At 37.7% G+C, this 72,089-nt stretch overlaps 1 protein-coding gene across 3 annotated transcripts; it reads left to right on the top strand.

Annotated features, from left to right (window-relative positions):
• The first annotated feature begins 33,735 nt into the window (after positions 1-33,735).
• Lancl1 (LanC like glutathione S-transferase 1) lies at positions 33,736-68,082 on the top strand. 3 transcript variants are annotated; one of them, XM_047546528.1, is made up of 10 exons: positions 33,736-33,837; positions 34,075-34,171; positions 37,690-37,807; positions 50,615-50,822; positions 60,037-60,172; positions 60,738-60,884; positions 63,897-64,079; positions 65,753-65,929; positions 66,362-66,434; positions 67,045-68,082. In XM_047546528.1, exons 2-10 carry the CDS (start codon positions 34,091-34,093, stop codon positions 67,119-67,121), a joined length of 1,200 nt encoding a protein of 399 aa, XP_047402484.1. In that variant the 5' UTR covers positions 33,736-33,837; positions 34,075-34,090; the 3' UTR covers positions 67,122-68,082. The 3 variants fall into 3 exon arrangements, with proteins under 3 accessions (XP_047402484.1, XP_047402482.1, XP_047402483.1); XM_047546526.1 differs by having other exon boundaries at positions 33,744-33,863; XM_047546527.1 differs by having other exon boundaries at positions 33,761-34,171.
• The last annotated feature ends 4,007 nt before the right edge of the window (positions 68,083-72,089 follow it).

The raw sequence follows: 72,089 nt of genomic DNA, 5'->3' as shown, positions 1-72,089 counted from the left end.
TGTGCAGTAGAGTTTTGCTTTAACTTGAAAGCTGCTGAAGAAATGTAAATAGAGAAGTGATACCAGATATGTATGTTAGAAAAATCACAAAAGGATATACAGGAATGTGGTCAGAGAAGAGACAGAAAATAATATAAATGAAAACTGACAATGTTGAACTTAAGCACTAAGAAAGAGGGAAAGACAATAGATTCAAGAGGCATGAGGAAACAGAGTGTGCCTTGTAATTGGATGAAGAAAGAGAGAGAGAAAGAGGCATATAAGATATGCCATCCATGTGTAAGATTTGCTCAATAGGAAGCTGGTTTTGTTTTCCTAAAATATGGTCACCAGGAGAAAGAAGAGGTCCACAGAGAAGATAGTGCATTCAGTTTTGATAATGCTCAATTTGAGCTGCCTGAGAATGATCAGCAATGTCAGAAGCAATTGATTGGTGAATCTGCAATTCATCTTAGTTCATGATGTTATGACTCACATAGAATAAGACCTTGAGAAATACTTTAGCTGGAGGGCAAAAATTGTCAAGAATTATTGAAATTGCAATATATAAGTGAGACTGATATACAAGGTAAGATATATACCCCGAACTGTATCAGTCAGTTTAAAGTTTAGTCAATTGTTCTTCCTCATTGAAGAATTTATATTGACCCTCAACCAGGATGGCTCCAGGAATAACTTGTCTAATAGTGTCTCTATTTGTTCTAGGCATATCCCATTACTACCTTTTTCCCATCAGCTTTGACCACAGTGTGATATGAGTTTATTTCTATGCCTTAAGTTTTGCTTACACAGTCATAAAAATCTTTGAATACTGAGCCTACTTCAACAACTCCCCTGGAAACCTGTCCAGTGATTCTGCTGTTTCCAACCTGAGCCTTTCTGGTTCTTGGGTTGTTCTATTGAGATTATCTTTCTTCTCTAGCACAGGCTGTATTCCTTCTCTTTTTAGTGGTTACAGTCTCTTCATGATGTGTCTGCTGAAGGGCCCTCAAAGCCCTAAAGCCCTAATCTTCCTTCTCCATTCCCCATTTGCAACATTATAATATTCTCCTGGAAATAGTTTAATCAGAGAATGGTTGCTGTCTTCTTTTCTCATGGCCAATATCACATGAACTACATTAAGAACACATTGAACTAGGCAAAGCGAATCATTGCCTCTTTCCTCTAGCCTTTTGTTGGCTAAAAGAAGTTAGGGCGGGCTGGGGATATGGCTCAGTTGGTAGAGTGCTTGCCTTGTATGCACAAGGCCCTGGGTTCAATCCCCAGCACTGCCAAAATTAAAAAATAAAAATAAAAAAAAAAAAGAAGTTAGGGCATGGCTAGTGGGAAAAAGCTCCCAAATGCCATTTGTTAGAGTTTGATATAGTGCCCTCAGTCCCCAACCCCTTTCAGGTAAATGCACAAGTTAATTAAAAAAAAAAAAAAAAAAAGTGCTGGTTGCAGCAGCACATCCCTGTAATCCCAGCTGTTTGGGAGACTGAGGCAGGAGGCGAGTTCAAAGTCAACCTCAGCAACTTAGTGAGGCCCTTAGCAACGTACCAAGACCCTATCTCTAAATAAGTATTAAAAAGGGATGGAGATGTGACTCAGTGGTTAAGCAGCCCTGTGTTCAATCACTGGTTAAAAAAAAAAGAGAAAGAAAGAGAGAGAGGGAGAGAGGAAGGAACAAAGGAAGAGAGGAAGGGAGGGAGGGAGGGAGGAAGGAAGGAAGAAACCGACAAGGATCATACTTCCAATTGTTTGCTTCCAAAACTTATTTGGGATTGTGTAGTCACTGACGCCTGTCACAATTAGGAAGGGTGTTTCCCCCCACCCCCTACTCTTTATTGCTTCACCAATAAGAAGTATTCTACAATGTACATAGATCCCCCAGAAGGTGGAAGAACAGAGCTTGTAGCATCTGCTCAATCTTATACCAAAAGAAATACAGTACATTAACAGGAAATACATCCTTTCTTAATGATTATTTAAGTGAAGAATCTATTCTTTTTTGTAGGTGACTTCAATCCCTAACCTTTTAGAATCTAGATGTAGATTACCTGGACTCAGAGGGTTGGCCCAGTTACTTTTCAGCTGTGTGAACTTGAGCAAGTTGCTTAATTCTGGTTTTGCTCAATTTCTCGACTGTAAAATGGAGGTAATAATAGGACCTAGCTTTCGACATTGAAATGAGGATTTAGTGACATATGTCATGTGCTTATGACAATACATACAGTAAGCACTTGGTATAGAGTAAGTACTGAATAAACATTAGCTATTAGTATAGAAAACATTGTTTCTTGTGGTTCTTGGGTTTTGCATGATTTGGAGTTGGGAGTTGGTTGTTTTGTTCTTTAATGAAATAGGAACCTGATGCTGCCAGATGGAAATCAGAGAAGAGTAAACGAGGGGTCTTCACGGGTGGACACACACCATGCTTTGCTCCACGTTCCAGGCAGTGACCCATCAGTATATGTCACTCAGGGAGGAAGAAAACACAGTGGTATGTTCTGGCACCAAGAGCCTAGCATCTCCCTGAACCACAAACAGCTGGGCTGGAACAAAGCCAAGGGAGGAATGTAATCTCTTTAAAAAAAAAAAAAAAAATCACAACACATCTTCCTATTTTGACAGTCCAGGGAAAAGAGGCTGCTTTATAGAATAAAACCGCAAGTGTGCTTTGAGATCTTCCAATGAAAGGAGCAGAGAAGCACACCCTATTATCGTGCAAAACCCCTACTTATGTGTATGCTAAGAGCTTTGGCCCTCACCCGAATTGTACTATAAAGAGGAAAGGATTCTGACTGTTTTTCCCTGATAGGGCATAAAATTCTTTCTTTCTTCCTGAATTTGGCTGGTGCTGCTTCAGCTGTTAAGAACAAACATAACATTGCAGAGCAAGTCCCCTGAATAAGAATTTCCCATTGTGACCTGAATATGTTCGCTCTTCTCAGAATGTTGTATTGGAACCCATGATGGAATTCTTGACATTTTATCAACTGGTAGTGAAATAAAATTTAACCCACACTTAGTTCATTATAATCAGATTAAAAATAATAGAGGCAGAAACCTAAAGGGGAGAAAGGAAGGAAGAGAGAGTCCACCAATAAAAAATAAGGGGGAGAGAAAAGGAAAGGGATACACACCTGCTGGAAGTAAGAAGAAAAATGTGAACTAATATTTATGCAAGGGCGTTCACCTTCTCTCTCTCTTCAGACACCAAAACGTTTATTTAATGAGTTTCTCTCTATCAACTTGTCAGGTATAACAGCTGCACCTTCTGAGTTAAAGTGTTATGTCCCCACAAAGCTTCCTAAACTGGGTATCTCAAGTATATTGCACAGGGAAAAGAAAATTCCCAAATAACCAGAATCTCCTCCCTACCAAGAATTGCCTGCGCCATCTAGTGGCAGAAGGTAATATAACCTTCGATCAGTCATCAGTGGAGTCACCAGATCTGTTGACTTTGCAGAGTGGGAAGACTTAGATCAGCCACTCGTCACAGAATGTCAGAGCTAAGCGAGACCTTAGGGAAACCAATGATCACCACTTGGCTACACAAAACAATCGCATGGGAAGCTTTTTAAAAATACGTCAGTGCGTGGGTATCATGCCAAATAAAAGAAGTCAGAAATTCTAGAAGTCAGCTAAGGAATTGGGATTTTTTTTTTTAAAGTTCTTTAGGTCACTTAAGTTTTGAGAAACACTGAGCTTCAACCTTTCCTTGTTTTAAAGTGTAGAAAGGAGGAAAGAGCAGCACCCTTTCTCACTCAGTTGCTGGAGGAACAGAGAAGGAACCTAGTTCTCACTCAGATCTTGCATTCTCATTAAACCAAGGTGGAAGCCATGAGACTGTGAAGGGTCAGGACAGGAACCAGGCAAGAAGGACCCTAGACCCAAAACCTGTGACTTCCCTTTAGAGTAGAGTCCCTTTGCTCTTTTCCTTATTTCTTTTCTCCCCTGTTCTGAAAGCTACCCCCAAATTGTTCAATTTTAGTTTGATTTATCAACTTATTCATGCTATGTTCTTTAAAAAGAAAAAAAAAAAGATGTTTTATATTATAATGAAAAAGGTATAAACTGCCGAAGATAAAGAGAATGCAGGTCTTTTGGAATTTGTTTTACATCTTACACAAATACTACTAAACATTTTGACAGGTTCAAATTTTGCTGGCGATAAGAGTATAAAAATGAACTCTTGTTTATAACTTGCCTTAATTCCAAAAAAGACTTAGAAGAAAAGTAGAAATAAAACAATACTGGACTGAGGATGTGGCTTACCAGTGGTTGAGTGTTCTCTGAACTTGCATGAGACCCTGGGTTTGATCCCCAGCACCACACATAAATAATAATAATAATAATAACAACAGTAACAACACCTTTTTAAATTTTTAAAATTGGAGTGAAAGGTCAGGATGACCATATATTAAGATGAAATCAGGAAGAGTTAGAATAGAGGAACACATTCCTTTATTAAATCTTACACATATTTTGCTGAGCTTATAAGAGCTAATGAAAAGAAAAGGGGAGATATCATCAATTACAAGATTTTCATTCCCTATTTGGTAAAAACAGATCAGTTGCTCAGAACAAGAGTAGTATTCTTTGGCAGAAAGTAAGATAAATAAGTCACACACAGTATCAGATACTGATAAGGGCTAGGAAGGAAAATAAAGCAAGGAAGATAGAGTTTAAGCATTAAGTAGAGTGACCAGGAAAGATGTTGCTGAGAAGGTGAGGTGCCAAGCCATGTTGCCCTGGGGGACAGGCATCCCGTGCAGAGAGAATAGCAATTATCAAGGCCCTGAGGAAGGAACATGCCTGGCATGTTCAAGGAATAGCAAGGAAACTAGCTTGAGAGTAGTTGCAACTAGGATTAAATTTTATTTAGACTACATCACTTCTCTGTTCAGAATTCTCCAATGGCTTCTTGTCTCATTTTGGGAGATAGGCAAAGTACTTCCAATGATCTGTAGAGTAGATTCTACACCATCTCACCTCCAAGAATTCATTGTCCTTCCTTAGCTCCTAAAGGTTTACGTGAACTGCTTATGTTCAGACATCTTTGCACAGGGTCTCCCTGAAAGAACTCAGTCTGTCCATTGGCTCTTATTTGTAGCCAGAGGAAGAGTAAGGTCTTATTCACGGACACCTGAGGAACAGAAGCAGGAAATATTGGTAACAAGATGTCAGCTGATCCTACACAAGAGAGTTTTTCTGAGAGAAGGGGAGCAGAAGCACACTCCCAATTATCCACCTCCTCCAACCACACCCTAACTGCCTGCAGTTACCACTCAGTTAATTCCTATCAGAGGATTAAATCACTGGTTGAATTAAAGATCTCATAACCCAATCGTTTTGCTTCTAAACTTTCTTGCATTATCTCACACATAAGTTTTTTGGGGGACAACTTATATCTAAGCAGTAACACACGTACCTTAAGTGAGTAGTGAATTCTACTCTTAGTGAAAAAGAAGAGAGGTAAGACAAAAGAAAAATTAAAGTTGCCAGAAATGTTAAAGCACTGGGTATATCATCTGGAAATTGCTTTCCTCATTTAATAATTCATGTTGAGATCTCTATATGTTCCTATTTACAAATCTGCTCATATTTTAACCATTATAGGGCATTCCATTGCATGAATGAATCTTCATCTATTTTTCCATTCCCCTTTTGATGGATGTGTAGGCTATTTATGAATGTGTAGTATTCTAGACACTGATGTATTTCCTTTCAGATGCTTCCTTGTGCATAAATGCAAATATTCCTTTAGTGCAACTAATAAAAATGAAATTGCTAAAGAAAAATTGAAAGTTGCTTGCTAAACACTTCTTCATATATCTATTTCCAAAAGTCTAAGCCTGATTTGGGGAAATGAAAAGACAATTCTCCTGAGTAGATTAAGTATGCAAGACAGAAACATGAAAGGAGAAAGATTTTCCCTGGTTTGAGATTTCCCTGAAGTAGAAGAGATAGGCAGAAAAAAGTGGTCTGCATGTTATTGGAAATTTGTTTCCTACCACTACTTCCTGGTGATGCAGGGAGTTGTCCTCTTTTTATTTAAAATTTTGATATTTTGTTCATTGTGGATTTTTGCATCAATTTGGATTTTGGTAATTTTAAATTAAAATACAAATTATGTGATTACTGAGTTTCGTAGCTTACATTAATCCTGGTCCTAATCCCTGAGTAGAGACACATGACAGGAAGATGCTGGTTCTCCAAGTTTACCATTCTTGTAAGCCCAAAATGCCATACTAATAGGAGGCCAGACTCCTCAATGGAGAAATAACTTACAAAAGTGATTTACCTTTTCCCCAAAATTTTACACTGTGGTATGATTCAGATCTGAAATGAAATGTCCCCCAAAGTTTCCTGTGTTGAAGGCTTAGTCTCCAGTGCAGCAATGTTCAGAGGTGGGTTTGGGGGGATTGATTGAATCATGAAGGTTCCAATCTCATCAATGGATTAATACATTCATGAATTCATAGCTAAATGGACTATTAGGAGGTGGTGGGAACTATAGCCACCTCATCTCTGTCACCTTACTGGCTGCAATAGGATAAGCTGCTTTCCTCCCCCACACTCTTCTGCCACTGGCCCAAAACAAGGGAGACATCCAAGCACAGTTAGAATCTGTAAGACAAATCAATCTTTCCTCCTTTACATTGTTCTTCTTAGGTATTGTCACAGCAACAAAAATCTAACACACAATGTATAACAACTTTTCACTATAGAGTTAGGTGAATCATAAGAAAGAAGGAGGTTAATAACAAAATTGAGGCTGGGAATAAAAAATTAAGTTGAGTTGTATTTCTTGCCAATTTGAGTTCATGGTCTGATATTTACATCCATTTTTTTCCAATAATTTTGAACCCTAACTGCACATAGAATCCCCTGGAGTGCTTTTAATACATGGCAAATATAGCTTCTGGCCAATAATAATAACAACAACAGCAACACATATCAAAGATAGAGTCCTACCCAAAGATGCAGCAACTTAACTGGCATATTTTACAAACTCATGAATTTATTCTAATGTACAGCTGGAGCTAAACTACATCATCTTATGCTATCAAACATCAATGCTGCATGCCATGTACACCCTGGCAATTGAGCCTAATAGAAACCCAACCATCAGGACAGCCTCCTTCACTACCTTCCCAATCTTCCCTTCTTATATGATTTCAAAATAAATTTTGTTGTATACTGTAAAGAAATATAAAACAAAACTGAGTTCATTCCAAAAACTAGAGAGCATGGGAATATAATTAACATAATAAATTATAGAATCCATTCACCTATAGCCCATACAATGTCAATTCTTTAAAAAATAAGTTTGCACTTATGTGATCATTTTTTCAAGATGCCAAAACCATTTTATAGGCAGAAAAATGAGGAAAATATGCTTTTAGAATAAGATGGCACAAAACTTAATTTGGTTCTTTATTATGAAATTAACTTATCATGACTTAAATATTTCCTCTCACTATTCAACTGCATGAAAGCAGCAGACCCTCTTTACCTCTCAGAGCATAGGAGTAAAGCATTCCTTTCTACCCTGTGTGGCTATAGACCTGGTTTAGATTAGGTTTAACCCTGGTTTTCAAGGTGCGTGTAATCTAATAGACTCTTAGTAGTTGAGTATTCAGCATCATGACACCATGATGGATGTCCCTGAAAGAGCCTGTGAACCAGTTTACAACTTCTGACAGCTTTATTAACCCATCTGTTCACTCCTATGAATGAAATCATGCCTCTATAAACTACAAATGACTATCACCTCAAATGACAACACTGCAAATGAGATGTTCAACTTGAAGGAATAGTTGCTTGTCCCCAGGGAAATGTTACTGCCAGGATAAGTAGAACCAAGAACAAACAGAAAAAGAACCACTTCCCCATTTGCCAAATAAAACCAACAACTGACTTATGATAGTAAAGAGACACAGCCAATCAAGAGGTGATTCAAAGGTTTCTATAACAGCTCAAATTATTCTTTTACCTATTAACCCAGATGACAAGGAACCCCAAATCCATCATTGGCACTAGATTTCTTTGGTTTAAATAGTTCTGTCTTCCTGTAGAATACATGTAAATATACATAATATGCCTATGTGAAGGCAAAAATGTTGTCACTTAACAATTACATCCAGCTAACTTTTTCATAACACTCAAAAGCACTGAACACCTAACTTAGAGGAAGATTATTCAGAAAGCATGGTGAGTGCAACAGAAAAAAATAAAGTTACCACTTTATAATTTTATCTAGAATTTACTCAAACAGTGTTCTTACTGCAATCTTCTGATGATTTCAATCAATTCTCCTCCAAAGAACCCACTAGTTTGTCCCCATTTGAGAATCTATTCAAAACCACTATTAGAACACTATCTGAGAGAAGCAGTTGATGAAAAATGACTTGGAAATTCAACAAAGGAGTTCTTAATCTTGAACTCACAGAGAGGGATCCAGTGACTAAATTCAAGGAATCCACGAACTTGAATTTTAAAAATAAATTCCATCATTCACTTTCACTAACAACTGAAATTTAGTGTTCTATTCAAACATAAATGCAGGGGTGAGAAAACCTTGATAGTATTAGCTGTACCTGTGACTTCGTCACAGATAGAATTTACAGATATTTTTATTTCTCATTGCAGTTACACACATCTTCAAAAACTATAAGCAATATTATTTGGGGTTTATGATGATTATTATATTCTGTTATGTAATATGTAACACTGGATTCTATAGGTAAGTACAAATACTACTGTATCACAAAATTTTGTAATTGTTTCAATGTGATATTTTTTCTTTGAATCCTTCATATATTGTGCATTTAAAAGTATTCTGAGAAGGAATTGACACACTTCACCAGTCAATTGTGACACAAAAAAATTTAAGAAACTTTACTTTCAGAAGACTTCTCTTTTCATCCTACTTAGTGATAAATTTTTGTGTAGTCTTAATACATATCCTAAGTACACAATTTTTCTCTTGGAGCTTGTAGATCCTAAAATTCATATTAGGAAGATAGGAAAGAAGCAAAAGTTTCTTCTACTAGATTCTGTGCTACCAGCCCTCTGGTAGCACAGAAAAGATAGTATCCTTTATGCTTCATTCCAAATAATACATTAAAAATTTATTTTCTGCAGATGATCAAGCTTCAATGATGTGAAATGCTTTCACCTACATTTCTTAAAAAAGAAAAGATACAGTATCCATTACAGTAGCTATCTGATTTCTGACTTGTATAGTGACTTGCTGGAGGACTATGGCAATTAACTTAAACTTTTGTAATCTCTTCTCTTCCATATATACGAAACATAAAGCTGTGGGTCATAAAACTGTGTATGTCTAAAGGTTCTTCAGCCATCAAATGCTACTATTGCTTTTAATGTCTTTCGAGATTTCCAAATGATGAATGTTATAAAATTATATAGTGGTATTGCAGAGAAAAAGAATTCTGGAAGTATAGTGAAACCTAATTCTTGTCTATTGGTACATCATATCTAAACTCATATCTATCAATTAAACTCATATCCATCAACTTTGTGGTTCCTGCCCTGTCACCAAGTTCTTGGACTATCTAGCCACTCTTCATACCATAGTGTTGGTTGCAGACAATGGTTCAGTGGTACTCTGTTTCCTGAGCCTCAGTGCTACCCACTTAAATCTCCACTGAAGTCCCTGCGAAGTGATGAAGGTGGAACCAAGAGAGTAAAATGATATGACAATTCCTCAGGTTAACAGGTTCAAGGGAAAGCTTGTTCTCCAACTGGCAGGACACCATCAAGCCCCCAGCAGAGGATTCCTGAGACAGAGGCACCTGCAACTCCCCAGTGCTGACAGAGGCACCTGCAACTCCCCAGTGCTGACAGAGGCACCTGCAACTCTTTTAATGGGGAAAGAGGTAGCAATCCGATACCTTAATAATGGAGGTGAGGCAGTCACTTACCATTATCACAAGACACTTGGAATGCCAGGGAGAACCACACAAATCCACAGCTCTCAAAAGCATGCTTTCACAATGCTCACGATTCTAAATATCCAACATCTAAATTGTTCCTGTAGGAACTCAATACAGGCGATAATTACATCTTACAAAGAAACAAAACAAAAACAAAACACTGTCTTATAACCAATTAAACTCATTCAAGTCAATTATTCAAACAATTCCTGCCAATATACAATTCAAACCTTCACTTCAAAACAATTTGTTTACAAACCTACTAATCGCCTCCAGAAATTAGCAGCCCAGAAGCATCTGCAGTATCTCACTCTGAAGCATCACAGTCCTGGGTGGAACTGTCCATCTTGGTTCCCAGAGCATTCTGCCTCTGACAGATGAGGAATCCAAGGACCATGGAGTCTGAAAGGACTTTCCTGAGTCAAGAGATTTCCAAGAATGAGACAGAAGCTAGGAGTCTGTGGGCAATATTCTTATCTTATACAAATAAATATAAACTAGCCTTTTCAAAAACTACATAAATAACAAGTGAGGGGAGGGGAGGCATTGTTGAAAATGTGTGAATAAAATGTCTGGAGCAAATACTGTACTTATGAAGAGTAGAGAATAATTGACTAGGGAAATACGAAAAAATGACTTTCTAATTTAGGGGGGAAAAAAGCCATCTTTGTGGTGATCCCAATGTAGCAAGTTGTAAAGAAATATACAGTAGTAGCCAATAGCAGCTAAGTTACTAATAATAAGAAAAGGTGGGGTCTTGGAAAAGTAGGATGTTAGAGAAGGACAGGAATCCATAGATTGAAATGGTAGAGTATAAAATCAAAACCAGATAACTAAGGAGAGGAAGACAGAACAGGATGGAAGTTTCAAGAATATGGAAGACAGGGCATGGTGGCACACACCTATCATCCTAGTGACTTAGGAGACTGAGGCAGGAGGATCACAAGTTCAAAACCATCCTCTGCAACTTAGCCAGGCCCTAAGCAATAGTGAAAACCCGTTTCAAAACTTGAAAAAGTTTATTTTCATAAGAGCTCAGTGGTTAAGTGCCTCTGGATTCAATCCCTGGTACCAAAAATAAAATAAAATGAAAGAATATGGGAGATCTGGGAGTGCTGGCAGGTGCTTTTAGCCCCAGCTAATCCAGAGGCTGAGGCAAGAGAACCACAAGTTTGAGGCCAATCTGAGCAACATAGTAAAATCCTAACTCAAAAAATATATGTATAACACTGGGATGTAGCTCAGTGGTAGAGCACTGACCTGGCATTTGAAAGGTCCTGGGGTTGGTCCCCAGCAGCAAACACACAAACATAAACACACACAAAGTGGGACAAACCAGAAGGTTGCAGGTCTGGATGAGGTTGAAAATAACTGTACTGGGAGTAACTGAGTAAGGTAGCTATGAGGGAGCGAAGGTGTAGTGAAAAAGTGGGTCACTGAATTTCTTTTTTTTTTTTTGATTGTAAACAAATGGGATACATGCTGTTTCTCTGTTGTACATGGAGTAAAGGCATACCATTTGTGTAATCATAAATTTACATAGGGTAATGCTGTTTGATTCATTCTGTTATTTTTCCCCTTCCCCCCACCCCTCCCACCCCTCCCACCCCTCTTTTCCCTCTATACAGTCCTTCCTTCCTCCATTCTTGCCCCCCTCCCTAACCCTAACTCTAACCCTAACACTAACCCCTCCCATCCCCCATTATGTGTCATCATCCACTTATTAGCGATATCATTCATCCTTTGGTTTTTTCAGATTGGCTTATCTCACTTAGCATGATATTCTCCAATTTCATCCATTTGCCTGCAAATGCCATAATTTTATCATTCTTTATGGCTGAGTAATATTCCATTGTGTATATATATATATATACCACAGTTTTTTTATCCATTCATCAATTGAAGGACATCTAGGTTAGTTCCACAATCTCGCTATTGTGAACTGAGCAGCTATGAACATTGATGTGGCTGTATCTCTGTAATATGCTGATTTTAAGTTCTTTGGGTATAGGCCAAGGAGTGGGATAGCTGGGTCAAATGGTGGGTCCATTCCAAGTTTTCTAAGGAGTCTCCACACTGCTTTCCAGAGTGGCTGCACTAGTTTGCAGACCCACCAGCAATGTATGAGTGTACCTTTCTCCCCACATCCTCGCCAACATCTGTTGTTGCTTGTATTCTTGATAATCACCATTCTAATTGGGGTGAGATGGAATCTTAGGGTGGTTTTGATTTGCATTTCTCTTATTACTAGAGATGTTGAACATTTTTCCATATGGTTGTTGATTGCTTGTAGATCTTCTTCTGTGAAGTGTCTATTCATTTCCTTAGCCCATTTGTCGATTGGATTAATTGCATTCTTGGTGTAGAGTTTTTTGAGTTCTTTATAGATTGTGGAGATTAGTGCTCTATCTGAAGTATGATTGGCAAAGATTTTCTCCCACTCTGTAGGCTCTTTCTTCGCATTGCTGATAGTTTCCTTTGCTGAGAGAAAGCTTTTTAGTTTGAATCTATCCCAGTTATTGATTCTTGCTTTTATTTCTTGTACTATGGGAGTCCTGTTGAGGAAGTCTGGTCCTAAGCCAACATGTTGAAGCTCTGGACCTACTTTTTCTTCTATAAGATACAAGGTCTTTGGTCTGATTCCGAGGTCCTTAATCCATTTTGAGTTTAGTTTCGTGCATCGTGAGAGATATGGGTTTAGTTTCATTCTGTTGCATATGGATTTCCAATTCTCCCAGCACCATTTGTTGAACAGGCTATCTTAACTCCATTGCATATTTTTGGCCCCTTTGTCTAGTATGAGAAAATTGTATTTATTTGGGTTTGTGTCCATGTCCTCTATTCTGTACCACTGATCCACCTTTCTATTTTGGTACCAATACCATGCCGTTTTTGTTACTATTGCTTTGTAGTAGAGTTGAAGATCTGGTATTGTGATACCCCCTGCTTCACTCTTTCTGCCAAGGATTGCTTTAGCTATTCTGGGTTTTTTATTCTTCCAGATGAATTCCATAATTGCTTGCTCTATTTCTGTAAGGTACATCATTGGGATTTTAATTGGAATTGCATTGAATCTGTATAGCACTTTTGGTAGTATGGCCATTTTGACAATATTAATTCTGCCTATCCAAGAACATGGGAGATCTTTCCATCTTCTAAGGTTTTCTTTAATTTCTTTCTTTAGTGTTCTGTAGTTCTCATTGTAGAGGTCTTTCAACTCTTTTGTGAGATTGATTCCCAAGTATTTTATTTTTTTCGAGGCTATTGTGAATGGGGTAGTTTTCCTAAATTCTCTTTCTGAAGATTCATCACTTATGTATAAAAGTGCCTTAGATTTATGTGCATTGATCTTATATCCTGCTACTTTACTGAATTCACTTATGAGATCTAAAAGTTTTCTGGTGGAATTTCCTGGTTCCTCTAAGTATATAATCATATCATCAGCAAATAGCGATAGTTTGAGTTCTTCTTTTCCTATTCATATCCCTTTAATTTCTTTGGTCTGTCTAATTGCTCTGGCTAGAGTTTCAAGGACGATATTGAAAAGAAGTGGTGAAAGAAGGCATCCCTGCCTTGTTCCAGTTTTTAGAGGGAATGCTTTCAGTTTTTCACCATTTAGAATGATATTAGCCATGGGCTTAGCACAATGGCCTTTACAATGTTAAGGAATGTTCCCACTATCCCTATTTTTTCTAGTGTTTTGAGCATGAAGGGGTGCTGTATTTTATCAAATGCTTTTTCTGCATCTATTGAAATAATCATGTGATTCTTGACTTTAAGTCTATTGATATGGTGAATCACATTTATAGATTTCCTGATGTTGAACCAACATTGCATCCCTGGGATGAAACCCACTTGATCATGATGCACTATCTTTTTAATATGTTTTTGTATGCGATTTGCTAAAATTTTGTTGAGAATTTTTGCATCGATGTTCATTAAGGATATTGGTCTGAAATTTTCTTTCCTCCATGTGTCTCTGTCTGGTTTAGGTATCAGGGTAATATTGGCTTCATAGAATGAGTTTGGGAGGGTTCCCTCCTCTTCCATTTTATGGAATACTTTGAGAAGTATTGGAATGAGCTCTTCTTTAAAGGTTTTGTAGAACTCGGCTGAGAACCCATCTGGTCCTGGACTTTTCTTTGTTGGTAGGCTTTTGATGCCTTCTTCTATTTCATTACTTGAAATTGGTCTATTTAAATTGTGTATGTCCTCCTCGTTCACTTTAGGCAATTCATATGTCTCTAGAAACCTGTTGATGTCTTTGAAATTTTCTATTTTGTTGGAGTATAGATTTTCAAAATAGCTTCTAATTATGTTTTTTATTTCAGTCGTGTCTGTTGTGATATTTCCTTGTTCATTCCGAATTTTAGTGATTTGGGTTTTCTCTCTTCTTCTCTTGGTTAGTGTGGCTAAAGGTTTATCAATTTTGTTTATTTTTTCGAAGAACCAACTCTTTATTTTGTCAATTTTTTGTATTGTTTCTTTGGTTTCAATTTCGTTGATTTCAGCTCTGAGTTTAACTATTTCCTGTCTTCTACTACTTTTGGTGTTGGTCTGTTCTTCTTTTTCTAGGGCTTTGACCTGTAGTGTTAGGTCGTTTATTTGTTGAGTTTTACTTCTTTTATTAAATGCGCTCCATGAAATAAATTTTCCTCTAAGTACTGCTTTCATAGTGTCCCAGAGATTTTGATATGATGTGTCTTTGTTCGCATTTACCTCTAAGAATTTTTTAATTTCCTTCCTAATATCTTCTGTTATCCATTCATCATATAATAGCATATTGTTCAATCTCCAGGTGTTGGAGTAATTTCTGTTTTTTACTCTTTCATTTATTTCTAACTTCAATCCATTATGATCTGATAGAATACAAGGTAGTGTCTCTATCTTCTTGTATTTACTAACATTAGCTTTGTGGCATAATATATGGTCTGTTTTAGAGAAGGATCCATGTGCTGCTGAGAAGAAAGTATATTCGCTCTTGGTTGGATGGTATATTCTATAAATGTCTGTTAAGTCTAAATTATTGATTGTGTTATTGAGATCTATGGTTTCTTTGTTCAATTTTTGTTTGGAAGATCTGTTCTGTGGTGAGAGAGGCGTGTTGAAATCACCTTGTATTATTGTGTTATGGTCTATTTGGTTTCTAAAATTGAGAAGGATTTGTTTGACATACATGGATGAGCCACTGTTTGGGGCATAGATGTTTATGATTGTTATATCTTGCTGATTTATGCTTCCCTTAAGCAGTATGAAATGTCCTTCTTTATCCCTTCTGACTAACTTTGGCTTGAAGTCCATATTATCTGAAATGAGGATGGATACTCCAGCTTTTTTGCTGAGTCCATGTGCATGGTATGTTTTTCCCCATCCTTTCACCTTTAGTCTATGGGTATCTCTTTCTATGAGGTGAGTCTCTTGCAGGCAACATATTGTTGGATCTTTCTTTTTAATCCAATCTGCCAGTCTATGTCTTTTGATTGATGAACTCAGGCCATTAACATTCAGGGTTATTATTGAGATATGATTTGTATTCCCGGTCATTTGGTTCATTTTTTAAATTTTATTTATTTATTTATTTTTTGACACAACTTGGTTCCTCCTTTATTTGACAGTTCCTTTAGGATAATTCCTCCCTTTGCTGATTTGCTTCTTTGTTTTTTATCTCTTCCTCATGGAATATTTTGCTGAGAATGTTCTGTAATGCTGGCTTTCTTTTTGTAAATTCTTTTAGCTTTTGTTTATCATGGAATGATTTTATTTCATCGTCAAATTTGAAGGTAAGTTTTGCTGGGTATAAGATTCTTGGTTGGCATCCATTTTCTTTCAGGGCTTGGTAAATGTTGTTCCAGGCCCTCCTAGCTTTTAGGATCTGGATTGAAAAATCTGCTGATATCCGTATTGGTTTCCCCCTGATTGTAATTTGGTTCTTTTCTCTCACAGCCTTTAAAATTCTGTCTTTATTTTGTATGTTAGGTATTTTCATTATAATGTGCCTTGGTGTGGGTCTGTTGTAATTTTGTGTATTTGGAGTCCTATAAGCCTCTTGAACTTGATTTTCCATTTCATTCTTCAGGTTTGGGAAATTTTCTGATATTATTTCATTGAATAGATTGTTCATTCCTTTGGTTTGTTTCTCTAAGCCTTCTTCAATCCCAATAATTCTCAAATTTGGCCTTTTCATGATATCCCATAGTTCTTGGAGAGTCTGTTCATGATTTCTTACCATCTTCTCTGTTTGTTCAACTTTGTTTTCAAGGTTAAATATTTCGTCTTCAATATCTGAGGTTCTGTCTTCCAGGTGTTCTATCCGATTGGTTATGCTTTCTATGGAGTTCTTAATTTGGTTTATTGTTTCCTTCATTTCAAGGATTTCTGTTTGGTTTTTTTTCAATATCTCTAACTCTATTGAAATGATCTTTTGCTTCCTGTATTTGCTCTTTTAACTGTCGATTGGTGCGATCATTCAATGCCTGCATTTGCTCTTTCATCTCATCATTCAATGCCTGCATTTGCTCTTTCATCTCATTGTTTGCTTCCCTGATCATTTTAATTATATACATTCTGAACTCCTTTCTGTCATTTCTTCTGCCCATGCTGTCATTGGATTTTATTGATGTAACATCTAGATTTGTTTGGGGCATTTTCTTCCCTTGTTTTCTCATATTGTTCAGGAATTAGTGGGTCATTAAGATATTGCAGATTTCCTCTATTGACTTATAATGTCCCTGAAGATTGCTAGTATATCCCCTCTTATCCTTCAGTAGCCTGAAGTCTTGGAGGAAGTTGATAATGCGGTGCTCCCCAAGGAAGCTGCCTCTCTAGGGTTGGTGACCCTCAGTTGGGGTATATTCCCTTATAGTGGGCAGAGGTGCCTCCACTTGTTGACCAATGGTCATCCAAAGGGGAACTAGGCTGTGGGCTGAGGCAAAGCCTGTTTGTGCCTGTGTCTCTGGTTTTACCGTCCTTGTGAGAAAACCTCACCCGGCAGGGAAGATTCACCTGTTGGGGAGGTCTCACTGGTCAGTTCCCCTCCTAGAGGTTCCCCTCAATCTACAACTACCACCTGGGCTGGGCTGTCTTCCTCTGCAATGTTCCCAGGGGCCTGGACCTACCTCCTGGGCCTGGGAGCCTCACCCTTCCCAGACGAGTCTCCTTAGGCTGCCTCTCCCAGAGAATCCGCCTGCAGTCCTGGAAACTTCGCTCCGCCCCTAGGCGTGTCTCTGTGCGGCTCTTCCAGCAAGAAGCCCCCTAGCTCCTGGGACCCTGCTCTGCACCTAATCGCCTGGTTATGCGGCCCCTCCTCTGAGCCACCACCTGGAGCCCCATACAATAGCTCTGATACCCAGAGACCCGCCACACACCTCCTCCTCCAGACAGCCGCCCGGTTTCCAACGCAGTCACTAGGAGTCCAAGCAACTCACTTCGAGTCTCCTCTTCCCACCAACCGCCCGTAGCCCTAGGCAGTCACTCCAAGCCCAAGTGACCCGCCCTGTTCCTCCTCCTCCTCCTCGGGGTAGCCCCCCGGGTGTTCAGGAGCAGTGACTCTGAGACCAAGTGACCCACCGTGCTCCTCCTCCAGGCAGGCCACCGGTGTTCAGGAGCAGTCGCTTTGAGTCCAAACAACTCACCACTCACCTCCTCCTCTGGCAACCGCCTGTGGCTCTGATGCAGTCACTCCTAGACCAAGCAACCTGCTGCGCTCCTCCTCTTCCTCAGGGCAACCCCCCGGTGTTCAGAAGTGGCCATTCTGAGTCCAAACAGCTCGCCACGCAGCTCCTCCTCAGGCAGCCGCCCGGAGCCCCAGTGGTTGCTCTGAGTCCAAGCGCTATGCTGAGCAGCCACCTCTACGATGTTCCCAGTGGTCTGTGTTTACCGCTCCAGTGGGGGGAGGGGCGTCTTGCCAGGCGACTCTACTTCACAAAGTTCCCTGCGTTCCGGGGCTACCGCCCCATCCGGGACGCCTCCCCAACAGGAGAGACTCACCCGGCGGCTTTGAGTTGGTCCCAAGTCTCTCACTATCTCCTCTTTTGAATCCTGCGTCCTGGAGCAACGTGAAATGCAGCCGCCCTCTAGTCCGCCATCTTGAAACCCCCCCCGAATTACTTATGTTGGAAAAAAAATGAATTCTGAGTGATGTAGAAAGCTGTGGGGAGGACATTGGAGTAAATAACTTATGTGGAGTAAGAATAAAATTCATGGAGATGATATCAGATCATTAAAAGGGTGAGTTTTTTATAAATAATTCAACAGACTTTCAATTAACTTAGAATTAGGGTTAACTGTACATTGCAGTTTGATTTGGAAATTTGTAAGCATTAATACTGAAGTATGCCTTATGTCCCCTCCTCTCTTCTCCTTTTGGCAAAGCAGATGCTGGTCCATTTGATGGTGGCCCACAGGTTGTTAGGCCTTCACTCTTCTCATTCTTTTTTCTTTCCACTCCATAGACTAAAAGATGCCATTTTTCCTGACCATGTGTTTCCTCATTCTACCTTCTGCCTGTCAAATCTGCTGTTGATCCTCTCTCGTGACTTTTTAAAATTCCATTTATTGTGTATCCATCACCAGAAACCAAGTGACCCACCGCGCTCCTCCTCCAGGCAGGCCACCGGTGTTCAGGAGCAGTCGCTTTGAGTCCAAACAACTCACCACTCGCCTCCTCCTCTGGCAACCGCCTGGGGCTCTGATGCAGTCACTCCTAGACCAAGCGACCCACCGCGCTTTGGCATTTCTATTTCTAATAATAATAATATTATTATTATTATTTTGTGTATACACTATTTGCCCTTTTCTCTTCAGGTTCTTTCTCCATGTTTCCCTTTAGCTCTTTGAGTATATTTAAAGTAATTTTAAAATCTTTGCCTTAGTAACAATAGGTGTTGGCAAGGATGTGGGGGGAAAAGGTACACTCATACATTGCTGGTGGAGTTGCAAATTAGTGCAGCCACTCTGGAAAGCAGTGTGGAGATTCCTTAGAAAACTTGGAATAGAACCACCATTTGACCCAGCTATCCCACTCCTTGGCCTATACCCAAAGAACTTAAAATCAGCATACTACAGAGATGCAGACACATCAATGTTCATAGTTGCTCAATTCACAATAGCCAGATTTGGAACCAACCTAGATGCCCTTCAATTGATGAGTGGATAAAGAAACTGTGATATATATACATATATATATATATATGTAAACACACACACACAGAATGGAATATTACTCAGCCATAAAGAATAATAAAATTATGGCATTTGCAGGCAAATGGATGAAATTGGAGAATATCATGCTAAGTGAGATAAGCCAATCTCAAAAAACCAAAGGATGAATGATCTCGCTGATAAGCAGATGATGTCACATAATGGGGGGTGGGAGGGGGGTAAGAATGGAGGAAGGAGGAACTGCATAGAGGGAAAAGAGGGGTGGGAGGGGTGGGGGGAAAAGGAAAAAATAACAGATTGAATCAAAAACTATTACCCTATGTAATTGTATGATTACACAAATGGTATGCCTCTACTTCATGTACAAACAGAGAAACAAGAAGTATCCCATTTGTTTACAATAAAAATAAATTTTAAAAAACATGTTTGTCTTACTCTTCTAATGTCTGAACTTCTTCATGGATGGCTTCTGTCAAAACTGAATGGGCCAAACCTTCCTGTTTCTTTGTATGCTTTGTAAGTTTCTTGTTGAAATGGACATTTGAATACTATAATATGTTAACTCTATATATCAGATTCATACCCAGAGTTTGCCATTTTACTTTGTTTATTTTAATTGTTGAAGACTGTAATAGTCCACCTGTCTATTGGTTTTCCAAACTATATTTGAAGAGACTGTATCCCTTGTCATGTGTGATCACTAAAATCTGTTTCTTGGTTTATTTTCTGCTAGTTATTTGACAGAAATTTCCTTGGATGCTAGAAGCCAAAAATAAAAATCAAATACATTCTCCAGGTCTTCAAGAAAAAAATATTTATGCTAATAGACCAAGTGAATCATGTATATGTACTGTATGGTCCAAATCTTAGATGCCAGTTTAAGGGTAAAAATTGAATAGTACTATTTTTAATGATCCAAGAATGTTAAATTGTAGTCATAGCTTGCCACTGAAAGAAGAGAACCTCTCTTCTAGTCCCAGTTTTAATATGCCCTTCCAACATTCACTAGACCAGTCATTTCCTTTCCTTCTCTTCCCACCACCTTCCACAAACATGCTGAAATCCCCTTGTCTGCAGATGAAACGTACTTAACTTCACATCTGAAATGGGAGCTCAAACTGCAGTGGATAAGTCTAGATGTCAAGAGCATAGTGTTTAAATTTTCAATTTTCCAATTAAAATGGTATTTTAAAATCATGAAGGTCATAATTCTTGATTTATTTATTAGGGACATATGCATATATCAGATGCAAAGTTATATCATACAATGCTGAAATTGATCTATTAAAATTGTGTAGATTCACACTGATAAGCCCACCATGGCTGTGCAAGGAAAAAAAAAAAGAAATTATGTCTAATTAAAAACTATGTCAGATGTAAGTTTAAGAGAATATAAATACATATTTCTATCATCTTGCAGAATATTACTGCTAGCACTAAGGCTCAAGCTCTATGAGATTCCCTAAATTGTGTTCCTGAGCAGCCACAGATAATGAATCTCCCTCCAAGAGTGAAATATTTTTCTTCTTTTCTCTTTGTCCCTTCCTTCATTCTTTCCTTTCCTCTTTTCTTTTATTCTTAAGATAACATGGATAAAAGCAGGTATGACTTGTTTGTGGCTGTCACTCTATTTTATGATTTGGGGTGGCGGGGGCTTCAATCGCCATATCTTTGTTCCTTACCTAGTATTAATTTACTTGTTTCTATGACCTCCAAATTGGAAACGTCAGAATGCCAGCAGATATATGAATCAGGAAAGGAAATTTCCCTCCTATTCACACATAAAACTGGGGTAGCCTTATTTCTGGGTCACTCCCCTACAATAAAGTCATTGTGTAAGGAGGAAAATATTAATTTCTGGGATGTGTTGGGTAAGGTCCAAGCACCCAACACATTACACCCAAGGAGAAGCATTTCTATCTTCCAAAAGAGCTCAGGAGACAAGAATTCGTCAGTAGCAGTTGACTACCTTACCCATCAAATTGAACTGATTCTAGGTAAAAAAGAATATCCGTTGGGAGATAGAAAGGAGGAGTTGTTGCCCTTTAAGCCTTGGAATTTACACCCTTGAGAACAAAAGGTAAGTCAAAGTCAAGATTTCTTTCTTCACAGTTGTTTGTCCTGACCTCTTTCCGACAAGTCTTTCCATCATCTATAAATTTGCAGTGTGGGTCCTTCAAAAAATTTTCCAGATATTAAAATAGTTTCCTGACCCAAGCTCTGCAGTGAACAAATTTTAATAATTCTTTATAATCTCTTACATCTCTAATTTCCAAGATTTATATAAAAGTAAGCATATATATATCTACATATATATACATATATATGTACTCTATTATATATATTTGTATAATAGAAGATGTTATGGTTTGTATGTGAGGTGTCCCTCAAAAGCTCATGTGTGAGACAATGTAAAAAGGTTTAGAGGAGAAAAGTCTGGGTTTTGTGAGCCTTAACCCAATTAGTGAATTAATCACCTGATAAGATTGAGTGGTAATTGAAGGCAGGTAGGGTATGGTTAGAGGAGGTGGGGCATTGGGGATGTGGCTTTGAGGTACATATTTGTATTTGACAAGTGGAATCTCTCTCTCCGATTTCTGAGCAGCATGTGAGCTGCTTCCCTCTACCACACTCTTCTGCCATGATGTTCTGCCTCACCTTGAGCCCGATGTATGGAGCCTGCTATCTATGGATTGAGACCTCTGGAACCATGATCCCCCAAAATAAACTTTTTACCTCTAAAATTATTATTTGGGTCTTTAAGTCACAACAGTGAAAAAGCTGACTAAAACAGAAATTGATGCCAAGAAGTGGGGTCATTGCTGTAACAAACCTAACCATGTGGTTCATACATTTTTAGATTATTTTGGAACTGGTTGGAGGAATTTTGAGATGTTTAGCAGTGCAAGCTAGAAATGCTTTGGATTGTTTTTAAGTGGAACTTAATGACTGATTCTGGTGGGAACTCAGAAGACCAAAATGCCAATAGCACCATTGACTCTGAAGACAGGGCTCAAAGAGTTTAGAGGAAAAGGAGGACACTATTGGTAATTGGACTAGAGGCCACTTATGTTGTGTTCTGACTGAGAAGTTATTCTCATTTTTCCCATGTCCTGGGACTTTCTGTGATGCTGATTTTAAAAGTGATGGACTTCTTAAACTGGCAGAAGAAATTTCTATACAGCATAGCATTCAGGAAGTGGCACGGGTATTACTGGCTGCTTTTACCCAAGTTTATTGTGATAATCAGGAGCAAAGAGCAGAGCAGAAATGTTTGAAAAACTTGGACTTGAAAGGCAGGAGTAAAACTGGGCCTAAGGAAGTTGCAGTTGTTAAAGACACTATGACCACTAAAGAAATGCTAAAGACTTTCCCAAAGAGAGACATTGAGAAAGATGGCTTGAAGGCATCTCAGGAGCTGGTAAGACCACACCCATCACAGTCTCAAGGGAGTAAAAGTGAAAATTCTCTTGAGATGAGACCAGCGGGGAATCCTTCTTGCACAAGGAAAGTTCTTCAATGTGCTCAGCCACCCAGACACTCAGAGGCTACTGCAGATAGGATCCCTGCAGTAGGCATCAAACACATGGTACTGGTTCTACAGGAATGCAGGATGCTGGAGTTAGGGGGTCATGGAGGTTTCTATCAAGTGTTCAAAGGAAGATCTGGGAGGCCAGGCAAAGTGCAACAGAGTGGGAGTCCCTGTGGACATCCCCTGAGAGGGTGATGCATGGAGATGTGAGGAGGAAGCCAAAGCTGCAGTGACTCCCAAGATTAAGAAATGCCAGTACCAGGGAACGTACCCTAAAGAAGGTTGCAGGAATTGAGCTGAGATAAGCCAACAAAGAAGTCACTGGGGCGGCAACCAACAGGGCCACAGGGATGGAGCCACACAAGCCATTTGAACAGAATATCACCATGCCATGTGCCCCAGATGCTGGACAGGGAACTACAGGACTTGTTTACCCGACTGGATTTCAGTTTTGCTTTGGTCCTATCCCTTCTTTCTATGCTCCTATTTTTCTGAATGAAAATGTTTACTCTGTACTATTATATATTGGATACTTGAAAAAAATTGTTTTTGATTTTTATAGGAACTCACAATGCAAGTTTACCCTGAGTCTCAGAGGAGACTTTGGGCCTGAATTTTGAGCAATCTTGGAACTGTTGAAGTTATGAGGACTCTTGGGAATGGACTAAATGTATTTTACTTTGTTAGATGATTGTGAGCTTTTGGGGGCCAGGAGCAGAATGTTAAGGTTTGGATATGAGGTATCCCCGAAAAACTCACATGTGAGACAATGTAAGAAGGTTTAGAGGAGAAATGACTGGGTTATGAGAGCCTTCACCCAATCAGTGTATCAATCACCTGATGGGATTAAGTGGTAACTGAAGGCAGGTAGGGTGTGACTAGAGGAGCTAGGGCATTACAGGATTGGCTTTGGCGTATATATTTCCATTTGGCAAGTGAAGGATCTCTCTCTCTCTCTCTCTCTCTCCCTCTGTCTCTCTCTCCCTCTGTCTCTCTCTCCCTCTGTCTCTCTCTCTGCTCTCTGATCATCATGTGAGCTGCTTCCCTCTGTCACACTCTTTCACCATGATGTTCTGCCTCACCTTGAGCCTAAGGTAGGGAGACTGCTATCTACGGATTGAGACCTCTGAAACCATGAGCCCCGAAGTAAACTTTTTCTCCTCCACAATTGTGCTGGTTGGATCCTTTAGTCAAAGCAGTGAAAAAGATAACTAAAACAGAAATCTATTCATAAAGAGCATATAAATCTGCAGTACATTAAAACTTCTGGACTTCCTAGAAAAATATCAGTAAACCTACTAGGGGAAAATTCTCACTTTTTTTTTTTCCTCCTATAGTTTATTTTAGAATAACCTCTCTACTCTTTTTCTGGCTGTGGAATGCAATTATAAATCAAAAATAGAAGGAATAAGGCAGTGGGAAAAGGGTGGTAGGCAGTTATAAATATAAGGTTTTAGCCCGCAATTCTCAGAAACCAAACGACAACAAAAAATTACTTTCTCAAGAGGAATTTTTCAGTTATTGTCCAAAAGATGGGTGGAATTTGTATAGTTGTTGATAAATCCATTGGTTTATTTCTGCTCGCACTGAGCCCTTAATCTCTGAAGGCAGTGGTACCTATATACACAAAACATTCACTATCAGAGCAGGTGCAGTGAAAGCAGATAGAGGGGGCAGGCAGCATGCTAATAAGCAGACAGCTGAAAAACCACAATCTGTCAGGGCCTGGAAAAGAAATGTGGTCATGAGCAAATTCAGCCTACAATCAGACAGTTTTCACGGTATGGGTCTGAATGATAATCATGGACCCAGATGTATGTTATCCTTTCTTGCTTTCGAAATAGAAAGGATGTTTTAGCTTCAACTGTGGCATCGGAGATGTAATAATACTTTGCATTGACAACTTGCTTGCCTCCCCTCTATACCCGAAGAGGTGTGTTCGCTCCTCTAATACAAAAGGAAAAGTTACACCCAGGATCTGAAAAGTATGATTTGGTTCTAGTTTCCTCTTCCTTTTTTCTTTCTTCTCATTTAAACTTGGAGAATATCCAATTTCTGCAGCTTTAAAAAAAAAGAATAATGCAAGCAAGGCACAGAGAAAGGATGTAGAGCAAAACAGAGATTGAATAAAAAAAGGAAAAGGCCATTGCAATGCAGATTCAATTAGTTTCAAGTCCAAAGGTTTCCCACAGGTCCCCAACACAGAGTTATACTGAATGAGATGAAGATACCTTTTTTTTTTTTAAAGAACTAGGACACATCCCCATGGTCCATGACACAGGCAGGAAAACTGATTTAGTGGCCTAATTCCATTCTCAAAATTTGAAGCTCAAGTATTGCATTGGTGCCTTCTGGGCATTTTCCTGACATTTCACTGATGCTAAACTGTTCTCTATTTCACTTTCTACAAATTGATACATATGACTGGGAGCACAAACATGTGTAAAGGTAAAGTTACTATCCAAATGCTTGAATGAGAAAAACCAAACTGTGGGGAAAAGAATTCATAAAAGAGAGATATCAGATTTAGTTTTAAACCAAAAAAGGAGTATCACAATGCAATAAACAGCCTATAAAATAATATTAAACATAAGAACAAGAAGTCATTCAAACAATACCAATGTCAAGGGGTGACTTGGAGAACAATCCTGTAATTTCCATCAACTTCCTTTCTCCTCATTCCTTAATATGCACAACTGATGCTTTTCTGTCTTAGTCAGTTGTTTTGCAAATACAGGTTCAGACAACCCCATTGTGTTCTCCACCCTATAACAGCTGCCTGAGTCACTCCCATTTGTAAATTACTAAACTGCCACAAAATTCAGATGAATCAGATTGAATCTGTGACATATGAAGTCCATCTATCATTTCTATTCTGTAGATATAAGACAGCAAAGAGCAATTCCTCCTGCTGAATATCGAAAATGTTGAGGCCAAAAGGCCATAGGGTAATACAGAAAAGATAGGGTGGGGACACCACAGATAGAGTCATGTGAATAGAAAACAGTGGAATGTGGTTACTTAAATCCTTCTAAGAAAGTTATTCATAGCTTCTTTAAGGAAATGAGAAGATAGAAGAATAAGAGCATTCTTAAGTTAGACTTCATTTTCTAGAAATGGTATTGAGGGACAAATAAATATGTGCTTCTGTATACATTTTTCTGTGCATAGAAAGCAGAAATTTTGAAGCAAACAAAAATAGACACAAGTCAACATTATTGGCTTGGCTCCTGGAAACTGATTTGAGGTGGATGCTTGCATGGAAGAAGTCATGGTAGAGCATCCTCTGGTATGAGAGCCATTAAGAGGCAGATCAAGTGAATGGAGAAGTTGATCCTTAATGCATTTGCACAAGAGTTCCATCCCATCCCATGAAGAACATTGGACCTCAGATGTTCCTTCAGAGTGGTTCCAGACTGAAGCAAGGGACCTCCGCACTTGCTATTCTGTAGAGGAACAGTCATTACATCCTATTCAAAGGCAGAGTTAATCAAATGAAAAGACAAGCCACAGTCTTTGGGAAACATTTACAAATTACATCCCTTAAGACTTATGTTCAGAATCTGTAAAGAACTCTCAATGTTATGATGGAAACACATTAGTGGAGTGGGAAGGCAAATGAATTAAATAGACATATCACAAAAAAAAAAAAAAAAAGATATTGTCGGGGTCTTAAGCCCCCTTACCCTTCTCGACCAGCGGCAAGGGAAGGGGACACTCCCCAACAAGGTCAGACCGGGATAGGTAAGGCCGACTGACCGCCCGCTCCCAGCCCTCCAGGCGGAGGACAATCAGATGCGTCAGGGACACCCGTCACAGCAGGAACTGGTTTATTGAGGAAGTCACACAGCTTTTATGTAGGGTGGGGGATAGGTGGGAACCAATCAGCTTAAAGGTCAGCAAGGCAGGGGGGTTCACGCAGGCGAGAGTCCCATTGGACTATATGGCAAGCATGAGCTGATCACGATCGTGGAACTGTTGTTAACCAATCCCTGACGGTGGTCCGACTTATCGTCATTAACTATTGAAACCACCTTTAAGGCCTTGATCTTGCTCACTCGCCAGGGAGTAAGGAGTCAGCCTAAGTTAGTTAATGTGTCATTAGTCCCAACAAGATATGTGGTTGACAAATAAGCAGTAAAAGGGTTTTAATAGCATAGGAAAATAAAAATTAAAACCACAGTGAGATATTACTACAAATCCACTAGGTGTCCAAAATTAAAAGAACTGAACACAATAAGTATTGGTAAGCATGTGGAGGAACTAGAACTCTTAAATCCTGCTAGTAGGAGTATGAAATGGTACAATCACTTTGTTAAACAGTTTATTAATTTATTAAAGTTAACATACAGTTGACATACTACCCAGCCACTTCTGAGAGAATGTGAATCTCAAGAGCAACAAAAGCATGTAGTCATGCAAAGACTTGTACGCATTATAAGAAGTTTTTTTGATGATGGCCAATGACAGGAAACAACCTAAATGTTTAATAATGGGTGATTAGATAAATTGTGATATACCCATACAATGGGAACAACTAAACATTAAATAATGATGGCTCTTGTTGTTCCCTAACTCATTAGATGAGCAGTTTGTCATGATATGCTCTCTCTCCAGTGGCCTAATGCTAGTGGGTTCACTTAATCATGGACTAGAATCTTCAAAATCATGAGCCAAAATAAAGCTTTCCTATCTATCAGTTAAAAGGGTCAGGTATTTCACTATAGCAATAGAAAGCTGACTAACACAAAAGAATTGGTGCCAAAGAGAGGGACAGTCTTTGTGTCACCATATACCTTACGATGTGGAGGAGCCTTATAGATTTGGTTTATGGAAGGAGTTTGGAAGAGTTTGGAGAATCAGGCTACAGAAAGATGGGAATGTTGTAAAACAAACTTAATGAGTGATTCTGATGAGGACTGAGAAGACCAGCATGCTGATAGGAATATGAATAGTAAGCATCTTCAGATGGAAATGAGGACTCTATTGGAAACTGGACTAGAGGTCATCATTACTAAACCATGACCAAGAATGTGTCTGCATTTTATTTATGTCTTGAGACTTTGTAAGAGGCAGGAGTAAAGGTGATAGGTAAGTTTATTGGTGAGTCCCACCCCAGTGACATACTTCCTCCAACTAGGCCCCACCTCCTAAAGGTCGTACCACTCCTAATAATGTCATAGGCTGGCAACTAAACCTTTGGCACATGGCATTCAATGATATTTCAGATCCAAACCATAACAACCATGTACCTCTCCATCAGTTTATTTGAATTCTACTCAAATATTAAGAGCAAGGGAAATACAGCCTTAAAGCAGAAAGAATGACTAAGGAATTTGTAATGAGTGATGGGAGTTGTGGGAGGTCCTATGGTAGTGGCCCAAGAGCCCTGATGTCAACAGGGGGCCTGAATGGGGAAGGGGACATGGAAGGTCAGAGCCTTCTGGGCTGAGATAGGGGGATAAGGACTGTTACACATACTAGTTCTAAAGTCAAAAGGTCTGATGTCACCACTTGCATGATGGTGACATCACATGTAAAAGTAGGATGATACATGGTGCTACTCAGGAGACTTTCCAAGGATGGAGGGAACAATGGTACAGTGCCTGGTGACCGTTAAGGCCCTCTGAATAGTAGATGCTGCCAGTAGGAAGAGGCTGTGCACCAATCTTACATTCTCAGTCTTTTTGTGTTCCCATCAACTACATCAATTGCTCTAGAAGGTTTCTGAGCCTCAGAGTGACAGCAAACCTCGTGGTACCCTCAGCATCTGTCTGCCTAGCCACTGGCTAGATGGTGTACAGTTTTATTAAAGAGACTTGGCCCTTTAAGAAACGGTGTAAAATAAAATTATTATATCTGAAGATCAAATTTGTTTGAAAATTTATAAAAGACTTGTCCTGACTAGTTGCTCACTGTTTTAGTCTGCTTTTTCACTCCTGTGACTAAAGAACCCAGCCAGCACAATTATAGAAGAGGAAGGATTTATTTGAGAACAGTTTCAAAAATCTTAGTCCATAGAAGGCTGGCTCCATTCCCGAGGTGAGACTGAACATCACAGTGGGACGGGGTGTCAGAAGGAGGGAGCTCACATCACAGTGATCAGGAAGCAGACAGAGACTCCACTCTCCAGATAGAAAATATGTGCCCCATAGCCACGCCCCAATTCCCATATCCTCCAGTAACATCCTACCACTTCAATTAATCCCATCAGAGGTTAATTCACTGATTAGGTTAAGACTCTTACAACCCAATCATTTCTCCTCTGAACCTTCCTGCATTGTCTCACATGTGAGCTTTTGGGGGACACCTCACATCCAAACCATAACACTCACCCTGCTCAAAACGTGTTTAAACTTCTAGTTGAGAGACATTTAAATCAGCTCCTAAGAAAGGAATCCTGGAAAATGAGGGTCTATAAAACATCCTAATTGGTTGCCAAAAGAAGTGATGAATGTTCTTTCTCTGAAAATATATGGACGAAATAGCTACACATTGGCTTAGGTTAGAGTGGACAGATATTTCTTCTTATTTTCTTATTTTTTTTAATTGTAGTCGAGAAAGCACTTGAGGAACTACAAAGTACTAACTGAAATTGGAAGGCATAATAATTCACAGAAGTTCAGTCTGTTATCACTTAGAGTCATGCGTTTATATTAAGGATTTTTTTCCTCCCTCTCTAAAACTAACATATATCAAACTCCAGTCTGCAAGAGAATCATACAAAGATTCAACTCAGTCTGTAGGACCCTAATCTGAAAGAGATTCATATGAAGATTTATTAAATGTAGATTCAACCCAAACCTTCCCAAATCAGAATCTCTAGCAGTGAAGTGAGTATATCTGTATCTTGAATAAGCTTCTGAATCAAAATAATATGTGCGTATCACTGGTCTGGAAGTGAGAAATTAACCAGGAAACAACTTTTGTCTGAGTCCTAGGACTACAAGTCCTAAACTTCAGAAGACAGGAAATCAGATCTGAGAATTTCATCCTCACCTTCCCAGCCAGGTCTGAAGACAGGCTGGATGCAGGCTTTGACACTCAGCCCAGGTGCAGTAAAGACAAAGGACCCAGTCCTTGCCTGCAACTGTGACCTAGCTATTCCTTCCTCTCCCTGCACTGCAGACAGACCAGCAATGTGTTCTGTTCAAGATGATGCCACAGCGTGGTAGCAGCCTGAACCAGCTGGATTCTAAGTGTCCTTCTAGGTCTATAAACTCCACCACTAAATCCATATTGCTCTGGTGAAGCAGATTCTCCCACCTCTTATTATAAACTATTATGGACTCACAGATACTCACCTCTACATTTGAACTCTCTCCTCTTGTGGCCAATGAAAAAGAAACATGGAGTACTAATAATGTGGCTACGAGGCAAGTTGGAAATTTTTGAAGGTTCTCTTTTAAACAATTGAAAATTACCTGATGTTAGGCAATTCCAGAACTCAGAAGAAATACCATAAGGGCCAGTGTCTCTGTTGGCTACTTTTCCCTTCCAGAAGACTGGACATAAATACTGAAGAATTCCTCCAAATGGACAGAACAGAGCTTTGGTAAGACATCATCTATTCTGTGGGTGAGTTCTGTTAGGTTGGGAGGGGTGCAGAAACAAATGCAATCTACCTGATTAATGACTTCTTGTGAAGAAGACCCCAGGTTAGGGGCCATCTCTACCTTCACCATGATTTTCAAGCAGACAATGGAGGCTGCATGATTTTAACACAATATAGGTACATGTTTCCAATGATAAAGGGGAAATCCCTTTTTCTTTTTGCTCATAAAGATATGAACAATTCTGTTGATCAATGGTGGAAAGACAGACATCATTACCCTATGTACATGTATGATTACACAAATGGTATGAATCTACATCGTGTACAACCATAGAAAAGAAATGATGTACCCCATTTGTGTACAGTGAATCAAAATGCAGTCTGTAAAAAATTAAAAGCTGAATAAAAAAATTTTTAAAAACCCTACTCAAGTGTTAAGTAGGAAAAAAAAAAAACCAGTTAAATGTTTGTACATCTTTTACCAACTTTCTGTACTCACAACATTTTCAGTCTCCCAAGGAAACCCTAGTACACATGTGTTTCACGTAAGAGTGGCTTTTAACCAGTGTGTACATTTAGAGAAAGGAATCTGTCAGCACACTAGTCACAGTCCTGAGAAGGCAAGGAGGAAATGTTGCCAATGCCATGGAAACACTGTCTCCAGAATATTAAAAGTGCACCACAGTGTGCCCAGGCTATGTCTGTTTATGCTCGTTTCCTCCACTGGCAATAGCTCCTGTCGGTTCATGAATACTGTACCATGAAAAAACCAGAGTTGCCTCAGTAGTACACAGTCTCAGCTAGATGGTAAAACAAGATGGTGGTATTAAACTCAGGCTCAGATAACTCTTTCTTTACACCTTTTTGAGCTGAATAGAAAATACAATGCCCTGTACAAGAAGATAAAGACATAATACTCAGAAATGTGCATGGGGGGGAGCTTAAAAGGCATTTGCTTGGTGTGTGTGTGTGTGTGATGTGCTTGTTTGAGAGAAGAGAATTTTCAGGAAAAAAAGAAAGACTATGTAGTCTCATGGTCTATCTTCTACCATAGGTCAACAATCCAGCTGCTAAAAAAGTTCAAGAGAATAAAAGGAGGAAATAGAAGGTGTGACTGCTATGAGATCAGGGAGAAAGGAAGACAACAGAAACTTAAATATGTTGCTGTTTTGTTAGCATGCAGGTAGTATCGACTACTGGAACGTCTATTATGTGTTAGAAACCACTAAGTGCCCATCAAAGTCAATCCTACCCTTCTTCCACCAAAGCTAGACATGCAGTTGCTCAGAAGACCATTTCACAACCTCCCAGGCAGCAAGAGATGGTCATGTGACTTAATTCTCACCTGTGAAAGAATGAGATGGAAGGAAGCTACAATCCTGAATGGTCACATGGAACAGAAGCCAGCCTAAACTAAGACAAATACATTTCTATTTCAGGCATTGTGTTTTGGGGCTTCTTTATAACCATAATTTATATTTTACCTGAATACATCTTATCACATTTTGAAACTGAGGGCTCTTAGAATGGAAATAAAGAGCCCTAAGGTGGTATTTGTTTTCTCTGTTTAATATAAACCTATGATGATGCCTTGCTTCCTCTTTGAGTCTTAAGTGTACTTAAATGTTGAAGAAGGAGAAAGGGTTAAAATGAATAGACAGGAAACTTAGGCTTCTTCAAGTTCATGTTTATATTCAGCAGGGATGAGAAAATACAGACTTTACAAGTCAGACCTCATCAGGGTCAACTTGACTCCTGTATAGGCAAAAAAACAAAAAGAAAAAAAAAGAAGAAAGGAAAAAACTGATAGTGGTATATCTGCTATCTGGTACCCAGACCCCCATCAAAAAGGAGAGGGAAATACAGTAACCCATTTGAACCAAAGTAAAAGCCAAGAGTTCATGGACACTGAGTGTCTTAAGCAGGATTAGGGAGGGGGCTAGCTCCCTGAGCCCTGTATAGATCCACATAAACCCTTAGAAAACAGCCACTCTTTGGTATCCTGCTCTTGGGCTCCTCCCCTTTGGGAGCTCTGCTTCCTTTCTATTACTCTAATAAATCCTGTTACTTTGCTCTGTGAATTTCATTTGCTGAATTCACAAGACAAAGAACCCAACCCCATGCTCCATGCTACAATAGGACACGCTTTTCTTTTCTTTTTTTTTTTTTTTTTTTTTTTTTTTTGTCTTTTTTTCCCCCCATTTTGCAGTACTGGGGATTGAACCCAGGGTCTTGTGTTTGCAAGGCAAGCACTCTACAAACTGAGCTATATCCCCAGCCCCGCGACACTGATTTTAATTGCTCATATAAAGGCCATAAGTGAGATAAATTCATGCTAAAGCCTTAATGATTAATGAAAACAAATTGACAAATGCCTCTAATTCCTTTTCCTTTTCTTTCTTGTGAGTTGCTCCTCCAAACAATCATTTTTTAAGATACGAACAATATCCAGCTTAAGATTCACTAAAAGCCTCTACTAAATCTTAATGAATTTGGTGAGGTAAAGGAATTTATATGTTTTTCTGGGAGAGCAACAGTTAAAATTTAAAAGTTCTGAAACAGAGTTTAGGATGGCAACCACAGAGGGACAAACTTGGGCCAAGGTGTGCTTCAGTGGATTGGGTGCTGAACTTCAACAATTCAAGGTAGGAGGCTAGGATCCTTCACTGAATGAGAGAGGAGGAAAAGAAGTGTCTCTGCCATTTCAACTGATCCAAAATTCTCTGTACCAACAGAATGGGCCTAAAGTGTACCAGGTGGGGTTTAAATTATAAAAGAAAAGAAAAAAAGGAAAATCTTTCAGACAATGGAAACTATTAAGACACTGATATGGTGCTTTGTAGATCTCTTGGTCTCTTTTTTAAGGGCTCCAGTATCTACTGTTAGAGTTCCATTTTGGCTAAGTAACAGATTAAATTTTGTAAGAGCTGTCATTCGGGTTCTTATAAAGCAGTTTCCTTAAGTTTTAACAATTGTCATTAGATACCTTGTCATATAGCCTCTGGAGTGCCCTTAAGTATAAATTTATCCCCAAAGAGCATGCTATTCCTCTTTTCAACATCTTTTTTTTTTTTTGGTTGATGGTGACCCTGGTAGTATTTTTGTTTCTTTTGTTTCTTCTTTTTCTTAAACAAATATAAATGTTGAAAGGGTCTCTAGAAAGTCATTATAATGCCAATTTTATTTATTCAGAGCAGTAGTAATACTGATATATGTTCGGATCTCGAAGCAGTCTGTTTTCTCCAGATTTATTTTCAAAACTAATAATTATAAATCTGGATTTGAATTTGCTTTTAAAAGAAAAGTAGAAAATACTGGGCACATGGGCACCTTTTTTTTTTTTTTTTTTTTTTTTTTTTTTTTTTTTTTTTTTTTTTAAGGTATGTCCTCACTGCGGTTACCCAGGAATTAAATTACCCTGCATTATCCTTTAGAAATCTGGCTTGTCCCTTTAATAAACTGAAAGCAAGGGGGCGGTCCTCCGCAGCAACGAAGGCTCTGATTGGCCCTACTGGCAGGAAGTGGGCGGTGAACGCGCCGCTTCTGTTGTCAGCGACTGCGTGGTGTGAGGCCGCCGCGGAGGGACGTTTCAGGCCTCAGGGTTTCCCACTTGCTTTTAACCACGGGCTTGGAGACGTGGGGTGCGAAACGGGGCCTCTTCATTTTGGTGGGTTCCGGGCCCTGGCAGCCTTTTCGCGAAGGCGCCTGGCTACTGGGCCGGGGGCCCTATTTCCACTCGGACCGCCGATACCGCCCGGTGGCCCCGGAGCTGCTGGGAAGGAGCTGCCAGGAAGGGGTTGCCGAGGCGCCGGCTGCCGCCCTCGCCACTCGCGAGGCCCCTTTCTCATCCTAGGATCTCTTTTTCCCCTGTTCTGCAGGCTCGCTTCCGGCGGCATGGCTCAAAGGGCCTTCCCGAATCCTTATGCAGATTATAACAAATCCCTGGCCGAATGCTACTTTGATTCTGCTGGGAGGGTGAGTTTGGGGTGTTTCTGCCCGCATCTCTACCTGCCCTCACACCATCCTCCAAGCGCTGGGAAAGGAATTCGTTTTTGCTTGGAAGGGATGACGTTCCCCGTTTAAAAAAAGTGATTTGAAAACAAATATAAAAGATAACTTTTAAAATCTATAAAATACTTGTTAAAGTATGCTCTTTGAACATGTTGGCTATAACATAAAGTTATTAATGTTATTAATAAAGAAGTAATCTCAGTCTTTGAGAATACAAATTATTAAAATTGTTGGTTGCACTGTTCACCCTATAATTGGCACCTAAAGAGAAGCGAGGGAATCCTAACGGTGTTCATTGGTGACATGTTATTCCTTTATGATTGTACACAAGTGTGGGTGGGGTAATAATGAGAGCCAACTGATTGTGTGGTAAGGACGTCTTTTAAACTGATAACGCTAAAAGAAAGGTGGAAAATAGGCCTGAAATTATTTGTGCCACTGTCACCCTTTGCAGTACATCTCCACAGCTGGGGGGAAAAATGTTGAAAGCAGTTGGAGATGAAAACCCGAGTACGCTATCAAAAGCCCCTGTTTTCTCAGGCCTCTGTTTAATAATGCTTAAACAGGGAATTCTGGGAAATCCTTAGTTAGGTTAGACACATTTTTTTTAATCATTTTATTTCTTCAAAAGTATCAATCACACACATAAAGAGTTTCATATAATGACCTTACAGATTTCATATCTGTCAAGTTAACTTTATGTGTGTCTGTTGGTTCCTCCCTTAAAACACTTGTCATTATAGATTAATTTGGGTCAGTAATGCAGATAGGAGGGATGAAAGAGATGGAGAAGAGGTGTAGTATAGAAGGCTACCAATATATGTATAGAGTTAGGATCAATCTGATTTTTTTAAAAGCCAATATTGAGCTGATCAACAAAGCTTTTAATCATTATCTTGAAGTTAGTTGGATTCCCGTTGGCCACATAGGCCTGCATTCTGCCTAGCTCTGCAGATCTGGAAGCTGAAATATATGTCCTGTCTTGTTAGAGGAGGATGTGTTGCTTCATGCTGGCTTGGCAGAGAAAACACTGGAAGATATGCCCCAGCAATAGCATCCTTTTAATAAAGTAACTTGCCATTCAGGCTACTTATAAATTAGATACTTCTTATAAATTAATTCACTTCTAAGGGAGAAAAGAAACATCACAAATCTAAACTCTGGCCCCAAAATCATAATGTAATTTATTGTCTAACATAATTTTTGGACAGATCCTACAAAGAAACTAGCATACAAGTTCTAAAATTATTTAATGTTGAACACAAAAGATGAGACCTTTGAGATCTGTCCTCCTCAGTTCGTTAACACAAAGATTTCAATAAGAAACTCTTCTGTTTTCTGGCATCTATCAGGAAAAAAGGGCTTTTAGAGACTTTTCATGTAATTGCTAGAGTTTGAATAATTTGGTGGTCTGCCACAGCAATCAATACTGTCAGGCAAGTCACCTTTATTAAATGGGGCATGTGCCAAGTAGAAAGTAACTTCCCGTCCTCAGACTGAAGCAGTCTCATTATTCTTGCCCTCTCCATGTAAGACCAGGCAAGATGATAAATTATACATGATCTATGTACAGAAGGTGGCATGTTCTCCTGTGGATGTACTCTTCTATCTACTTCAGATTTATAGACCTTTTATGATAATATTGAAGTATATTTTATCTTACTAAACTTATTCTCAAGTCTTGTTGAAATCTTAACCTTTTGGTAGAAATTATTAAATAATGGGAGTATGTTTGTCAGTGTGGTTTCATCTTCAGAATAAATCCAGATATGGTTGAAAGTCTGATCTGCCTTTTCAGGAGTGCTCCTAAGAAGTGAATCTTAATGTCTTCTTAAATTATTATTATTAACTTGGATCCTGCCTTTTTATCTCTTACAGTGTTAAGATGCTCCTTTTTAAAAATAAGATTCTGATGACAATAGGTAGTAGTTAGATTTGTTTGTACAATACTTACATAGTGAAATAAAATATATGTATCTTTGTAGTGTTCCTTTATATTGTTTTGAAATTATATTGCTTTGTGAAATCCAAATCTGAAAATCACAGGAAGTTCCTAAAATGTTTGATACTTTAAAGTGACTTTTTAAGACACTTAATGATTCAGTGTATATATATAAAACTTTAAAACTATTTTTCATATGCCTTTAGGAACATTGTTGTCCAACATCTGTAAACCTTCATATGGATGTTAACATTTAACCCCAGGCCCCTAGCTTTAGTGTACTTTCAATCCATATCCAAGTTATTACTTGTCGTATATCCTTGTCCTACTAAAAAAGTTGTAAAAATGTCAACATTTATGTCTGAGGAAAAAGTGTAACACATAATCTCATTTAATCTTTAAAATACCTTTTGAAATTGGTAGGGCAGGTGTTATTGTCCTGACTTTATAAAGGTGATTGAAGCATAGAAAAATTAGGAGTTGGGCAAGATCACTCAGTTGATAACAGGGAGGATATAGCCAGGTTCATTGATTCAGTAGTATTTATGAAGCCCTTCCTTTTTGCCAGACATTGTTCTGGGTGTGGGTTTTGATGGTAGGTTTGACAAGTTCTTTCTACTCAGCTTGAGGTTCCTGATGAGCATGAATTTGTTTTGCTTTCCTTATACTTCTTCAAAAAAAAATTTTTTTTAATTTTCCATTATTTAAAGCAACAAAAACACAGTTTCTTTAGGGGATTAATGTTATTGCTTCTTGAGTCCAGTCGCTTAAAAACAGTAACATCTTTAATTTGTACTTAATTTAATAAAATTACTTTTTATTATAATAAAAATATTGGTATAAATAATAGATGATCCCTATTAGGTGGAAAATTTTATGAAAACATTTAATTTGAAACAATATTTTTTTGTCTTGAGTAGAAAAATGTAGTAGTACTTTTAAGTTTTGTTAACATGTTATTGTTAGTTATAAAGTTCTCCCAGGTAGAAAATGTGGTCTAAGTGGAAATGAGGTGCCCTCCAGGAGGTTGGGTGGCCCATGTTTTTAAAGTTTTTTTAATCTCTATCCCCATCCCATACTAGAGATTAAACAGTGGGATGCTCTACCACTGATCTACATGCCCAGCCCTTTTTCTTTTATATTTTGAGAACAGGGTCTTACTGATTTGCTCAAGCTATCCTCCGGTTTCAATCTACCAAGTTACGGATTACAGGTGTTGCCACCACACCCAGCAGACCTTATTTTTTGTTTTTGTTTGGTTTTGGGTTTTCTTTTTGTTTTTTGTTTTCTTCATTTTCGGGGTACTAGAGATTTAACCCAGGGGCTCGTTACCACTGAGCCACATCCCCAGCCCTTTTTATGTTTTATTTTGAGACAGGGTCTTGCTAAGTTGCATAGCCCCCCACTAAGTTGCTGAGGCTGGTTTTGAACTCACAGTCCTCCTGCCTCAGCCTCCTGAGTTGCTGGGATTACAGGCATGCACCACCACACCCAGCTCAGACCATGTTTTTTAATATTTGTTTTCCCTTAATGTCTACAGTTGACTCCTGAGTTTTCACAGCGCTTGACCAATAAGATTCGAGAGCTCCTTCAGCAAATGGAAAGAGGCCTAAAGTCAGCAGACCCTCGGGATGGCACTGGTTACACTGGCTGGACAGGTACGGCGTGCTAATGAGCTGGCATGAACATTGTACTTGAGAGCCAGAGTGCTACCTTTCATGTGCTGTCTGGGCAAATGGCACACCCTTCAGTGCCTCCTGCATCTGCCTGTGAGTCACTGCATTTAGGAGATGCCATGCTCTCAGCTCAGGCTTGACACCTTCTGGGTTATTAACCAGTGTCCAGAATTTAGGGCATAGTAAGCATACTGCCCCTATTCATGCCTGACATTTGAATGGCTAGTATTTTTCTGAGGTGAAAAACTGATTTTAAGCATTACATAGTTAGTTTGGAGATGGAATTTCAGTGGGAAGAGGTTAAGGAGAGTTTCAAAGCACAGTGCCTGTAACAAATAAGGATTTATTCTCAGGGAGTAAAATATGTATAGAAGCATCATTTATCAAATAGTTGTCTTATAACAAGAATCTCTGCAGGAGCACAGGATAAAGTATTGATTCCATGAACTAATTCATATGATCATTGCTGGTTGTTTTGCATTTGCTATATACCATTGTCAATCACCTAGAGCTTGGAAAAAGTTCAGAAAGAAATAGTACATTGGTGTCAAAAAAAAAAAGAGAAACCAAGAAGGAAAATTGAAAAACTAAAATTAGTTGACCTAATTTAGAGAAACAAAAAAAAAAAAAAACAGCCTATGTTATAATCTTGAAGAAACCATAGTCTAGAGACTCAGTGTTTTCCATTTATTTTGATGAATGGAGGAACAAGTGTGTATTCCAGGGCTTTGCATTTGAAGACACAATGCTTTTCACTAAAATACAGGTTCCTGGGTCTTAAAACAGCAGATATTTTGATTTACTAGGTTGTGAGTAAGACCCAGTAACTTCCATTTTATAAGCATCAGTGGTCCTGTTGCAAATAGTAATATATGAAGTGCATTTTGAGGACTTCTTTATGAAAGAATCTATAACAGCAATTTCTTAGCAATCCTTTTTAGTAATAAGTGATTCTGGTTTTCCTGACAAGGATAGGGAAGGCAGATAAAATCAGTAAAATGATCATCTGGGGGAGTTTTAAGATGAGTATTTTACAAAATAAAAAGAATGGACTAGATAATGTTGGACCATTCCTCTTCCTCTTAAGTTTAATGATTTTGTGGTTTTTAGAAGCTTAACATAGGAACTGTTAAGTTGAAAATAAAAATGAAAGTATTGTGCTTCAAGAAGGAAGTTATCACAATTCATTTGTTATCTGCTGTTTTCCATGTGTGATTGTAATTAGGAAATTAATCTCATTGGAGAATATTACTGTTCTTTATTTAAAATTATCAATATTTGAATAAAACAGGACCAATACAATGCAAGTTATTTTTAACTTTCTTTTTGATTGTCACATTGTAAGAATATGTAATGCCTAGACTTACAGATCTTTTCCAAATATATATGGAGTTTCTGTTATTATCCCTGACCAAAGAGAAAGAGAGAGAGAGAGAGAGAGAGGCTGAGATAGATGATTAGACTTAATTCCAGGACTGATTACAAAAAGAATGAATTAACCCCCTAAATCAGTCATTCAGTTGAGCTTATATTGTTACTTATTACAAGGTGTCTGTCTTTAGGGGGAAAAGACGTGAGGATTGATAGTAATAGTTTGAAGTAATAGTTGGACAATGTTAGGAAAAACCACTAGTTAGACTCCCTAACTGCTAGAGGTAGTTAAGAAACTAATTGAAAGTTACGCTGTATGGCATCATCTCCTTTATATTTCAATGTCTTTTATCCTTGAAGATCTATGACACTCGTTACCAGTTCCTGAAAGCAGCTTATATGGCAAATATCTGGAGCACATTGGCATAATAAGCCATTTAGGATGTCTTCAGTTGCTTGTTGTTTTATGATGTAGCATAAAATCTTCTGGATAAATTTGCTAATGGCTTTCAAAGCAAGGCTCCTAATGTCCCCTAATCGGACACTTAAAAAGCCATTATTCCCACATAAAATAGACCATCTCCTCTAGTGTTTTGATAAGTTAAATGCTGCCCTATGCCAGTGTTCAGTCTGAATGACAAAAAGCTCCAAGTTGCTCAAGAAACTAAAGTTGATTTGACCACTGTAGATCATATTGTTAATATCTTCTCCCATTATTTTATAGTTTACCAACTACTATTTGTAACTGCATTCACAAACAACACAATCAAAATACTTGGTGTTCAGTGTCAAAGCAATGTTTATATAATGATGTATTTGTATATTGCTTTCTATATGCCCATCTTCTTTCTAAAAATGATCCTTTTTAGGAAATAAGGATTATAGCTTTTGAACTTTGTGCAGCACCAACTTTGGCACCATATTTTTATAAATATTACCTTATTGCTTTTGACCTGTCCAAAATTACAGTATTTGGGAAAACATTAACTTATTGTAGAAAACCTTTACAACTTTCTTTCTTCAACATTGATATTTATTGAGCATTTGTTGTCAGTGTGCAATGACAGCTTTTGCAAGTTATCATTAAATATAGTTTGCGAGAGAAAACTACATGATTATAATTAGGACTTTATCATCTTATTGTGTTACATTTTCTTCTCCAGTAGAAATATGGTCTAATAGCTAATGCTGGTTCAGGTGGGATTCGGACTAGGAATACATTTGGTTCAGCTGCTTATGCCCAGAAAAATAAAACAAAATTATGGTGGTTTAAATAAGGTTTTGTTTTTTTTTTTTCTCTCATGTAAAAGGAGGCCTGAGAGAGGACTGATATGATACCTTAGGATGTTAATGGGAACACAGGCTTCTTTCTGCTTCATCATCCCTCAGCTACTAGCTCTACCTTTTGGTTAAGATGACCACTAAGCCAGATACGGTGGTGCATGCCTGTAACCCCAGCAGCACGGGAGGCTGAGGCATGAGGATGGAGAGTTCAAAGCCAACCTCAGCAACTTAGTTAGGCCCTAAGTAACACAGTGAGACCCTGTCTCTAAATAAAATACAAAAAAGGACTGGAGATGTGGCTCAGTGGTTAAGCGCCCCTGGATTCACTCCCCAGTACCAAAAAAAAAAAAAAAAAAAGACATCTAAAGATCCAGTCATTATATCAGCCTTTCAGACTGTTGGAAGGAAGAAAAGGTAAAGAAGAATGCATTCCTTGTTCTTAAAAAGACTTAGTGGAAGTTCCACTCATTATTTCAATTCTGCTTAGCTTGCCTTGGCTGGAATATGGTATTACTTTTGTTAATAAGGAAAGATGGTAAATGTAGTCTGTTAACCTAGGTTTTGTTACTTAAAGGAGAGATAAAATGTAGTCATCTCTGCTGTAACTCCTATATGTAGCAAGAAAAATGATCCTCTTTATTCCAGTGTTTTGCACAAACAATATAAACAAATCTCGATTTTTCCATCTGCAAAAGAATCTCTAACTTCTATTTGGGGGGTATTTTTGTAAGGATGAATTTATCAATGTCATGAAATAGTTTGAAATGTGCTAAGCAGTATTTTGCCTGCTCTTTGTTTCCTGACAGACTCATTTTGTTTCAGAACACCTTTATTCTTTTTTAAGTTCTTTTCTTCAATTCTAGTCTTTTTTCATTAAGCCTGTTATAGAAAGGAAGTATTATAGGAATGCCAAATCATGAATGATTTTTCTAGAACTAAGTATCACTTAAGTTTAGAAGGAACCACAACTGACTCCAGACTTAATACTGCAAAACATGCTATTTTCTCAGCTTGACTAAATAGTTGTCTATTGTGCTTCCTTTCAAACTCTTATTGTTGCAGAATTCTAAAGTCCTTCATTTGCTTGTACCATTGCATCAGTCCATATTAAATCCTATAGTCACACATCTATATTTGGACTTCATAACTCTAAAGTAAGCTTCCAACTAGGCTGCCTGTCTTCACAGTACTTTGTTCATGCTGTGTCTAGATTTATCTTCACTGTTCAGTTGATCTTGAAGAGTTCTAGTAAAGAGATGAAGCAGCCATTGGTACTTAAAACCAAAAACCTTGACTCTCATAGTTTTTCCCATTTTCTGCCTTTCCAGCAAGAATTAAGGCCAACAATGATGGGGTACTTATTACAATTTCTGCTGCAGCACCTCTGTGTGCTATGTGCCGTGGAAAATAACTATTATGATTAGTTAGAATTTTACCATCTTGTTTGTTATGTTTTACTTCCCAGTAATACTGGTACCATAGCTAATGCTGGTTCAGTTCAATAAGATTAAGATTTGAAATAGGAATAATCCATTTATACAAAATATTTGGTTGGTAAGGGTGATACGTAGAGTTGTAAATAGAAATTTAAAAGAAGCAAATGGTCACCTTAGAAAGTACTTTTACTCTCACTTTACAAACTATTTGACAACTGAAATTATTTTGGCTTTTATTTTAAAATGGAAATGGAGAAGAAGATATAATGATAAAAGTAACTAACATGGTAAGTTACTGGAATTCAAACATCTCTGCCACTGAAGCTTACATATTTACACCTATAGGTTATCTTTGTGCAATATCACAAGCTGAGTCAGGTTAACTTGCAGATAACCTGATTCTTACTTTTTCTCTTTCACAACAGAGAAGTATAATGCCCTGAACCTAGGAAAGAGAAAAGGGAAAATGTTTGAAAACCCCAAAGCTGTCTCATATTTTCAGGTGAGGCAGTTATTGCCACAAATCCATCTGACCTCTCCTACTCATCCAGGAATAAGGCATTGTGATTAATCAAATTTTCAGACACTGTTGAGAGGTAACAAAGTATTACTGTACATTAATGTTCAGAAAAGGATTCAGTAATTTAATAATATTATATATTTAATGAATTTTTGTTTTCCAAGGGAATGAGGATTATCAGTATGCAGTTTCATATCATTTGACTGTTGAAGGACAGAGTAAAGAACAAAACACAATTCCTCTCAAAAGTTACTAAGGTTTTTAAATGAATGTGTGTGAATATACATCAATAACTAATGTTATGTATTAGGTACAATCCTAATTGTTTTGCATTAATTCATTATTCTAAACCTCAAAATACTCCATGGCATGGGTCCATCTCACAGACAAGAAAAATGAAGAAAAGCAAGGTAAAGGGCTGGAGATATAGCTCAGTTGGTAGAGTGCCTGCCCCACAAGCACAAAGCCCTGGGTTCAATCCCCAGCACCGCAAAAAAAAAAAAAAAAAAAAAAAAAAAGCAAGGTCAAGTACCTCTCAGGGTCACACAGCTAGTAGGTTACAATGCTAGGGTTTAGCCCATCAAGCTTGGCTCTTAAGGCCTATTATTTTACCTTTGAATGAGTATATGTGTGCCTTTGTTTATGTTTACTTTCAGCTTCTGCATTTCAGTTTATTCTGTACATTTCATAAGCAAAGATTATTTACTTAAGCTATGAAATGGAATAATCTGAGCAATGACAACCTGATACTCATGTTTTATAAACTTTTTAGAAATGATTAATGACTGGTCAGATTTAAATGTTTTATTTAAAAATAAACATAAGAATAAGAAAGACCTGGTAAAGCAAAAAAGGAATTTGGAAAGAAAGAGGAAAAGAAGGCTTATTGAACAGGCAAGAGGAATTAGTATTAAGTTTACAGGAAAGAAGATTATATACAAGTTATTTACATGAAGTAAATCCTGGAAAAACAGATGGGCAGTTTGCAGCTAGAAAAATGAAATTTCTGGCATTCTTATATAGGTGTTTTTCCCCATCCCATAATTCTGTGTTAATATATTCATCATGGTTTCAAAATGTAAAATGAATTGGTCCAAGACAAGACTTTTCTCATAATTACTTGTATTGGAAAAGACTTGAGGATCTTCTCAAATGCATTATCATCTGTAGTCTGAAATCAATCAGTACTTCTTACAGCTATTAATAATTGGCATTATAAACGAACAGCCTCAGTTCTTTTCACCAGAATCCTCTCATAAAATTTAGTATACTGAAGTATAATGTATCATTATATTGATATATGACACATGCCAGCAGTAAGCATGAGTTTTTCATTTTTAGCCTTAATTCTCCTCCCAGTAGATTTACAAGAGTTCTTTATAGTATGTGCTTTCAGCTTGAGCAACAGGGGAAGCATTTTGGTTATGTAGGTACTTCATCAAGAACTTCTATATGTTACTACGCGTAACAGCACAGAGTGCTGAAAAATAGCAGGTGTGGAGGCCCCGTAAAGTCAAATCCCATCAGCTACTGAGTCGTCCTTGGTATGTCCAGAGATCTGTGGCACAGAGAATAGAACACTACCTTGTCATGGGACTGGGTTTTGTTGCAGACTGTGGGTTCTGGGGAGTGGCAAGGAGAATTTTTAAAATGCTTTATATGATGAAAGGCAGAAAATACTGGTAAGGAATTGTTATTATAAAGATGAAATGAGCAGATGAAGTGTTCTTGAATTAGAAATAAGCATTTACTGAGAAAGATTGCTCCCCTTATAGATAACTTAGTAGAGACGTTAAGTAAACCCAAGGGATGGCTTATCTCACTAGGGTCTTTAAGAAAAAATGAGGGAAAGTGCTAGCTCTCATTTAATTTCATTTTTCCCCCACTCCTAACTATGATGATTCCAAGGGGAAATGATGATCAGCTTGCACTTCAAAAAAAAAAAAAAAAAAAAATCCAGTACTTCAGGGGTTTTATTTCTAAAAGACATGACCCTTGTTTCTGTAACCAACTCACAAAGTTAATGAGGCTAAGATTGGCATATATTTCCTCTTTTCAAGTATTCAATAACATTTTAAATAAGAGGCTATGCAGCACAATCCCTAGAGTAATATTAACTTGCACTCTAAATGCAAGTCATTATAGTGTTTCAAGATGCTGTTCCTCTGATCTGCCAAATATATAGCCTTTGAGCTATGGCTTTAACATGTAGCTCTTAGTTACTGCTGACACCAGATTTATTTGAAAGGAATCACTCTGGCCAGGTGTCTTCTCTTTATAATTTGATCTTATAAGTAGCTCTGCAACACAGCCTGCATTTCAGTGTCTAATTTGAGCCCTGAGCAAATGTCCTTCACCTTCATGAGAGGCACCTATCCCTCCCAGCCAGAACTGTTAAGGCACATGGAGGGAATCAAGGATGTGAATCCACCCCGAGTTTATTAAAGCCCTTCACAGCAACCACTAGATAGATTACTGGGCCAAGAACATTGCCTGCTATCTTTCTAGTTGTGCTGTGCATAATGTTCATGTCATTGTTCCGTAGGTTACCTTTAATTACTAAGACACAGTCTTGAAACAAGTGTAGGGTTTAGATCTTACCAGTGTGCTTGGATGAAGCACAAAATGCACGATGAGAGTATAGACAGATAAAAAGAAATGGTGGGAGGAAAGGAAGACATATCTAAGCAATTTGACTTGTACAGACAACCCAAAGAAAGCTATAGCTGTGTCTTTTTCTTTCCAATAACTTCAGCCCTAAGTACCCTGCCAGGTCCATAGCCAGTGTTTAATAAATATTTGTTGAGTGAATGAGTGAATGAATGAATGGATAGATGGGAATACCCTGCCATTGTTACTCCAGCTACTACTACCTGTGCAGTGTAAAAACAGTAAAGGTGTGCATAACAACATGGAAAACAAGAAAGAAGAAAGTGAGAGCCTGAAGATAGCACAGACTTTCCAGAAAACTAATGAGAAAAACCAGGTAGCAAATGTGTAGGGAACATTGTTCTACCTTACAGATGAGAGAATCAGGGAGAGAGGAGAGAGGTAGGAACATGGGAAGAAAGAGAGTGGTTTCCTCCATACTGTCCCTTTAAATCAGGGATCAGAAAGAGGACAGTGTGACTTAACATCTAATGGGATTGGCATTTATTATTGTTATATGCCAGGGGCTATGCTGAGTGATTAGCAAGATTCACAGTAATTGTGTAGAGTAGTTACTATTATTTACACTTTACAGATGAAAAATGCTTGGGTACAGCAAGGTTTAGTAAATGGGTTAAGATCCCTCAACTAGAAAGTGGCAAAAGGCAGGCTTCAACACCAGCGGAAAACCCATGCTCTTAACAGCTGTTAGGGTGAGGGATTTATCACCTATTATGGCAGAATAAAAGACCTAGTGCTTCCAAATTTGACATATACAAAGCAGTGGCCTTCAGATACCAAAGGAAGGAAGAGGAAAGTATAACTCTTTTTTTCTTAAATCTTTTCTCCTGCTGCACAGTTAGCTCTGTAAATAGATAAAGGACACCTTTTCAGAGTGAGTCTTTGTCCTCTGTTTCTTTTCCATGCCTTTGTTTTGGATAATATTAAAATAAAGGCAGAGTCATGACTAGTTTTCTTCCCAACTTACCTGTACTTCAGTCACTGGAATATTTGGAAAGCCTGCAGCTCATAATGCTCAGCTTGAATCCAGCAGCTGAGCAAATGTCCTGGTCAGTGTGCAGTGTTCACACCCAGGCTTGGTGGCAAGTATGTTACCCAGTCTTAACAGTGACAGGGAATGGAAAACTGCCTAATGACAAGTGTAATTTTTTTCATGAACAGAAATGAACATATCCAAGCAGTCACACACAAAATTAGAAAACAGTTCTAATAACAGATTAGAAAGTACCATCCTGACATAGAAAAGCAGGTGATCATACTTCATACTTCTTATATGTGCCCCCCATAAGTGCAAAAGGAAGAAAACATAATAATTAATTGACTTTTAAAGTTTCAGTAAAGGAGCAATGCATTTGAACTTCAATTGTAACATCCTCTCCTTTAGGAAGTATTTCTTTCAAAACCATTGGGTAGTAGTTGAACACCACCAGTGGCTCCCACAGAGGTTATATCTGACCTGATTTTTCCTACCAGAGTACATGAAGGGAATTTTTAAAAACCTCTTACCTGCAAGGAATTACCTTGCAGAACTGAAGTACCTTGGCAAAGGTTTTTATACCACTGTAGGCAGGTTGTAAAACAAATGGAAAATGTTAAGGAGTAATCTGTAGGATGCAGAATTAAAGTGTTTTGAGAGATTTCATCTATCTGTGAGGATTTTTATCATCTCCATATCATTTGAGATACAGCAAGGTCTTGATTGGTCAAGATGAATAGGACTAATGATCCCTCAGAAATTCAAAGGCTTAGTATTAATTACCTCCCAACAGCTGGCTGTATTTATAGTACTGCTGGGGATAAGTAGCTGAGTAAGGAGATTGCAGATTTAGAAATGTCCCTAAACAATTTACCCTCCCTTCCCAGAGTAGTAGTTGTACAAAGAAATGGAAGGTTCAGAGCTTCTACCCTGACAGCCAGGGCCAAAGCCTGTCACAGCAGTCTCACTGGTCCTCACAGTATTTTTTTTTTTTTTCCAAGTAAACTAGTTACAAACATTTCAAACCAAGAGATTCCTAGGATGAACCATGAGGCAGTGCCAGACTTCATGAACTTCTTGTACAGAATGACATCTATCCCTGGTCTTCAGAGCACTAGTGTTCTTAGAACATTCTTCAGTGATGGAAATGCACCTGTGCTGTCCACTGCGGCCGCTACTTGCCACATGTGGCTTTTGAACATTAAAATATAGCTAGTGTGAGAAACTGAATTTTATTTGATTTTATTTTTTACTTTTTGTGAGAAAATGAATTTTAAATTTTGTTCATTTTAATTAACCAATATTTTTTGTAGCCACTGATGAGTAGAACCAGTGGCATTAGACACTGTAGTTCCAGCACAGCCAAGGAGGCTCCGGGAGTCCTAAAATCAAAGTAATAAGTGTCTGTGCTTCTCTCAGCATCTAAGACCACAAAGGAAGTGATAAGCAGGTTTTCTTTGTTTTGTCTAGTTTTGTTTTTAATGAGAAGCAACTCCCACTTGCACAGTGCTTTTTAGAGCTGCTCCTTAATTGCATTGGGAATCACTGACTACTTCAGTTAACACAGAATTAAGATGGTATCCCAAATACTTTATTGATCACCTTTAATGACTTGAGGTTTGATGGGGAAATAGTGTCCAGTTAGATTTTGCTTTATTTATTTCTCAGCATATTGCTCTTCTTACAGATTACTTTCTCTTAAAATATACCCACATTTATGTCACATGTGTAAATCTAACAAGATAATAAAATTCAGGCAGAACACCTTAGTTTTCATAGCTGAATGACCAATAGCAACAATAAAGAACAATATGTAACTTAAATTTTATATTACTTAAAATGTCAGAACTTTTCCAGGTTTACAAAAGGGAGGCTTTTAATTTTTTAAATAAAAATAATTCTAAAAAATTAAATAATGGTAGTATATGTTTATAATTAAATGTATTCAAAATTTAAATCTCACTTAAATCTTTTTAGTATAGAAGAAAAAGTGTACATAGAAAAAAGGAAGCATATCTCCACTATTCAAGTTTTTGCTTAACAAATAGTGTACAAGGAAATTTTATCTGACATTCAAACTTAAGCCCAAGAATACACTTAACTAAAGTTGACTGTTGGCATATTTTAAAGAAGTAGAATATTCTGCGATACAAAGAAAAAAATATTAATGAATCTCTGTTTATCATTCTGTATCTTACCTGGTGATGGCTGGTGTTACTCTCTTTGGAGAATGGCATCATTGCCCATTCAGCTGTGGAAGCTAGACATTTGGGAGACATCATGGTATCTCTGTCTTTGTTATTCCCCACCCAGGTGCTGTTGATTTTTTACCTTTCAGACCAATACCTTTTCAGTTCATTCTTATGACATCTCTCCTACATCCACTGTTCCAAGCCTTTCAGTGCATAAAGTGAATTTAAAAGAAAACAAATCTCATGCTCTTCTCATGATTTAAAATGGTGTGTTTCAAGTAACAGCCCAAATCTTTAACTGGCTAAAAGACCCCACATGATCTAGCTTTTGTTATTTCACTATCTGTGAAAAGAATCATATTCTTTAGGGTTAGGCTTACCAATGTGTGACAGTGCACCTAAAATAACAAGGACTTTAACACAAAAGTTTATATCTTAGGTTAGTAGCAATCCAGAGACTGGTGTGGTAAATTCACAGTCCTCTGGAATCTAAGCTGCTTTCATCTTGACATTTTGCCATTCTCATAACACAACTTCCAACTCAAGGTCTAAAGTGGCTGATCTAGCTACACCATCACACCTTCATTCCAGTTAGCAGGAAAACAGAAAGGGAAAGAAGTGGTAAGTCCCTTGAAAGGGGATCCATAGGGTAAAATATACTGATAAGTCATGAATATCTTTGACTTATATGTTTTATCTTATTTTCCTGACCTTGACTGATTTGTAAGTATGTCCAAAATAATTTTTCTAATTCTTCATTTAAAACAATCTTCATTTAAAATCCTTTTCACCCATGGGTGCTTTTTGACAGAGAAGGTGAACACTAAACTGTGGCCTGCAGAAGATATTTAATCAAATCTAACACCAGGCCTAGAACAAGAGGGAGAAGAGAAATTAAACCTGAGTATATGGAATCTCAGAAACTTAGATAATTCTCTACTGGTCAAAAAGAAAAAGAATAAATGAAACATTTTGAGACTCAAAAAATGACCTTATGTTTTTCATGAGAAATACTTCAAATCTTAAAATTGCAAGCCTTAATATGTTTTGTTTGTTAAATGTTGAGGCCAAGAGGAATTGTTGATCATGAGAGACAAAGGTCTGAAAAGGAAAACAATCGCTGGACTTGTATTTAATCACTTTTTATTTTCTCAGATCTCGGTCATGTCATTATCTGGCTTTTGTGCTTACATAACTTAATTAAGCAAGTTCAGGCATCAGTGGGAATAGGAGGGCAAGATGAAAGGGTAACAGTTTAAATGGATTGCCAGCAGATGCGTGATATGGATGGAGATGAAGCCTATTAAGGACCTCATTCTGGAAGAAGCTCTTGACATTGATCATTTGTGAAAAGGGATTTTTTTTTTCTTACCCACATACTTGGTTTTGTACACTTGTCTACAGACCTTAAGCAGTGGTACATCTGATCATCAGCTTGTGGAATTACTAACACGAAGCCACTTTGAAAGAGCAGACAAGGTTATTAACTTTGGCAGGAAATGAAAATTTGTCCTTAATATACATGTGAAATTGAATTGTCTGTAGCACAAAGCTTTGGAGATTACCCATGCAAAATGAGAAAACTATCTAAATTTAAAATTGTCCTCAGTACAGTGAAAAGTAATTTTGCAAACCACGTTTTTACTGCAGTGAAATCCATGAAGAGATTGGCTCTATTAATTTAGATTTAAACAGAGGCTCCGTGTCTTCTAAAAATGGTAAATGAGATGGAAAATGTACTTTAAGGGGAAAAAAGAGTTTGTGGAAATGCTGCAGGCAAGCAGGCAGGCCTACTCCACATCTTTGAGTCTGCTCTGAGACCAGTTGGCTTCAGAGGAAAGTCTTGATCTACTGTGACAGGTACTTGGAATAAGGACATGTAGACGACATCTCAGTTACATGTAGCAGGCATCAGAGTAGGATAAGAAGCAAATCAAGTAAAACCCAAAGCAGAAGTCACTGACAGCTTTTACTTAATAGTAAGTAGCTGGGTCCTTGACAGAAAAGAAAAAATTGAAGAGAAATCGAATGTATTTTCTCAAATGTCAAGTAACTTTCTTATAATCCCTGCCTAGAAAGATAGTATAGGATAGGGAATTTGATGACACAAACTACCTTCTTACACAAAAAGTTTTTTGTATGAAGAGAAATTCAGGTTTTCACCCTACTTTGAATTTCTTTAGGTCACAAGGACAAAACATCTTATTAATTAAATAAATCATTAATTGTTAAGTAGATTATGATTTATTTGGAATCATGATTTCATTTAGCCATCAGGAATACATACATGCCAAAATAATAAAATTACCCTTTCCTTAACTTGTTCTTTTTGCTTTCAAGGTATTGCAGTGCTTTACTTACATCTCTTTGAGGTGTTCGGGGACCCTGCCTACCTCCAGATGGCACATGGCTATGTGAAGCAAAGCCTGAACTGTTTGACCAAGCGCTCCATCACCTTCCTTTGTGGCGATGCAGGCCCCCTGGCAGTGGCTGCTGTGCTGTATAACAAGATGAACAATGAAAAGCAGGCAGATGATTGCATCACACGGTAAGCATGTTTCCTTGTAAGGATTATTACCTAGACATCATGATGCATTCTGCTTATGTCAGCAGAAGAACATTCTAGTGAATACTTTTCTCAGCAGATATATTTAATTCCTGCATTTGATCAGTTCTCGTATATTTTTCCTGTGTTCTAGTTAAGGAACAACCATTATAATCCCTATTTTATTGCAAGATACAAGACACTGTCATGTTCCAGATAACATCAGTTCAGCAACATTTGTGAGATCAAAAGCCTAATCATGGGCTTGCTAATCCAGCATACTACCCAGGATCAGAAAGAAATTCAAAGAAATGTGGTTCAATTCTTGCAGGTGGACTGGGAGAGGCATCCTAAGGGACCACAACTAATTCAAGACTACCTTTCTTAGGGATAATGCCATGCAAATCCAGATTTCCAATTTTAATATAAGTCATGGCAATGCACTGGAAACTTGTGAATTAGGAAGAATTACTAAACTTTTGTACCAGTAAACTTTTTTGCTTTATTAGAGTTTATTGAGCATACTTTTGAATTTACGAAGGAATCTGGATGCCATGCAACTCCATGTGGGGCACTTAGGCTGTCACTGAGCATGGTCACACTAACAGGAGAGTTGCAACTCTAGAAACAGTTTAATCAGTGATCATACCTGAGTTGTCCATTGTTTTTTTATTCCCACTATTCTTTCTTATAAATTACTACCGAAATAGCATTATCACTACCAGTATAGTTTGTTGAGATTCCCTTAGTTAATCTTAAACAGTTGCCTTCCATATCTGCAGGTTCACATCCACAGATTCAACTGTGAATCAAAAATATTAGAAAACAAATTTGCATCTGTTACTGAATAGTACAGACTTTCTTCCATATTGTTATTCTTTAAACAATACAACCACTTATATATAGCATTTATATTGCATTGAGTATTGTCAGTAATCTGGGGATGATTTAAAGTAGATGGGAGGATAAGCATAGGTTATATGCTACTATGCCATTTCATATGAGGGACTTGAGCATCCTTAGATTTCAGTACCCACCAGAGAACTGGGAACCATTCCCTGTGAATACCGAGGGGTGACTGGACTGTGTGGAAGTGTATATTTCATCATCAGGCTCTTTGGACATTTTAAAAGATATAACTAGGTTGTATTTAAAGAAGGAAGCATTCACACCCATGTTATTTAACCATACACATACACAGACAAATTGGCAAAAGCATACACAATTTCTCCCCCTTCCCTCAACTTTTCTTTATATTTTTCTATTCTTTCTTATTTCTTGTTGATATTTTTATATTGTAACTTAACTTCCACTGGAAATTTTTTTTTTTTTTTTTTGTCCTGGGAATTGAACCCAGGGTTGCTTGACCACTGAGCCACATCCCCAGTCCTTTTCTTATAATTTATTTAGAGACAGTTGCTTAGGGCCTTACTAAGTTGCTGAGGGTGACTTTGAACTCACAAGCCTCCTGCCTCAGCCTCCCGAGCAGCTGGGATTGTAGGCATTTGCCACTGCACCTGGCTTCTGCTGGAAATCTAAGAGGAGGAGGAAATGAGTAGATCAAGGAGTCTTTTACTCTAAAATGCTTTCTTAATTATTATATTAAATATTCCCTGCATTGACATATGTTTTAGTGAGCTCTTGTATCACTGTGACCAAAATACTTGAACAGTGTAGAAGAGGAAAATTTTATTTAGGAGCTCATTGGTTTCAGAGGTCAGAGCCTGTGGGTGACCAATTCCAGCTCTGAACCTGATGTGAGACAGAACATCAGGGTGGAAGGGCATGGCAGAGGAAAGCAGTTCAAGACATGGAAGTCCGGAAGCAGAGATCTTTGCCCACCAATGACAAAATATAAATCCCAAAGGCAGACCCCCCAGTAACCTATCTCCTCCAATAATACCTCTACCTGCCTACAGTTATCACCCAGTTAATTCATACCAATGGATCAGTCCACTGGTTAGGTTAAGATTTTCATGAGCCCAATTGTTTCATCTCTGAAAATTCTTACATTGTCTCACACATGAGTTTTTGGGGGACTCTAAACCACAGCAAATATTTTTTATGTATAACTGTGTTACATATATCAAAGGTTATAAATTTTGTAGTATAACATGATCAGAAACCACATTACTTGTATATGTGGAAGAAGAAACTCCGAAAATTGTATTTCAGGGCTAAGAAATATTTAGGATAAAACATATTACCAAGCTTGACAAAATGGCATTTAGGGAATAATTTCCCTAAAGTTTAAAGTATGTTCCTTCCAAAGCAATTGACTTGTATAAGACTAGCCAATACAAAAGCTATTCCATACTTAAATTTGAAACACAGAAACCGTTTCCCTTTTTGCTTGGCCAGTTTAAAAAGCTACACAAGGATCAATGGTACAGAATAGAGGACATGGACACAAACCCAAATAAATAAAATTTTCTCATACTAGACAAAGGGGCCAAAAATATGCAATGGAGAAAAGATAGCCTCTTCAACAAATGGTGCTGGGAAAACTGGAAAACCATATGCAACAGAATGAAATTAAACCCCTATCTCTCACCCTGCACAAAACTCAACTCAAAATGGATCAAGGACCTTGGAATCAGACCAGAGACCCTGCATCTTATAGAAGAAAAAGTAGGTCCAAACCTTCAACTTGTTGGCTTAGGATCAGACTTCCTTAACAGGACTCCCATAGCACAAGAAATAAAAGCAAGAATCAACAACTGGGATAGATTCAAACTAAAAAGCTTTCTTTCAGCAAAGGAAACTATCAGTAATGTGAAGAGAGAGCCTACAGAGTGGGAGAATATCTTTGCCACTCATACTTCAGATAGAGCGCTAATTTCCAGAATCTATAAAGAACTCAAAAAACTCTACACCAAGAATATAAATAATCCAATCAACAAATGGGCTAAGGAAATGAACAGACACTTCACAGAAGAAGATCTATAAGCAATCAACAAACATATGAAAAAATGTTCAACATCTCTAGTAATAAGAGAAATGCAAATCAAAACTACCCTAAGATTTCATCTCACCCCAATTAGAATGGCGATTATCAAGAACACAAGCAACAACAGGTGTTGGCGAGGATGTGGGGAGAAAGGTACACTCATACATTGCTGGTGGGGTTGCAAATTAGTGCAGCCACTCTGGAAAGCAGTATGGATATTCCTCAGAAAGCTTGGAATGGAACCACCATTTGACCCAGCTATCCCACTCCTCAGCCTATACCCAAAGGACTTAAAATCAGCATACTACAGAGATACAGCCACATCAATGTTCATTGCTGCTGAATTCACCATAGCCAGATTGTGGAACCAACCTAGATGCCCTTCAGTTGATGAATGGATAAAGAAACTGTGGTATATATATACAATGGAATATTACTCCACCATGAAGAATGATAAAATTATGGCATTTGCAGGCAAATGGATGAAATTGGAGAATATCATGCTAAGTGAGATAAGCCAATCTCAAAAAACTAAAGGACGAATGACCTTGCTGATAAGCGGATGAGGACATATAATGGGGGGTTGGAGGGGTTAGCGTTAGGTTTAGGGTTAGGGATAAGGAGGGTGGTAAGAATGGAGGAAGGAAGGACTGTATAGAGGGAAAGAGGGGTGGGAGGGGTGGGAGGGAAGGGAAAAAAAATAACAGAATGAATCAAACAACATTGCCCTATGTAAATTTATGATTACACAAATGGTATGCCTTGACTCCATGTACAAATAGAGAAACAACATGTACCCCATTTGTTTACAATAATTAAAAAAAAGCCACACAAGGCTCATAAGATAGTCTTACTTAGTGAATTGCTCTTAAATACCATCAACTTAAATTGTAATGCTCCCAATATTTTGTAGTTAATGCCACCATTCCCCAATATTTGTGCAGCCAAATAGTAATAGTTTGCTGTGTGAGGAATGTTAATGGTTTTAATGAAAGCAGGGTATTCAGATTGGGGATTATATTCAAACACTAGTTAAACAAAATTAAATATACATCTTTACTGGCTGCTCAGAACCTTTTGTAGTTTATGTGCATAGGGAAACACTGTAACTCTAGGGAGCAACATGTACCAAACTTACATAGGCATCTGTATTCCCTTGTCTTGAAGACCCAGTCTAGGAAACACTCTGTGGGAAATGGAACCAAATATCATTGTTAGTTTACTAAAATTAAAGCACTCAGAAGAGTTAGTTATGAGTTCATTTTTTTTTTCTTGACACCTTGGTAATAAAGATGTTTTTATTTTATTTTTTATAACTTTCTAAAATTTTTGTGAGGTTTTCAAGAATATTTTATAACCAGAAGACTTCTTAAGGTTGAAAATATAGAATGCAAATATGTAACAGAAAAATATGCTATTTAGATTTTTGAAGTTCATGACACAACAGAAAGAATTATTTGTACATTATAGTGCTTGCTTCATCTTTCAAATCTAATTTGTAATTCTTTATGGTTTGGTTTTAGGAGACCCAAAATTATTTGATATTATGAGGTATTTAATAAACCTACATGCTTGTTTTACTTTTTTGGTGGGGGGCAGTACCAGGGATTGAACTCAGGGCACTCAACCATGGAGCCACATCCCCAGCCCTATTTTGTATTTTATTCAGAGATAGGGTCTCACTGAGTTGCTTAGTACCTCGCTTTTGCTGAGGTTGGCTTTGAACTCACCATCCTCCTGTCTCAGCCTTCTGAGCCACTGGGATTACAGGCATGTGCCACTGGGCCTGGCGCTTGTTTTGCTTGTTTTCCTTCCTCTTGTCATACCCCTTTTGGGATATCACACTCAGATTCTCTGTAGAGGCTGTGTTGCGCTCCACTGCCCACCTCATATTGCAGCTCATCTTTTCTTTCCTACATTTTTTTAATGTAATGATCTTTCAAAATCTTATTTTTGAGCTTTAGAATCAAAAAAGGGCCTTTGAAATTATCAAAAGCCTAATTCTTAGACAAAGAAACTGAAGTTCAAAGAAATCAGTGTTTTCCTTAGAAGAAGATCTTAACCTTAAGCCTCTGAGAAAATCTGGATTTTGGGTTCATTTGGTTTTTGGGTTTTTGGTTTGTTTTTGTTTTTGTTTTTGTTTTTGTTTTGTACTAGGGATTGAACCCAGAGACACTTAACCACTGAGCTACATCCCCAGCCCTTTTTATATTTTATTTTGAGACAGTGTCTCACTAAGTTGCTTAGGGAACTCTCCAGGTTGCTGAGTCTGGCTTTGAACTTGTGATCCTCCTACCTCAGCCTCCTGAGCCACTGGGATTATAGGCATGTACCATCATGCCTGGATGAGCATTCATACTTCTCTTGGAGTTGGAGGGGTCTCTGACTCCCCAAAAGGAGTGTGTGTGTATGTGTCCTTATTCAAATTGTCCTGTGGAATGACTAAGGGATAGGGGAGTGGACAGCAATACATAGTGCCATAGTGGTAGTTTTTTCTACTGCCTGATATATATCATGTCTGTTTTTACCCTTCTTTCTATACCGAGGTATTAGTACCATAGCACAAATAGAAAGCATAGCCCAATTAGTGGCCAACCTGACATATATAGTGCTTTGGGCCAGTACTTAGAGTGATGAAGAGTGTGATAGGTCAGAAAGAACAACTTTTTTTTTTTTTAAATACTGTTACAAACCTTTTGATATAATACAAGATCAAAAAAACTCTCCCAGTAACACCCTGGGGAAATATTGCTAGTTGTGGGATAGAAGTAGCCTGTTGAAATGTCTTTGTTTTTTCTTTAGTGACATTTCAGTGACTTCCTTATCTCTTTTAAAGATTGGTTGCTATTAATATCAACATAATCAAAACAAATAAATGGAACTGGAACAATATGCTTGGAAGTTTGAGAGTTTATGAAAACACATAAAATAACCATTATGATTTATGAATGCTATCATTATTTTATCTTGAGAGCATAGCTTGTGAAACGTGTAGTCAAAAATCCAACTGTTGGTAACCTCTGATCCAACTGGTTTAGTGATTTGAATTAAAATCCAGAAAAAAAGATACTTTTCTTATTACCCTAAACTCCATTGAATGAGATACTTACTTTGAGCACATTTTACATTGAAGTATTTGTATGGTATTTGCTACTACTTCAAACAACCCAAATCCAAGTGAGTTTGGTTGTAAAATTAATTAAAATGCTAATTTTATATTGCCATCTAATGGTAGTGTAGGTGATACATTGGCAAAGAAAGGAATGGCAATTTGTAATGCAGTGGCTCATTTTATTTTGACTGGAACATCATTAGCAGTAAATGAATAATTGTTTTGAGTAATACATCTGTAGATCATGCTTGCTTAAAAAAGTAACATAAATTCTCCCTTTTGAATAGTTCTTTGACTTCCTTTGCAAAAATAAATCAGAATGCTTTTTTAAATCTAAATTCTATATAACCTGATATATTTATATTAAAATGATAATAGGTTCTTATCTAAATGCAGACATTCATTTTGTTTACTACAACAGTTGAACCTTGTACCTAGTAAAAGATTTGTTTTCTTATAGTCTCAGTGATACTAAAGTACCAATTGTGGCATGAGGAAAAATATTTTTTTCTTAATAAATGTTTTTAAATTCTTTAAAAAATTAGGGGTGTGTGTGTGTGTGTGTGTATGCCTATATACATGGCACTGAAATAGAAAACACAGTGGCCCATATACCACCCACATAGCCCTGTATAATGTTGATCAAAAGTTAAACAAGGTATTACAAGAAAATAGAAAGAAATATTTGACTATGGTGACCCTGTTTCTAACATAACCCCTGTTTCACTGTAAGTTGATTACTTATTTGTTAAAGGAAAAAAAAAAAAAATACATGAGCCATTATTTGCATATTTAACTAATTTGAGATGCCTCAGTTCTCGAGGTATAATGTGAAAAAGTTGAAACTTTTCTAATAATTACAACTAGCCATGCTCTTTTAAACTATTCCCTATTGAGGAGTAAGTTCCCTTGAAATAGGTTCCTTTATACCTTTTTCTTAGCCTTTGTTTCATAACTGTTAGCTGTTTTCAATCACTGAAATCACCTTATTCTGGTTTTTTGAAATGTGTCCTCTTCATTTTAAATATTAAGCATTCCTTTCCCCTCAAAGCTTGTGGAAGTAGTAGAGAGGAAGATTATTTTCTTTTTCACAAGTACACTCCCTGTGGAACTGAGACATCTTCACTCTCCCTTTTGGTATGCAGCCTCGTGATAGCAACTGACAGATTTTTGTCTGCTTGGGTTTCTTTTATTCTTGTTTTTTGGTTAATATTGGTGGTCTCCAGAGATTAGCCATGGGGGCTTTATACCTTCTCAGCTATACCCTGACTGCTGAGCATGTTAAAATGAAAACATAAGTAGTTGTACATTCTGCCAAATGTGAAAACATTTGTTAGAAAGAAGATCTACATACATACCCACATGCAGATATGGGTTCTGTGCTGTTCTTATAGCTCAGAGAAATCCACATTTTCCTCATACCCTTCTTAGATTTTATATAAAGCCTGTTCCAGGTTGTACCTAAGGGACAGCCCCTGCTGCACTTTCAAAATTCCATGTGAATAGCAAAGACATTCTCTCTCACATTTGCTCCTCCACCGTTCCTGCTAAAAGGAAAAAAAGGTTCATTCTCAGAGTTCAAACTACCAAATGTGCTTTCTTTCCCAATCTTATTTACCTCCCTCTTTGACCACCTCCTCCTTTCTGATTCCCTGAGGCTTCCCTCTTTGGTCCTCTGGCAAGAAAACTGAGACTTTAGTTATCCTGCTCTGCCATGTACTTCCCATGGCTGCCTGCTCTGGGAATAGGTGATGTGGAGGATAGAAAGAGGAGTAAAGCAGTGAGGTTTACCCTTCCCCCAGGGGAATACAGCTCCTCAGCTCTGTGACAAAGTTTTCTTCCTTTGGAGTTCTGGCTCCTGTGAGTTCCATTGCCTTCACTTGTGCTGACAACATAAGATTTCTTGTGGACCGGGCACAAGAGAACAAAGAAAAAACTACCCACCCTCTCCAGGTATTAGGATCTCTCTTTCATGTTCATCATTGAGACAGAATTAAAGGGCACCTTTTGAGTCTATGAGCCCCCAGGTGTCCACCTCTGGGCTTTGGGCCAGGGGCACAACAGAGGGGAAAACGTGACAAACTCACCACCAGTTTGGTGGATCTTCAAATTCTGGTCTTCTTCCCCATTCTGCCTTCTTATGTTTACTTTTCAGAGTCCTCAAATAGCTGCTTCATGTTTTCTGTCCAGCTTTGGGAGTCTACATTTAGTAGGAGAGTATGATTAAGTGTGCTTACTCCATCTTACCTGGGACCTGTAACAAAAACAAGCTTATCTAAGAAGCTGGACTGAGCCTGTCAATAGGGACCTAATAAATTGTAATACATCCTCTTAACTCAATAGTCCTCTGCAGCTGTTACAAGAATGAGACTGTGTGCCAATGTATAATGGTTGTAAAGATGTGTTATTCAACAACTGTGTAGAACATGCGGGAGAATATATTTATATTCATAAATATGTATATTTATGCCTATATGTACATAAGATAAATCTAGAAATACAAAAAAACTGGTGACCAAGGTCATTTCCGAAGATAAGAACTATTAGGCTGAGAGACTGGAAGACGGGGACAATGACATGATAACTTTGTGCCATCTGCATGTGTTATCAATGGCAGTAGATCAGGCTGCCATACAGATTCTTCACATAGGCCTGTTGACACATTAGGGAATAAACCAAGAAAGAGGATGAGTGGGATGCAGCAAGTCTTTCATTTTATGGAAAGACCTGGCCCCTTGCATGTTAACTCAGTCCTTTCTCCAGACTGCATGCTCTGAGAGCCAGCAGTTTGGTTTCCCTGATGCCAGCTGCCTAACTGCTCGTCTTAGAATACAGTTCTGTGAAGAACTAAGGAGGTTCCAAGCAGCCTCAGCCACTCACCTGCATTCTTTTTCTTTGATTTTCTTTTCTTTCTTTTTTTTTTTTTTTTTTTTTTTTTTTTTTTTTGTAAGTTCTATTGTAAACTGAAGAAAAGAAATTTAATTGAAGGCTAAATCTTTGAACCCTGATCGTATACATATATATAGCTTTATACAAACATGTTTTATATGCATAAAACATCTATACAGTGTATATATATTTTAATGTAACATTTTTAAGTATTCACCAATAGCAATCCCTGTCAGATTATTTTAGCCATGTGTTTCTATTCCTAGGCTAATTCACCTAAATAAAATTGATCCCCATGCTCCAAATGAAATGCTCTATGGACGAATGGGCTACATCTATGCTCTTCTTTTTGTCAACAAGAACTTTGGAGTTGAAAAGATTCCTCAAAGCCATATTCAGCAGGTACCACAATTTAATGCTTTGAGAAGTCTTTAGAAGTCTTGCTCATTGCCTAACCTATTATCTTTGTCTCTCCAGTTAGCAAATCCCAAGTAGAAAGAGTGTATCTTGACCTCTAGAGGTGAGACACAGAAAGACCAACAGTAATTCATACTGAATGCTGGGAACATTTAGTGTGGAAACACTGTGGGAGGGACTTGAATCAGAAGGCCACCTGGTCTATTTGAGAGTTTAGAGACCCTTTCAGAGGAAGGTCAGGGCCAGATTTCACCCCTCAGATGCAGATGTCTCCTTTTGTGCCTGGAAGTTTGTGCTTTCCTTTGACAAGTGAATTCTTGTGACACTAGTAAATAGAGTTCAAGGTTCTCCCTGTCTTTCCTCACTTCACTTCTCACTTCTTTTCTCTGAGTCACACTCATTTCTACTGAAGTAAACTGTGCCCCTCCCTAGCCAAAATATGATGTTTAACATACATTTTTCAGTACCTCATAGCAAAAAGCTCCTTGCCTCCACCAGAAAGATTTTTATTCTAATTGTCTTGTTATTTCGGTTGACTTTCTCCCTATAGATTTGTGAAACAGTTTTAACCACTGGAGAAAACCTAGCTAGAAAGAGAAACTTCGCTGCAAAGTCTCCACTGATGTATGAATGGTACCAGGAATATTATGTAGGGGCTGCTCATGGCCTGGCAGGAATTTATTACTACCTGATGCAGGTAAGGGCCAAGTATGTGGAGACTTTTAAATGTGCCACCTGACTGACATGCACTGCCTTGGGTGGGAAGATAGACTCTGCAGCTCTGTTTTATCCTTCTGTCAACTACAGCATCATGCCATCATTTGACCCAGACAAACAAAGATAACTTTGGCCACGGTGCATTTTAAAGAGTATAAACATAAAGAAACTGTGCTTTGAGATGATATTTGATTGTAGGTGACTGTACCTTCCTACCTATTGCCACTCATGGTGACTAAAGTATTTTGACCTGTAATTTTGTGTGAAGTACCCTTTTGCTCTTCTCTTTTAGCAAATGCCTTGAATTAATATATTCCCATATTATAAGATACAGTCCACTGAAACAAATTCCAGGAGTAAGAACAAAATCAATAGAAAACAAAGGAGCATGTGTTATCTAAAGCTCACATAGAGAGCAGAGCCTAGGAGAATTTTCAGTGAATTTTGGATAATATACCTGAATAGCAGCTGAATGTACTCTGCCCATCTAGGCGCAGTGGTACACACCTGTAATCCCAGCACTGGGAAGGCGGAAGCAGTGAAGGTCAGCCTCAGTAACTTGGTGAGACCCTGTGTCAAAATTTAAAAAATAAAAAGAACTGAGGATGTAGCTCAGTGGTAGAGTGCCCCTGGGTTCAATTCCCAATAACAACAACAACAACAACAATAAAAAGTGCTATGTCCAACAGTTCTTAAGTCCTTTTACTATTGGGAGACATCAACCAAAGTCAGATAAACTGAGAACTCACTGTGGTAACATGACTTAAAGAGAAGAGGTCCGAAGAAAACTCAGAGAATGTCATTTTAGGGGACTTAGAAACTGTCCTTAAGGAGAATTGGCACTTTCGAATAAGAATTTGTGTCAAAAAAAAAAAATAGATTCTTAATGGCAGCAGCAGGCACCCCTCATCTTCCCAGAGCACAATATGGTGTAAAGAAAAATGTTTCGATCCGGGCACAGTGGCACACACCTGTAATCTGAGTGGCTCGGGAGGCTGAGATGGGAGGATCGAAAGTTCAAAGCCAGCCTCAGCAATGGCAAGAAACTAAGCAATTCAGTGAGACCGTGTCTCTAAATAAAAAACAAAAAAGTTAGGGCTGAGGTTGTGGCTCAGTGGTGAGTGCCTCTGAGTTCAATCCCCAGTTACCCCTGCCCCCGAAAAAAAAAAAAGGGTTTCGATATGTTCAGCATGAGTGCTTGGCTATACATATTATCAGGTGGTTGAGTAGCCAGCTATAATAATACAAAACCATTGTCAAGCCTGCCTTCTCTGACTACATAATGAAAACAAAACTGAAAAATTCAAGGTTATTATTGCCTTTGAATGCAAAATCACACTTTGAATGTTAGTGACAATCAGAGATCAGCTGTAGTATTCTGCACTTCTCAATTAGAAGTTTTGTAATTAGGATTTTTGACAATTCAGACTTTAATTCCTTTGTTTTTCTGGCACACTCCCTCAGTTGCTCTTTTTTTCCAGAAGTACATGTAGATTCTTAAATGTTTTCAGGAAAGGAGAGTTCATGTCTTCTGAAATTCAAGGTCAATTAAAATCATATGTGTCAGTGACTGGATGGCCTAATTGACCTTTCATTAAAACAGGTAATCAGAGGACATCTACTCTGCCTCTTTTTTGTTAGTTGTAAAAAGAAATCTGAAAATCTTAAGTGTTGGTTTTTTTTCATTTGCAGGTTTATTATCTATTTGAAATTATTTTGTTTTTAATCCTGAAAGTTCATTCTAGTAGAAACCTATGTATCAACATAAAATAAAACAATATTACTTTTAGGCCATGTTGGACAAGTTTACTCATTCTACTCTAACACTTTAAATTGAGCTTGATCACTGTTCCTTATGTAAAGTATAATCTATATGTCCCTTGAAGAACCTTCAGAATCTTGTGAAAGATATAACATCAATATTGCTTCATTCCAGCACTGTCTCCTGCCCACCCCACATCACCACCCGCTGCTTGGTAAAACAGCACTTAAAAATTGTTTAAATAGTGAACAGTGCATTGAATTAAGAACAGGATACAAAAGGGAAGCTAAAAAATTATATCTTAAGAATGGCAATTCATATGCCCTGTATCAATACATCCTATAAATCTGTATATCATTTTATGAGATAATGCTATATAGATGAGTTTCAAATTCTCAAAATAAAGATGTATTGCTGTAGTATGGCAGCAGATTCCATGTCTCCTAATTTGTTAGTGTTCTTTTTTATTGAAAACATTACCTGCTACTTCTCTGAATATAATAGTAAAAGTTGTGCTTGATTATCTAATGATTTCTTTGTGAATTTTAAAGCATGTTAAAGGTATTGAAACTTCAGGAAATTTCTTCTACACTCATTCTCAAGCATTTACTTAGGAAACTCACTTATATGTATGTAGATGACAAAGAATGCTGAAAAATAATACAGAACACTGTAAACACTATCTGATGTCCTAGTTTTAGTTTGCTCCATTACCTAAAAATTGTAAAGTGAAATCACAAAAGATTAGAACAAAGCAATGTAGTAGGTGAAATTCAAAGCCTTTTAATGACTCTCCAATTCCCTTTGGTCATGTTTTTCTACTGATTTAAAATTCATACTGAAAGTGAGATAAGCCAATCTGAAAAAACCAAAGGATGAATGATATCGCTAATAAGTGGATGATGACACATAATGGGGGGTGGGAGGGGTTAGTGTTAGGGTTAGAGTTAGGGTTAGGGAGGGGGGCAAGAATGGAGGAAGGAAGGACTGTATAGAGGGAAAAGAGGGGTGGGAGGGGTGGGGGGGAAGGGAAAAAATAACAGAATGAATCAAACAACATTACCCTATGTAAATTTATGATTACACAAATGGTATGCCTTTACGCCATGTACAAACAGAGAAACAACATGTATCCCATTTGTTTACAATTAAAAAAAAAAAAATTCATACTGAGTCCTAGGAAAGTCTGTTTGCTTCAGCAAAACTAACAATTTTCTTTCTCATTTCTAGCCCAGCCTTCAAGTGAGCCAAGCAAAGTTACATACTTTGGTCAAGCCTAGTGTAGACTTTGTTTGCCAGCTGAAATTCCCTTCCGGCAATTATCCTCCATGTGTGGATGATAATCGAGATCTGCTTGTCCACTGGTGTCATGGAGCCCCTGGGGTAATCTACATGCTCATCCAGGCCTTTAAGGTACAATGTACTTTCTCTTTTGAGAAAAAATTAGAAAAAATAACAAAAATTTTTATGATTTAAAATTAATCTTAGAATCCTTAAAGGAGTAATACATAATTCATTTGTTAGACTTAAAATCACTTTGCTAAATGAATTATAACTCATTCTCACAGTATCTATTGACCATAGAAGACATTATTTCATAGAACAAGGAGACTGCTTCACTGACAGGTAGAGTAACCAAGATTATAACATCAGTGAGAGAGCCAAAATAATATCCCAGAAGCTGAATTAAAAATAGAATCCTCAAATACTGCTAATGGGAATGTGAAATGATATGACTGCCATGGAAAACAGTTTGGTGGTTCCTTACAAAATTAAACATTTAATTAACACATAATCTAGCAGTTCCACTCATAGGTAATATATCCAGAAAAAAATAAAAACAAGAATTCAAACTGATATGTGCACCAATGTTCATAATAGTTCCTTAGCTGAAAAGTGAAAATTGCCCAATTACCCAACAACAGATGAATGAATAAAGAAAATATGCTACATATCAGTATTAAAAAAATATTGAAATTCAAATACATCCTGCAACATTCATAAACCTTGAAAATATGCCAAATGAAACAAGCCAGATACAAAAGGATAAATACTTTATGATGCCACTTATATGAAGTGATAACTAATATGAAGTGTTGCCCAGGTTCTGGGGAGAGAGAATAGGGAATGGGGATTTATTGTTTATGGGTACAGAGTTTCTGTTGGGAATGATTAAAAAGTCCTGCACATAGATAGTAATGATGGTTATATAACAAGGTGAGTATAGTTAATATCATTGAATTGTGTGGTGCTGAAAAAAATTTAAATGTACATCTTACCGCAATTAAAATAAAATACAAATATCACTTCTAAAAAGGCTAATATGGCATAGCCACAATCAAAGAAGAAAAGATTTTTAATTGAGGAAAAATAATAAAAGTAAATTAATACATGTATGACCATTAGTCCAAGTCAAATTGTAACTCTATAGGCTATAAATGGCCATTGGCATCTCATAACTAAGCAAGTTTTAGTATATCAAATTGTACATTTCAGAAAGATATAATGGAAAAGCATTTAAAACTACCTTGTTCTGCTTTGAGGACACCTGATTTGCAATGAAACATTAAAAATACCCACTCAGAAAATTTTTTAAGTCTCTTCTTGAGATATATGAGGCAGTAAAAGATTATGAAGGTCTACGTATATTGTTCTGATAAAGCTATGTTATATAATCAGTTTTCATAACTAATAATTTCTTCTCTAGGATTTAAAGAAAGTTTCTGTTTAATAATGGCAGTATCACGTACAAAAGTTAGCATTTGTACTCTGGAGAGTGACTCATGATAACAGCAAGTTTCAAGTTAAATAATGCTGCTTAATTGATCACATCCCTATACAAAGACACATGCATGTAAAGCAAGACCATTCAGACAAGGTTAGGCCCAATTAATTTGGGGAAAAAAAAAAACGAAGTCAATTTTAATAGTTTTTCACTACCAGTATAACACATCTCTGTCACTAAATCTCTTACATTTCTTGTCAAGTCACCTCTCTTTTCTTCCCCTACTGCTCCTGCTTTCATAGCAGGAAGGAACCTTCTTTTATATCCTGTATAAGAATACTCACATCCCTTGACTCTGCAGGTGTTCAAAGACGAGAAGTACCTCTGTGGTGCCTACCAGTGTGCAGATGTGATCTGGCAATATGGTTTGCTGAAGAAGGGGTACGGGCTGTGCCACGGTGCTGCAGGGAACGCCTATGCCTTCCTGGCGCTCTACAACCTCACACAGGATGTGAAGTACCTGTACAGGGCCTGTAAGGTAGGGCTCAGACCGCCAGCTCCAAAGCATCGCCAAAGGATTGAGGGAAGAGTTCTTGTTCATCTCTTTAAATTAATTTAATTTTTAAAGCATGAGTCATCTTATGGTAATAAACTCACTGTTTAAGAAAAAGCCTTCAAAAGCTATTTGGTCGAATTAGCATTCCTTTAAAGGGCATAATTCTACTCAGAAGCATTTATGGGAAAAAAAAAAGGTGTCAGTGATCTCGTTCCTTTCTTCTTTGATAACTTTGGTAATCTGTGGCTTAGACCACTCCTTAAATTTCCTTCCAAGCTATATACTTGGGGCTTTTATCCCTTTTCTTTATCATGATAGTTTTTGACTTTTCAGAATAACACTTAGGGACAGTATATCAACCTCTAGGGTCACTGGAAGAAATCACTGTAGTGACTTAACTTGGTCTCATTTCAGTTTGCTGAATGGTGCTTAGATTATGGAGTACATGGATGCAGGACACCAGACACCCCCTTCTCCCTCTTTGAAGGTATTTTTCATACATTACTTATTTGCCTTATAATATCAGCAGCTACTTCTCTGCCTGGTAATGTATTTGAATTTGAGATATATCAACAAATTAATTTGATGGTCATTTCTTGAAGTACTTACAAATACAACAAATCAGTATTAAAATTTACTACATGTTCTAGCTCATACCTAATACTAGTAGTCAAAATGGTGACTACCATTTACCAAGCCAGGCACATGCTGAGCATTTTGCAGATGCTGTCATAAATCATTTTGGCAAAAACATAAAGGCATATTATCCTTAAGTCACAGATGAGGAGACTGAGACTCAAGAGAAATATGATGCTATGGGGAAGGAACTCACGTGGTAAATGACAGGGCAGGGACTTGAACTTGTATGGCTCCATATTCTCCCCTTCCCCTGTCTTCCCTCTGGATAGAAAGGCTAGGCACCTTACAGGGATCTCCTCTAATGTTGAACTGGAATGCATATAAATATAGACTGTTCCCATTTCCTTTAAATTTTTGCCATTAATACTGTAATGTTGTTGATGCTTAAAAAAAAAAAAAAAGTCAATAAAATGGAAGTCATTTGGTGTAATAACTTTCATCTCCTTCTCTCCCTTCAGGAATGGCTGGAACGATATATTTCCTGGCTGACCTGCTGGTCCCCATGAAAGCCAGGTTCCCTGCATTTGAGCTTTAAAGGAAATCATGCCCACGCTCCCAACTTACAGCATGACCCTTTCTGTACATTCAAACCTGGGCTAAGTGCTTTCATTGCTTTTCAAGGAAACAGAGAACCAAACTGTGTACTTGATTGAGTTGATTTTTTTTTTCTAGAATTTGTCTTTAGTCAATTCCTTTTTTTATTATGTACTTTTATTTAAAAGTATGCAAGGACATCTGTTAAGTTTCTTCCAAAAGGAAGGATGGGTGATAAATACAGTATTTTTGGGTCATTTACTGTATTTCAGAACTTGGAGGAAATCTTATTTAAGTGTATGAAAAATCTGTTACTGCTCTAAAAATGTTTGAAAGAAACTAAATATAAATACAAGCTTAAGTACATGACCATGGTTGAATATTGCCTTCCACCTCTTCTGTGTCATATTTTCCTCCAACAGGAGGGCAGACAGCTGTATGACTTATTCTTTCTCTAAGTGGTTGGTTATGAAAGGGGACAAAACATGACTGTATGCTTCCAGATGAAAAACTGCAAGAATTACAAACTTGACTTGGGACCTAAGTACCATTTTTCAAATTCTTGATGCCTTTTTGATCTAGAGATAAACATACTTTCAAATTTACCTCTTTATCAAAGTAAGGCATCCAGGCGCTATATGCTAGCCTTTTTATAAAAATCTTAAAATGTGACAGTTGTCATGAGCTTTCTGTTATGTAAGTTTAAGATAAGCTAATAATAGCAGTTTATGGTTTTCTCTAAAGAAAAAAATCTAGTGTATTTTCAAACTATTAACTGAAATGTGTTTGTTCTTTGGTATTCACATGAGATCACGGAGCCCATTTTCTGTGAGAATGTGCACCTGTGACCTCAGAATCTGGTCTACCATGTTTGACTGACCTTCTAAACTTTGACTTGTGTTTTACTTTCTTCAAAGACTCTAGTTGTTTGGTACAAGCCATAAAATATATTCTTATCAGTTTATCTGAACATTGGTCTTTTCACTGAAGAATACAGCATTCTACTTCTGCTTAAAAAAGGGTGGGAAGGGCCATTATTCTATAGCCAATAACTTGAAAAAGAACATTAAACTTTTGATAGAAATTCTATTTATTAAGAGGAATTCCCAGAGTTCACGCTTATAACAAATTAATCTTTGTGTATCCTAAGGTTAACAGTTCATCAGTTTCTGAGACCATAGAATCAGGTTTTATATGGTAATTGAAGGCTCCTGGTACTTCAGATTTTGTACAATTGTATTGACTGGAATCCTCCTTCTCCCTCCCATTACTGCCTTTCCCAGACCTGTTTTGGGAACATTTTGTAGCTTTGAAACAACAGGGTCCGAGAATTTTTAGTGTGCCTATTTCATGGCTTTCTTGGTCACAAAAAATTGCTATGGGGGGCGGGTATCTCTATAGAGTATATGTTGGTTCCTATTGGTAGTAGTCCCATTATTTTCTTTTAAGCACCAAAATAACTAATATTATTGGAAATTGCCCCACCCTCTAAAGGCTACTTACTGTACAGTAGGATCTGAAAAGCAGCCCACTGCTCGATTCCTAGGATTAGGTTACTTCCTCCGTGACTGGTCTAAGTCAGGAACTTGTGCCTCTTAGATCTCAGAAGTGCTTCTGGTAAGCTTTGTGCAAGCTGTGCCTTTCTTGTGCAAGTTTCAGATCAAGGGTGTCGGCCTTTCCAGGAATAAGTACAAGTAGTGCACAGCAAACCACGTTTGCCTTTGGCTGGGGTTCCAGCTTGAGAGAATACAGCTCATTTGGTTTGATTAAATGTCTTATTATATTGTATCTGTACTTTTAGCTGCTGGAGTTGTTAACCAAGGGGAAAAGAACAAAACACATCTTTGAAACAGGAGACTTACTTGATGACAGTTCTTCATGTCTTATTCATTTAATTCCAGGAAGACATCAAGACAGGGAAGAAAGCATTTCAAATAAGATTCTTTGTTAATATTTGGATTATGGTTTAGCAATTGTCATCCATTAACAAATTCATCAAGACACATACAATTCAAGTTTGTTTTTTTTTTCTTTTTTGTTAAGCCTTTTAAGACTGATATTAAACTGACAGGATATTGATGCCATTGTTTGTTTTATCTATGCTTAAGAGCTAAGGCAGAGGGTACAAAGACAAGACCATGGTGGAGACTGAAAGAAATTTTTCCAGTAGCTTTCTTAGTTACATGGCATCTTTGTTTTAGTTCTATTTCTATGATATTTTGACCTCTGATATTTTTCTTCTTGGTAAAAACTCTTCCCAAAAGTTGGTTTCCATAAAACTGAATAACATCTATCTCCATGTGAAGACTAGGTAGTAAAACCTCAAAGCTTTTCAAACAGTGTCCAGTTTATCCCAGCATACACTTGTTATTGTATTAATGAGAAATTGCAATGGGTAACTTTTAATCATGAAATAAATGTTAACATCATCAAGACCATTTCCATAGGCCCATTGGAATTTGAGTTGTAGGTCTTTAATCCTTAGGGTTATTTGACTCCCTTTTCATCTTTTATGTCAGTTCCAGTTACTTGGCATCAAAACTCTCCATGGGTAGGTAGAGTTTTAGTTGAAAAGATATCTAAGGCTATTTTCTCTCCTTATTATCACTTCCCTAAAGAACTGAGTGGAGAAATACACTCTTCCTACATCCTTACGTTAGTGTGTATCTGATATCATGATTCCCTGCCTTCTACCAGCTGATTTTCAAGTAGAAAATGTGAAGAGTGAACATGTATATTTACACACTCCTTTGGCTACTAGAACTTATCCCAGATTTCCCACCCTGAATTCTGATTTCATTTTCTGCTTCCCTGAACCAGTGAGAGCACCCCCATTTTGGTGTCTTTGGTACTGTTGGGCTATAGAAGAAATGTTTCTCTCCTGTAGATGGAAAACCATATTTGGGATATTCAAAAAGTTATATTGTCATTTATTGGGAAGGGCTGGGATAATATGTATTTATATGTTGTATAAAGAATATGACCTAATGGTTCTCAATAAAATTTTACTAGGGCTATATAGTCTTCATTTGCTGCTTGTTTGCTTCAGTTTAAACTTGAAAAATATTTTTCCTCTTTGGTAAATGCTGGGGGGTTTTTTCTCTATATACTCATTCCCTAGGGTTCATTCCTAACTTTTTCTTCATTATTAGGTCAAACAAGAGTTCCACTACTCTCTAAAAATAAAGATTATAATTCTGATCATCATAGAATTAAGAGAAATCTGCAAGGCTTCAAGCAGAGGCGGGTACTATTTCCAGCACATATATATGTGAATGTATCCTTAACTACAAGCCCAATTCTCGAAATTCATTTCCTTGCTGACCAATTCTGAAAAGAACTTTGAATAGAGAAAGGGATTAAATGAAGCATAATTTTAAAATGTATATGCAAAGTTGGAAATGAGTTCTGTGAGATCACCTAGGATGACTTTGTACCACTACTTTCTGTGACACATCTAGTTTGTGTCATGTAGCACAAAAGAGAATTACCAAATTATAAAGTACTGTTTTCATCTCTAAATTACATTTTGTCTTCTGGTACATATGATTAAAATGTCCTTCATCCCCTCTTCTCTATTGAGTGACTCATAATACTGAGGATAAATGCAGAGTTATTTTTATCCCTTCTCTGAAGGAAGTAAAAGTATGTATGGCGACATCAAGTCTAGATTCAGGTAGTGAGGCATGGAGAGGATAGTACCTTGCAGAGGTCACACACAGATTTGGCATTCCCACTAACTCTCTGAAAAATTACATTTCATCTGGGTTGGCCATCTCGTGCTGTTCTTTACTTTAACTCTCGCCACTAGAAGAAAAATAATGGCAAGCACATTAAGCCACGGTTTTAATTTCATCAACAAAACTTTAATTTGTGACATATTAGTTTATTTGTTCTTAACTCTGCATTAGAAAAGACCTTTGCCTTCCTCCTCCTGATATTCTGATTAGAAGAGACTAAATTTTCATGTCATTTCTTTTTCCCAAAATAGTTCCAACTGTGGAGTCAATGTCAAAAAAGTCTCATGTATTCAAGCATCACTTAAACTTAGAAAAGCCTACAAATCAGTCACCTGAAAATGTGCTGCTTCATTCTGTTTCACATCCGAACTTAACTTTCTTCCTTCTAAAGCTGTGGGTCAATTAATAAAGCGAGAGAACACTGGTGCTTTTACAATGGAGAACATATTGGCTTCATATTTTCCATTACATAAACTATCCAAACACTATTTTTCAGAAGCCCTGCTCTAGTGCATCCTCGAGGACTTACTTACAATTTTGTAAGTAATGAAAGAAAGCAGCAAACACAATAAGCCAAAAGTGAAATAATGAAGATAGAGAAATGGATCTTAACAAGGCCACTGCTCAGTCAGTTTAATTTCACATTTCTACATTATGTTAACTTTTCATCCACATGCAAATTACAACCCTGGTGACATTAAATCTGCAGCTAAGATTCTATCACTCTACAAATAAGTGTTAGTGAAACCATTTGTGAGGCACTTAGTCATTATGCAGAGAAAGGCAGGGCTCTTGGTAGATCAGTTTGCAACAGTATCAAAATTGCCTAATTTCTCTGTTATAGCTGGATATCCAGAAGAGTATTTGTAACCTGAAGTGTATCAATGTGGCTCACTGTTTAAGTTGATGACTAATAGTGATTTTTCCAGATTGGTCATTCAGAAATTCACATGCACTCTCTTGCTGATATACTCTGAACTAGTGGCACTGTCAGCTTCTAGGTGGCAGACATGCTTTTCTGTTAGTCCTGCCATTTATCCCCCAAATTCATTAGGTGTGTTTGTGTGCAAGGAACCTGGACGGGACTTCTGTATGCATAAAATAAACATCCCTACTCTGGCAACTTCCCTGCAGCTCACAATCCAGTGAAGAAGACAGGTGACTAGACAAGCAATTACAAGGAAATGCAATCCAATGTTCTTGGTAACTCCGCCAATTACTCTCCCTTG

The sequence above is a fragment of the Sciurus carolinensis genome, chromosome 3, assembly GCF_902686445.1.
Source record: "Sciurus carolinensis chromosome 3, mSciCar1.2, whole genome shotgun sequence".
NCBI classification, from domain to species: Eukaryota; Metazoa; Chordata; class Mammalia; order Rodentia; family Sciuridae; genus Sciurus; species Sciurus carolinensis.
This window is presented reverse-complemented; position numbering and strand designations above follow the sequence as displayed.

Coding starts and splice junctions, on each gene's coding strand:
- Lancl1 (XM_047546528.1), top strand. CDS start 34,091: ATGGCTCAAAGGGCCTTCCCGAATCCTTATGCAGATTATAACAAATCC. Junction 60,885..63,896: donor TTTATTACTACCTGATGCAG/GTAAGGGCCAAG, acceptor TCTCATTTCTAG/CCCAGCCTTCAAGTGAGCCA. Junction 66,435..67,044: donor CCCCTTCTCCCTCTTTGAAG/GTATTTTTCATA, acceptor CTCTCCCTTCAG/GAATGGCTGGAACGATATAT.